Here is a 71,547-nt window from a genome sequence, read left to right as displayed (position 1 = left end):
AGGTTTTGTCATCTTGCCTCCCTCCTAGTGGACTTTGGAGGCAGTGTGTTTAAGAATCAAGCGCAGTGTGTGTGCATGCTACATGAGCATCTCAGGTTTGCCTGAAATTATTTTTATTGTTTTTTTTGGTGTGAAGTCTTTGGGTAGATAGAAAAAAATCCTAAAACTCTCATTCCCCAAACCAAACTCTTTTCATTTCCCAGGACTTCTGGAAGGATCAATTTCTCGAGGCCCAAAATTGGACTTCGTACCTTTTGAAGCTGAAATACTGTATCTCAGTGTGGCGATAACTGCTGACCCGTAAGCTCTATGTGACAGTTTGGACACAAACAGGATGCCTGTTATAAAACTCTGATGAGGGCACATGGAGATATGTGACACCACCCCCACAAAACACAGAAGTTGTGACTAACTTGAGCACCACATGAAGTGGCACAGGACTGGACTTGCTAATGGAGTCGTATCATGGATAAACTAGCTTGTGATGTTGAAGAAATGCCTCAAATATACGAGGTTTATTAGAAAACTAACTGGCAGTTTTATAAAAAGAAAAACTATATGGATTTGAATCACGTGCGATTACACCAGACATGCTTGAACCCTCGTGCGCATGCGTGAGTTTTTTCACGCGTGTCGGTGACGTCATTCGCCTGTGGGCAGGCTTTGAGTGAGCACTGGTCGAGCCCTCTCGGCTGAAATCCTTTGTCTGAGACGCTGCTGGAGACGGCGCGCGTTGGTTTATCAAAATTTTTTCAGGACCAGTGAAGGATATCCGAGTGGACACTATTCGAGAAATTCAGCTGGTTCTCGGTGAAAAGTTTAACGGCTGATGAGAGATTGTGGAGTTTCTTTCGCTTTAAGGACAGCTCACAAAGCGGATCGGCGCAGTGCGGTCGGAGGTGGCGTCCGTCTGGCTGTTTCGAGCTGAAAACATCCTAATTTAAGGCTCTGTTCACCCAGGTCGTCGTCAGAGAACAGAGAAGTTTCAGAAGAAGTCGACATGAGGAGTTTATGCGGACATTCCACTGTTAAAGGAGATTTTGTAATGAAAGAACGTGCGGGCAAATTCGCCGAGTCAGTTCCGTGACGACGCTGCGAATCTGTGTGCGCCGCGACAGGAAAAACACCTCCGTGTTGAAAACCATTTGTAAAATTCAGGCGGCTTTTGATGGCTTTCAACAAGTGAGTAACTGAGAAATTGTTTAACAGCTTGGGCATGTTCCAACTTGTCTGTTAAGGTTTCCAACGGAGGTGTTTTTCCTGTCGCGACCCCCCGCGGTCGGGTCCAGCCCGACATGCGACTCTGCCCGCACGTTCTTTCATTACAAAATATCCGTTAACAATGGAATGTCTGGATAAACTCCTCATGCCGACTTCTTCTGAAAGTTCTCTGTTCTCTGACGACTTAGTGGGTCAACAGAGCCTGAAATGTGGAAGTTTTCAACTTGAAACGGTGAGACGCTGCCGCCTCGAAGCGCAGATCACCGTCAGGCGCCGAGGGCCGTCCTTAAAGCGACACTACCAGACCAAAATCTCTCATCAGCCATTAAAATTTTCAACGAAAACCAGCTGAATTTATCGAATGGTGTCCACTCAGTTGTGCCTTACAGTTTTGAAAAAAATTTTATCAAACAAAGCAGCAGTCTCTGAGCCATTCCTAAACAATGAAAAAAATCGACGAGAGGGTGGGCGACTATCACTCAAAGACTGCCCACAGGAGAATGACGTAACCGACAGGCGTGAAAAAACTCTCACATGCCCACGAGAGTTCAAGTATGTCTGATGTAATCACACGTGATTCAAATCCATATGGTTTTTGAAAAAAATAATAAGGTCGGATACTTTTCTAATAGACCTTGTAAGTGTGACATCAGAAAAAAAGTGGTATTTTACAGTTTTTTGGGACTCCTCCCATCACAGATTGGCACCAGTCAAAATAAGGTGGGGTGGGCAGTCATCAGCGCAGCTTCAAAAGCTACTTTTTTAAGAAGTCTGATTTTGGCCCTTGATAAATTGACCCTTCAAGAGGCCCTAAAAAAGAACAAAAGACGTTTAGTTTAGGTATCAAGAATTTTAGGTTTTTTTTTTTCTGTCTGCACACGGATTTTCTACCAAAAAGTAAAAATAAAAAACTGAGGGACACTTGAGGGGTCGTATGTCCTATGTCACCTTTAATAGTAATCTGAGTGAATCTTAACAAATAATGAAAATAGGCAGTTAAAATGAAATTCTCTCCATTTTGTCCAAGTCACTGGACAAAATAAATATGAAGATTATTTTTAATTCAAAACCACACTTTATGACCAGTCAGGGGATGAACACATTAACCTTTTCTTGGACTTCATTTCCATCATTCATTCAGAAATACACACATTCGGGTCTTGTAGAGTAAATCTATCTGGAGGAGGCAGCTCTCAAAAACTGAGTGATGAGTGAGGGAAGCCACCCAGAGCTCCAGGTCTCTGAATCTGTGTGTCATGCAGCTGTTGAATCACCAGTTTCACAGTGGAACAGAGAAGAATTTTCTTTAAACTATGAAATTAACAAGAAGGTTTGTGAGAAGGCACTTGAGAGTCTTGAGCCTAGATTTGATCTGTGTTCTTATATGACGTATACAGTCCCAGACTGTTAAATGTTGTGTGTTTCAGGTCTCTGGGTCCTCAAACATTTGAGATCCAGAGACTCCTGAGAAGGTCTTATGGAGTCATGTGGTCAAAGGTCAGATGTGTTTAGTGATGCTGATATCTAAGTCCAAGTGTTCAGACAGACTTAGACTCTAACCAGTGACTGACGCTGAGGACTGGATGTCTTTGATGCCAGGTCTCTGTGCGGTTGGTGCAAACTTTCATGCATGAGGAAAACCACCTGAGCAATCAGAAGAAATAACCATCAGAGGCTGAAAAGCACCACGAGGAAGCCGAACTAAAGGTGATCGAAGGACTTCAGTGAGATCAAACCGGTTTCAGAAGACTCAAAGCAATTTCCGTTCTTTCTCAGGAAGCAGCACAGATGCGGCTGCAGCTTTTGCAGGCTGACCTGGTTTTTGCAGAACGTTGTGGCTGCAGGTTCAGTTGCTGTGCAGCCTGCTTGCAGAAAGTACAGCACACTCTGATTTGCTGTCAGCTGGATGCTGACATCTTGAGCAGAGGTGATCATGAAGATCCACCGCAGGGCAGCTTCTCATGACATCACCGCAACGTGATGGTCGATCAGCTCTGGATCACATCTCAAATCCTGCTGGTTACTGGACTTTGACCAATCTGCTCCAAGAATCATTCAAACAAGTCTGGTGAAAATCTGCTCGCACGTTTCATCCGCAGTCAGATGCACACGAGTGATTACAGGATCCTGCTGCTCCGCGGGCACGCAAGATTGTAACGTTTGATGCAGAATGACATCAGAAAAATGTTGTCTGCCATCAGACTAGTTCAAGAAAGATAGCTGAGGATTTTATTGCAACCACAGACTCCGCCCACTGACTTTACGCTTAGAAAAGTGAAGGACGTTATCAGTGACATCAACTGGCAATGTGACGAGTGGACACGAAGTCTGCTGACCTTTTTTGGAAACAGTTTGAGGGTCACTAGTCCACAGTCTAGTCTCTGTGCTGCGTCCGTGGTGGGGCAGGGTATTACACCACAGGTGTGAATAAACTGTCACTTTGCAATCAGACACAAACAATCAGAGGGCTTTCAAAGGACTACACACACACACACACACACATACATATGTCATGACTTGGTGTGACATGGTACAGAAAGTGGTAGGACACACAATGCAGACTCACAGGCTGAAGCGTGGAGGTAAGAATAGGCTTTATCAAAAAACAGGCAATGGTTCGGTATACAAAAAGGCAGTCAGCGGGGCGACAGTACAGACAAGCAAGAGGCAGATTCGTAGTTCAGTACACAAGCAGGGGTCAGGTTCACGGCGTGGCAGAGATCGAGTTAAACAAGCTAGGTCAAAAAACGAAGCAAACAGACTGACAAAGAAGGGGAGGATGTGACACACGATCGACAAACTAGCAAGGAAGTGAAGGACTGTGAGAGCTTAAATACAAGGAGAGTAATCAGGGCATGATGTAAAACAGGTGCAGAGAACAAGGCGTGGCTAGATGAGACAGTGGAGTGACAGGTGGGTGTGACAGACAAAACAACTAAGGGCCAGTGACACACCCACAACCAACAGAGATAAAAAGAACAGAATACCACAAACTGAGTGCCCATGTGTCAGGACCCAAAAATAAGAGGGAGAAACTTAAAGACAGAACTCACCATGTGGCCAAAATAGAACAACAAATAGTACAACATGTGATCAAAATAAATAGCTAAGCGTTACTAAGAATTAAGTGGTAAACGGAAGCGATAACTACAGAATAAAAAGGTGATACAATAAACAATAAAGTGGCAAACAGACTAACTGGGAAATAGATGAACATAGAATGTAATACACAACCAAAGGAATGTAATCAGAAGAAAACACTGAAGATAAACAATAACCAAAACCAGAGATTAAAGCATAATACACTAAATGTGATCAAACTAAACAAACCATGAGAAAAGAATACAAATGCATAACAATGAGCAATAAAGAAAAACAAACTACAAATTGGACAGGAACAAAGACAAAACTAAATACATGGCAACCAGGTGAAAGAAAGAAAATAAATGAAACAAAACTAATCATAAACAGAGGATAACAAAATGATAAAAGACAAGACAGAGATAAACAGAAACCACAGGCAGAATAATCAAAACCAGAAGTGAGGCCAAATGACGAAACCATGACCAGGGCTCTGAATGGGCCGAATCCTGACATCACATGTCAGCATGTTGCATGATGCTCAGCTGTACAGCACGTCGAGGGACCTTGCTCAAGAGCACTTTTGTGAGATTCCTGTCTGATCGGGACTCAAACTGAGGATCCCCTGGTCACATGCTGCCCCTGACCTCCAGCTCTTCCTGATTTTTGAAAGGAACACCGTACACGTGTTGCAGCAGTAAGGTCAAACGTTAGGGGTCAGAGTTCTCACAAAGCACTACAGATCTCAGGCTTCATGAGCCAATAGTTTAGTTTTCTTAGAAACTATGAAACAGTGTTTGTTTTTCACAGTAACCTTAAAAAGACCTTTGAGGAGTTAAATATGAAGACAGAAACACGAGGAGCTTAACTTTGCGATTCCTCCAACATTCAGCCTCAGGACGTTTTCTGACGTCTACGTGGTTGTTTTTATTTTTAATCACAGCAGTTTGACGAACCTTCAGTCTCCTGTCGTCTGTCTCCTCTCCGTCCTCCTCCTCCTCATCTCCCACCCTGAGCTGCTCTCCCTCTTGGTGGTCTCCTCCTCCTTCCTCCTCCATCATGAAGGCTCTCTGTCTCTCTGTCTCTGTCTCTGTCTCTCTCTCTCTCTCTCTCTTTTCTTCCTGGCCTCTCACTGTCTAACTCTAACACTGTCAGGTTGATGGTGTAAAGCAGATGTTGGTGTCTCTGCAGCTGTTTCCTCTTTATGGAGGTTACATGTCGTCAGCACCGCCGCCTCCTGACTTTTGTGTGCTTTAAAATCACGCCTCCTAAAACCCAAATGCCTCCGTTCAGCGAGTACCTACGTGATCTCAAACATAAGTGTAAGTTTAGAGCTCAGGTGGCGTAGCTCAAACTGAGAAGTCTTCCATCGTGCACGGCCATATGTCATTCTGGATTACTACTAGATCCCTTTACTGTTGTAGACGCCAGAGGTGGGACGAAGCCACCATCAAGTCACTCTCAAGTCATGAATCTGCAAGTCCCAAGTCAAGTCTCAAGTCATAATGACCATCAATTGTTTTCAAGCTGACTTGAAGCTTTGAAACATAGACTAATCAAAAATTAAATCACTGGCAAAGAGAAAAAATAAAAATGATCTCTTTTCTCTTGTTTCAGATGTAAGTAGGGTGAGGTCAAAAAATAAAAATAAAAACTACATGTTTACTGTCATACAGTGTTTGGTTATGTTCTGTGCACGTTTGACTTAGTTGCCTGAACCTACTGAGTCACTGTACTGGTCCTTCAAGAAGCATCAGAATGCCTCATTGTGACCTCAAACTCCACAGCCCCCCCATTATCTCGTGTCACCCCCTTAATGAACTTTTCTAGAAAAAAAACCCTGCTGACTTTGTGGTGAGAAATCGTTTTGAACACTCAGACACCAGAAGGCTGTTCCACAAAGGGAACATCTAACATCTGAGCAGCACAAGATTCTATGAAAAGTCACGCTGGATTGTTTCACTTCTACAGAGGAAGAATGTCGTTTGACTCAAGCAGCATGTGGAGATACGGATCTACTGTAAAAAAAACAAAAACAAAAAAAAAACAAGGACACTATTCTCGTGACAGCCCCCTGAAGCCCGGCAACCCTCAAAACTGAAGCTGATGAGCATCTTTGTTGCCCCCTAGAGGGCACACCAGTTCATCACAGGTTACTTACCCAGCCAAGACCAGAACCCATCTACAGTTTGGGGACTGAGATGACGCAGATGCAAGTTCTTGTCCAAGGACACAGACAGGTAGTGTGACCGGCAATCAAACCCAGAGCTACGTGTTGGTAGTCCAGTTCCTGACCCACTAAACTACCTGCTTCATCATAAAACATTTCTTAAATTTATGCTCCATAAAAAAACAAACAAACAAACAAACAAAAACAAAAAAACAGCACAGATGGGAAACTCACTAAGGGCATTTGGGCAATGTCCCTGATCCCCTTCCTGGGGTGAAGTGACCCACGCTGGCATCAGAGTTGGTGAGTGTGAAGCATCACTGTAAAGCACTTCAGCTGTCTGCATCAGATGGAAAAGTGCTACAGGAATACAGTCCATTTACACTTTAAATCTCCCATGTGCCTTCTGTCAAGCCGGAGCCTAGATTTCCTGTTTTCCACTCGGTGAAGTTTGACAGATATTATGTGGTACCAGACATGTGACAACATGGACGGATGACTGACAGGTCAAATTAAAGACAACATTAATCATCTGCTAACAACAGCTATTGGTCCAGGTTAATGGTTTCTGTGGTTAACATACGTGTCTAGACTACATGGTCACACTTATGTTGCTGAACACTGTTTACTTGGTTCTGGAAATCTGCGAATTCTGAGAAAGCGTTGAGCGGGAGGACACGCTGGATCTCACACTTCCCATTTCTTTCTAAATTATTGATCTGAACCACAGGAGATGTGCAGAACTTGAAATTGGCTCTCATCCTTCAGTGTGCTGATGTCTCCGTGAGAGAACGCTGGCGTTGCACACGCCTGCACAGGAAACGGTGTGATCCCAAGTGAGCCACCGTCAGGTGAAAGCTGTCAGTCGATGCCATCAGCTCATCTTCTGAGCTGTTCGGTCTGACATGGTGGAGTCGCATTTTGTTAACATGTGGAGGTCACGGAGACGACCAGCGCAACACGTGAGCGGTGCTCTGATCCATCGTGTTCCAGAGACCAGATCAGGCTGGAGACAAACCACAGCTGGAGTCCTTTCCGCTGTCACCACCATCACGGTGCCACTTTCTGTTTGGATTTTTGTCTGTTCCACTACAAAGTCCCCTTCCAGGACACTTTTAAAGCCAGATCCTCATGAAGACCAACAGAAGGTGTTTATTTAAATGTGCAGAAGCAGAACAAATGAAGGTTATTACATCACAGAAGTGAAAGGCGTCATTTCAGACAGAACCAAGGATCCTCCAAAAAGAACCGGTACCAAAGACATCAAAGTCTGACAACTGTACAGTCAGACAGGAAGCACCAGGACCCTAAAGACTTAGACCTTCAATCTCCTGCAAAGATATAGGCATCACAAAACACCTCTGACCTTTGACCTCATGACTTCCTAAGATCTTCACAGACGTCTCTGGATCTCAAAGGTCAGAAATCTCAAACCCAGACACACTGATTCCTCACTCAGCTTCTCAGGTGATCACTGTTCATCACTGTTGATTCCACAAAGATCACAGCATCATATAGAAAGTCACGTTCAGGAAACATCTCCAAGCCTTTGAGAGAGGAAAATCAAATCAAATCAAATCAATTTTATTTATATAGCGCCAAATCACAACAAACAGTTGCCCCAAGGTGCTTTATATTGTAAGGCAAGGCCATACAATAATTACGGAAAAACCCCAACGGTCAAAACGACCCCCTGTGAGCAAGCACTTGGCGACAGTGGGAAGGAAAAACTCCCTTTTAACAGGAAGAAACCTCCAGCAGAACCAGGCTCAGGGAGGGGCAGTCTTCTGCTGGGACTGGTTGGGGCTGAGGGAGAGAACCAGGAAAAGACATGCTGTGGAGGGGAGCAGAGATCGATCACTAATGATTAAATGCAGAGTGGTGCATACAGAGCAAAAAGAGAAAGAAACAGTGCATCATGGGAACCCCCCAGCAGTCTACGTCTATAGCAGCATAACTAAGGGATGGTTCAGGGTCACCTGATCCAGCCCTAACTATAAGTTTTAGCAAAAAGGAAAGTTTTAAACCTAATCTTAAAAGTAGAGAGGTCTCCTCACCAACAAAGACGCCTATGCTCCTGCTTTCCACAGTGTCACCCAACACCCGGCCCATGTGACCGCTGAACAGCGTAGGAGCCAGAACACATCCCTGAGGAATTGCAGAATTCACAGGGAAAAGTCACAGAGACTCCGCCTCAGCTCCAGACAGCGCTCCGCCCCTGTGTGTAGGCTGGATGTGATGAGCAGGAACCAATTCTCAGGATGTCCAGCGAGCAACCCGAAACCACCAAGACAAACATTTTACAAAGGTGGACCCACGGGGCCCCGTCTCATGCAACTTAAAACCAGAGCCCTTAAACTGGGTCTGCAATGGCTGCAGGTGCCACCTGCTGGTTCCACAGATTAGTACGAGTGAAATAAGCCATTGATGCGGTTGGTCAGAATAAAGTACGGAACTCCATCCTGTCTGGAAAAGAAGCTGACTGTGGAACCTTAAACATTCCTTTAGATCATTTTTCTCACAGATGAACTGGAACCAAAGAAAACAACTCCCACGATTGTACACTTGGACAAAAGTGAAACAAATCTTCATGACTGAAGATGATTGTTTCCCAGCTGACATGATGTAAGAAGAATCTGATTGGTTCCGCTGCAGGTCAGCTGAGTCAAGGAGCATAAACCACATGTGACAAAACCATCACATAATCATGTATCACCTCCCTCTAATTATGTTTCTTAGAGAACTGCTGGGATCTGGTCCTGGCAGCAGACAGGCTGAGACAGGCTTCAGATCTGGTGACCATGAGGTTTGAAGAGGTCCTGAACGAAGTCGGTGGCTTCAACGCGTTCCAGTTCCTGGTGCTGCTCATCCTGTGCTTCCCCCGTGCCATCCTTCCTCTTCACTTCCTCCTGCACAACTTTGTCTCGGCTACCCCGCCTCACCGCTGTGCCCTCAGCATCTCCGAGGCTGGTGACAGGAATTTCGAGGCATCGGACCTGGAAGTGTTGGCCCTCAAAATCCCCCGCCGGGACAACGGCTCCTTCAGTTCCTGTGAAGTCTACCATCCCCCGGTGTCCTTTGACTTAGGCCATGAAAACAGGACGGCTCCCTGTCCGGACGGTTGGGTCTATGACCAATCACAGTTCATCTCAACAACTGCCAGTGAGGTAAGAGTGGATCAATGAACTGTCACAAACTCCACAGCTTCAGAGGTTTTCTTTCAGCCCATCGTTTGACACGCCGCTGACTCGTGGCATCTGTAGTTTTTGAATGTTTAGAAACCCAGATGTCTGTCTGTCCGTCTGGAGCTAGATGTCAGAAACCAGGATGATTTATTTATTTGTTTCTCTTCATATTTGGTGTGATGTAGTGCACACACATAATCACAACACAGTTGGGATCAATCACAGTTTGCTACTTTTACAAACACAAAACTGAACTCGTCAGCTCTTTGGGAAAAGCTGTTAGAAACCATTTGGTGGAATCGTTTCGTGTGTGTGTGTGGGGGGGGGGGGGGGCATTGCCATGTTTACTATTGGCCAGGCAACACACCAGTCCAAAGCACACATACACACATATAAACCTACATACATCTGATTTTTACCTCTGCCAAAGAAGTTGGACAGAGGTTCTGTTTTCGCCCATTTATTTATTTGTTTGTTTGTTTGTTTGTGAACAGCCTGGAACCTACAATTTTCCATATATTGTTATGAAATGTTTACAACGGATTCGTATCCTGATTGGCAAGAACTGATTCAATTTTCGAGGTCAAAGAAGATCAAATTTCTCTCCTATTTGAGAGTGTTATATAGGATGGTATCATTTATCACCTGACAGAGTTTGATCTGGATTGTGGATTTTGTGGACATTTGAATTTAATATTGAAAAGCTCATTTGTTGTACATTTTGCATTATATCTCAATCAAATGTGCCTCAGTCACTCTTGTTTTTCTGTTCTGGATTTACCTTCACCACCAACACTGGGTGGAGGTTCCAGTTTTATGCCTGTTTGTCTTCCAGTTATCAGTTAGAAACCAAGTGACAAAAAGCAACGACACATTGTTCACAGCAGAGAAAAACAAAGTTCAGTGAAAATGACCTCAAACTGAAGGCGGAGTGTCACACTGATCCACGTGTGCACAATTCAGGTTGTGTTATCTATAAAGTGAGCATTGCTTGCAGGTGTGTGTGCAGTGTTTTATAATTCTGCTTTGTTTTTTTTATATTGTAATTATTATTATTGTTTGCATGTGTTCTTACAGTGTGAGTCCTACACGCTGCTTCATGAATCGGACTCTGTTCCCAGCTGTTCTTACGTACACTAACATTCTGTGTTTTGTCTCTGCAGTGGGATCTAGTTTGTGACAATAAACAGCTGAACAAAGTCCTCCCCACCTACTTCTTCCTTGGGGTGACGGGTGGCGCTCTTCTGTTCGGACAGCTCTCTGACAGGTACGAGCTCCCGTCTGACCTATAATGAACATCACAGGAAGCCCCCAAAGCCCTCACCGCGGCCATCAGACTCTACAGCCCCTCCCTCTGGGTGGGTGGGTGGGTGGGGGGGGGCAGTAACCAGTACCTGTTCGTCAGGTCTGTGGTACATAATATCTGCCCATTTATATTACATGTCACCTTTTTGCCACATTGTGTTTCAGTCACCTTGTTTGGTGGTGTGTGTGTCAGTACAACCCCACCTGTGTGACCCCACAGTTGATGTGTCAGTGTGACGTAGTGTAATAGCAACAAAAGACGTGTAATAACAATAAAAAGACGTTGCTTGGATGGCAGCATGTGTTGCTCCAAAACCTGAATGTACCTTTCAGCATTGATGGTGCCATCACAGATGTGTAAGCTGCCCATGCCATGGGCACTAACACACCCCAGATGCTGGCTTTTGAACTTTGCGCTGGTAACAATCTGGATGGGCTTTTTCCTCTTTTGTCCAATTTGAAATGTAGACTCATCAGACCACAGCACACTTTTCCACTTTGTGTCTGTCCATTTCAAATGAGCTCGGGCCCAGAGAAGGCGGCGGTGTTTCTGGATGTTGTTGATGTTTGACTTTCACTTTGCATGGTAGAGTTTTAACTTGCACTTGTAGATGTAGTGACGAACTGTGTTAACTGACAGTGGTTTTCTGAAGTGTTCCTGAGCCCACGCGGTAAGATCCTTTACACAATGATGTCAGTTTTTAATGCAGTGCCACCTGAGGTGTCGAAGGTCACGGGCATTCAATGTTGGTTTTCGGCCTTGCTGCTTATGTGTGGAAAGTTCTCCAGATTCTCTGAATCTTCTGATTATATTATGGACTGTAGATGATGGAATCCCTAAATTCCTTGCAACTGAACATTGAGAAACATTGTTGTTAAACTGTTGGACTATTTTTTCACGCAGTTGTTCACAAAGTGGTGATCCTTGCGCCATCTTTGCTTGTGAACGGCTGAGCCTTTTGGGGATGCTTATACCAATTCAATTTCAATTTAATTAGCTTATAATGCGCCAAATCACAGCAAAAGCCGTCTCAAGGTGCCTTACATGAACCAATTCAACATAAAATTTAAATAAATAATTAAAAATGAATTTAAAAAAATTCAAATACATAATTAAAAACAGAAGTAAAAGAATAAAACAGATAAAAAATAAAAACTATTCATAAGAAAGAGAATAAAAATAGGTTTTGGGTCTTGACTTTAAAATGTCCACGGACTCAGACTGCCTCACGGTCACACGAAGACTGTTCCACAGGGTGGGTGCACGATACAAAAAGGCTCTTTGACCTACTGACTTCTTCTTCACCCTGGGAACACAGAGAAGTCCCGCATCCTGCGACCACAAAGCCCGGGCCGGCACGTAGAGTTCCACGAGATCTGTTGGGAAAGTGAAGTACACGGACCCACGCCAGGGGGCGTAAATGAACGGCCAATAGGAAGTCCGAATAAATAACAATTTATTCTGCAAATGTGCACAAACAACCAGATATGAATTTAGTCTGTCAATCACAAAACTCAGTGACGTGTGGGCAGGCCCGAGGGTAGGAGACGCCTAACCAGAGAAGAGCCAGGACCCACGAGGTTCCACCGCCAATGGAGACCTGCAACACACCGGAGCCGCCAAGTCCTGAGTCCCCAGGTGGCCACTGCTTCCAGCTGTCAGATCCGGTACTGTTGGCAGGAACAGACACAGGTTAAAGATGGGTGTGTGTACACCCAGCAAACAGTCAGCAAAAATACAGTTCCTTCCTGGGGGAAAAACCTCCACCTCCAAACACAGGAACACAGAGTACGTACAATGCCTTATGTATCACTTAATCAAGTCTGATGGGAGGATTGGAGACGCCAACTCCTCCAACCTCCACAAACCCGGCTACAAGCTGCAAGTGTACAAAAGGTTAAACGACTGCAAAAAGCTCAGATGCAAAAACGTGTGCGTACGGCACAAAACGGCTGAGTTGGTTACCTGAAGGGTAAGCAGATAACTCGGCAGAGGTATGGTGTCTCTCCCAGGCCTTTATAGATGATGCTGATGAATTGATGGGTGACAGCTGTCAGAACTGGTGCTCCTGTGAGGCGACTACGCCCTCTGGTGCCTGAAACCCGACGACAGGCATGGCGCCCTCTGGTGGTGAGCCAGCAGTACCTCCTCTTCGGGCGGCCCACACAACAAGATCAGCCAGATAAGATGGCACCAGTCCATGAACAGCCTTATCAGTCAATAACAAAACCTTAAAATCTGCTCTCACAGAGACAGGGAGCCAGTGCAAAGATGCAAGAAGGGGTGTGATACGTTCAGACCTTCTGCTACGTGTCAGAAGTCTGGCGGCAGCGTTCTGAACCAGCTGAAGACCCCTGATGGTGGACTGCAGTAACCCTGAAAATAGAACATTGCAATAATCTAGTGTAGAAGAAACAAAAGCATGAATCAGGGTCTCAGCATCAGCCATGGACAGGATGGGGCGGATCCTTGCTGTATTTTGCAGATGGAAAAAAGCAGTCCAAGTAACATCCCTGATGTGGAGGTCAAAAGACAACGTGGGATCAAAAATTACCCCAAGGTTCCTCATTTTGTCCGTATGATGTATGACACATGAACCCAGGTTGAGCGCCAGCTGGTGAAACTGATTTCTCGCTGGACCAAGAACCATCATTTCAGTCTTATCAAAGTTTAAAAGTAGGAGGTTACTAGACATCCAACTTCTCACTGATAGAAGACAGTCCTCCAGGTATTTTATCCAAGTGAGATTTCCCGCAGTTATCGGCATGTATAACTGAGTATCATCAGCGTAACAATGAAAGGCAATCCCAAAACTCCGCAGTATACGCCCAAGGGGTGCCACATACATACCCAGTCATGACACTCACCTGTTTCCAAACAGGTGTTCTTTGAGCATTCATCAACTTTCCCAGTCTTTTGTTGCCACTGTCCCAACTTTTTTGAAACGTGTTGCAGGCATCCATTTCAAAACAATAAAGTTTATCAGTTTGAACATTAAATATATTGTCTTTGTGGTGTATTCAATTGAATATAGGTTGAAGAGGATTTGAAAATCATTGTATTCTGTTTTTATTTACATTTTACACAACGTCCCAACTTCACTGGAACTGTGGTTGTACCTGTAAAAGAAAAATAATGGTATCAGAGACTTCTCCCGTTAGGGTGGCGTTGTCTCGCCAGCAGAGGGAGAGGAACATGTCTCACTCTGGAGGACCTCAAAAATCTTATCTGACTGAGTTCAAATTTGGTCTGCACGTATAAAACAAAAAGTGGAACAAAAACAACATGTGGCACGAAGTCTCTCACAACTTTTATTTTTTCACTATATAACATGAACAGCCCTCAACAACATTAACAGTAATAACAACGACGACAGTAACATCAAGAACGAGAACAACAGCAACATCAACACTAGCAACAACATCAACAGTAGCAAATCACAACATCAACAACAGTAACAACAACAACAATCGTAACAACATCAACAACAAAAACAGTAACAACAACAATAATGGTAACAACATCAACAACAACATCAACAACAACAACAATCGTAACAACATCAACAACAACATCAACAACAGTAACAACAACAACAATCGTAACAACATCAACAACAACATCAACAACAACAACAGTAACAACAACAACAATCGTAACAACATCAACAACAACAGTAACAACAACAGTAACAGCAACATCAGGGACAACATCAGCAGCAACAACAATAGTGACAACATCAACAACAGTAACAACAACAGGAACCAAAAACAGTAACATCAGCAACAACAGTGGCAACAACATCATCAACAACAATAACAGCAGCAGTATCTCAGTTCCAGAATATATTCCAGATCACCTCCAAAGCTGAATCGCATATTTCCCAGGATGTTTTCTGTCTGCTTATCTAACGTCTTCTTGAAATGTCTTCATTACATCTGGAGTTATCGTGCTAAGAGACGAACACTGGTGAATCGTGACCTACAATGACAATGGCAATGCATTCAATCAGTCAATCAATCAAATTTTATTTGTTAAGCGCTTTACAACAACCTAACTTGACCAAAGCGCTGTACATATAAAAACATCAACCAGCACTGAACAGTTCACTGATGTTCAGCTGAACACATGAGATCCAGTTGGACATTCAAATTACTTTTGATTTTCTTAGAAACTTTGCTGCCAAAATACAAACTTAATGAGCGTTTGGGAACAAAGTCCAGCTTTGGTCTTTGCACTGACACCAGAACGCGTTGCCAAAAGCATGATTATTGGTGTGTTTATTGCAGGTTTGGTCGTAAGTCGATGCTGCTAGTGGCGTTGTTTTCTGCCACCGTCCTAGGAGTGACCACGGCCTTCTCCACATCCTACGTCATGTTTGCCATCTCCAGCGCGCTTCGCGGCGTGGCCCTCAGCGGCATGTCCATTATCACCGTGGTCCTCGGTAAGAACCGAGCCTGTGATTACAAAAACACCCCGTCAATGTCAAATGCAGCGATAATTAACACCTGAATCCACATCAGGTATCTGTGTCATGGCGACACTACGGCAAAGCAGCTAGCTCAAGATTTGTTTGATGACATGAGCTAGTTCAAACATTTAACATTGTTAAAATGCAGATTTTTTTCATACATTTTTTGCAAAACATCATGAAATTTTAACTTCCTTATTAAATTTTTATCCACTAATTTAATAAAGACAGACTGGCGTCCTGTCCAGGGTGAACCCCGCCTCGCACTCTATGACTGCTGGGATAGGCTCCAGCCCCCCGCGCGACCCTTAATTGGAGTAAGCAGTTGATGATGTGTGTGTGTGTGTGTGTGTGTGTAATTTAATAAATAGACTAATGTGCAAATGTGAGCATGGCTAATGTAGCTAGCATTTGTATTTGAGTGCTTTAGTGTTGAACCAAACACTGAAATTAGCCACGTGTGCTAACATGTTAAAACCTATATATTCCCAGGAAATATGTTTCATTAATGAAACTGCAGCAGCTACAGCCACTGATGACGTCACATGGTTACACGGTACCGCGGTGATGCAGATCCAGTAAATGACCATTTGCATCTGTTCCAAAACAGTTCCGGTACCTGGTCATGAGTGATCCGTTAGCAGTCCCGTTTCGCCGTAAAGCCGGACCACTAAACTGATTGTGTGTTGTTCATCCAGCTAGCATGTTCATGGTACTGTGCAGACTTTAGCTTTAGCATGCTAATATGTCAGCAGAAAACAGATAAACATGCTAATCATGCTAACATTAGCACCCTTTGTGACTTTTCCTGTTTTTGTGTTGTTTTTCTTTTGTTCCTGTGCAGCGATCGAGTGGACGGACATTCAGCACCGGACCTTCACTGGTACAATCATGAGTTTGTCGTGGAGCATCGGTAACATGCTCCTGGCCCTGCTAGCATACTTAATCCGTGACTGGAGGAAGCTGATGCTGGTGGTGACGGCACCATGCGGCGCTGCCATCGTGTCCTGGTGGTAAGCTGGATGTTAAACTGGTTTAAGTCTTTCTTTCCAGTTTGTTTCCTGTTTCTCTTGTTTCCTGTCAGGTGGCTTCCTGAGTCGGCACGCTGGCTGCTGGTGAACGGTAGAACCGAAGAAGCTAAACGTTTCCTGGTTCAGTGCGCCAGGATGAACGGGAAGAATGAGCACACATGCAAACTGGAGCCTGAGGTACCACTGAGCATTTTCTGGATTCCTCTCGCCTCACGGGGGAAGAAACAGACTTTAGTCTCAGTGACCAGTTGGTGGATTTACTTTAAATCGTGAATTAATCTGGACTGCGCGCGTCTTTGGGTCCTCTCTCACTGTGGTTGTTGTTTCAGGTGCTAGAAGCGGTGATGGTGGCCGAGGTGGCCGACAAGAACCATTCCTACCTGGATTTGTTTCGAACACGCCAGCTGAGGAAGATCAGCCTCTGCGCTGGATTGTTCTGGTATCTGTTCCGACTCTGAGCTTGTGACCAAAAGACGGCTTTAGGTTTGAATCTCAGAGGGACTCAGATCCCATTAAACTGGAGGAGCGAGGCCGAGCGTTTATAGAAAAATAATAATAATCAGTTGTTCGTTCGTTCAGGATTCAACACCAGCAGACCCGTTCTCCTGAAATGATACTTTGTTTGTATTTATGTATTTAATTCTCCTCATGAATCAGTGACTGGGCCTCAATCAAGAACCCCTCATAAGGACGGGTTCCTTCATAAGTGGATCTTACAAGTGCTTTCAGAGAACTTCAGTGACTGTACGAGTGGCCCAGACCCGCCACAGGAGTTGGGTACCAACATCCTGCTGTCACTGTGTGTTTCATTGCTTTGAAGCCGTTACAGTATGAAACTCCTCCATGAATCAGTGGTTCATGAGGCTCAGTGAGGTCCAGACACTTAGAACCTTAACATCTGCTAACGATGAGTGGCCAGTACCAGAGCCATCTGTCTGAAATCCTGGTAAACCCTGTTAACTTCTGCTTTACTCGCGGTCGATTTGTGGACCCCAAAGTGCGCAAATTAACAGGGTTCATCTGTATCACCAAACGAGAGACACCAGTACAGCCTTCATCAGCAATTCCAAAAGTGTGGCTGCTGCCCCCTGGTGGGCCATGAAGGTACTGCCAGTGGATTTATATATACGTACTAGCTGGGGTACCCGGCGCTGCCCGGGTTAACTGTTTTAGACATAAGCCAAATACCAATCATTTTAATCAAAACAATTGCCCAACATTTGTTTTTGTAATGCTGATGTCTTATAAATATAATAGTTAATGGGCTAAAGTTTGTCCAGCAGAACTATAAGAGGTCGACTCCCTAAACTAAGTGGAAATACTTGTTTAAAAGACATACACATTTGAAGTCCTTCATGCAGACTTTGTTTTGCAATCAAATTTATAACAGTTACACACAAAAGGTAGGTAACAGTAAATGTAAATATCAATGAATCAAAATTGAGGTAGTGGTGTATTTCACTGTTTTTACATTGCAATTTTACAAACGTAAAATTAATGTATTCAGACAGGAAGGTAAACTGGGTTGTTGTACAGGACAGTCAGGTGCTTAACAGTTGAGAACATAAAGTAGCTGAAGAAAGGGATTAAATAAACAGAGATGGCCAACACATATACAGGGCTGGAAATTTGAATCTGCCTGGTCATACCCACAGCCGGCTATTTTGGGGGTAATTTTCAGTTCAACTTTTTAAAAAATGGTACCAGTTTGTTCCCCGTGTCATGAGGATTCAGAATATACGTATATAGTTCTTGGGGCTTTATATATATTACTAAGGGCCCTTAATCCCTCAGTTTTAGTTCAGCGCCTCGCATGGCAGCACTCTGACACTACTGTGTGTGCGTGTGTGGGTGGGTGTGAATGTGAAGCATCATTGTAAAGTTTCTGTGTAGGCTCTCAGTTGTCCAGGTGGTTTCCATAGTAGAGAAGCTTGAATCTTCGACTGGACTGGGTTGCTTGACGCGAGGATGTTTCGCTTCAAATCGCAGAAGCTTCCTCAGCTAAAATTCTTGCTCTGGTAGTCTGACTTCTGTAGAGAAGTCTAAAAGAGAAGAATAAACAGAAGCCACAAAAGCTGGAGTTTTAAACCTAACCAGACCCCTCCTACCGAGAAGCAGACTGCTATAGGCTAGTGACTAAACAATAGCTCTAATTAGCACCTATTGTGCTGTAGTTAGCACTCTCCTAATGACAGGGCAGCTGTCCCTCCTAATGATGGGATGGACGCCTCTCCTGATGGCTCCCTTGACGACTCTCCTGATGATGTGAATGACTCATTACCATGAACAAAAGACTGAAACTCCTTTGACCTGAGTACCCCATTGTAAACAGGGGACAAAGTGTGTCTCAGTCCCCCTCCCCGATTAAGGCTGGGTTTCAACTGTTTCACAAAGAATGCCTCTTTGACACCTCTCTCAAACCATTTCTTCTCTCTGGCTAAGATTTTAACTTCCTTGTCCTCAAACGTGTGGTTAGTGTCTTTAAGGTGGAGATGAACTGCAGACTGAGGTCCACTGGCGCCCTCTCTGCGGTGCTGGTATAGCCTTTTGTGTAAAGGTTGCTTAGTCTCACCTATGTGGTGTTCGTTACAATTTTCTTGACATCTGATAGAGTACACAACATTGCTCTGTTTGTAACTAGGGATCCTGTCCTTAGGGTGAACTAATTTCTGTCTCAAGGTGTTAACCGGTTTCAAGTAAACTGGGATTTTGTGCTGTCTGAAGATCCTCTGTAGTTTTTCCCCTACTCCTGCTAAATAAGGGAGAGACACTCCTCTTCTTCTTGTCTCCGTCTCCTGTCTATCTGGTCTCTTTGTTCTCTGGGACTTCTGCACTTTGTCCAGGGACCATCATGGGTACCCACATACTGTGAGGGCTTTCCGGACACGTTGTTGTTCTTTAACCCTTCTCTCTGCAGTTGTGGGCACCTGTAGGGCTCTGTGTTGAAGAGTCCTGATCTGGTTTGAGCCGAAGAGCAGATATTGGTCAGTGTGAGTTGGTTTTCTGTAAACCCCTGTCTGGAGCTGCCTGTTCTCTCCAATCGTAACATCACAGTCCAAGAAGGCTAAATGGTTGTTTCTGGCATCCTCACGTGTGAACTTGATATTGGCGTCCACCGAGTTGATGTGTTCTGTAAAGTCCTCAACCTCCTGTTGCTTGATTTTAACCCATGTGTCATCGACATATCTGAACCAGTGACTGGGAGAGATGCCCGTTAAAGACGTCAAGGCTGTCTTCTCCACTCGCTCCATGTACAGATTGGCCACAATGGGGGATACCGGAGACCCCATCGCACAACCATGAATCTGTCTGTAGTAATTCCCCCTAAACAGGAAATACGTAGTGTTGAGACAGATCTCCAAGAGTTGGCAGATGTGGTCTGGTGTGAGTTTGGTCCTTTCAAGTAGAGACACATCCTCCAGCAGTCTTTGCCTCACAGCTGAGACGGCCTCAGCAGTGGGGATGCAGGTGAACAACGATGTCACATCAAATGACACCATAGTTTCATCTGCCTCCAGCTGCAGGTCCTTGATCTTGTTCACAAAGTTTAGTCACTAGCCTATAGCAGTCTGCCTCTCGGTAGGAGGGGTCTGGTTAGGTTTAAAACTCCAGCTTTTGTGGCTTCTGTTTATTCTTCTCTACAAGAGTCAAGACAGAAGTCAGAGCTGTCACTACCAGAGCAAGAATTTTAGCTGAGGAAGCTTCTGCGATTTGAAGCGAAACGCCCTCGCGTCAAGCAACTCAGTCCAGTCAAAGATTCAAGCTTCTCTACTATCATTGTAAAGCACATTGAGCTTCTGGTTCAGATGGAAAAGCATGTTATAAATAAAGCGTGTGTTTGTGTTAAAAATTTGACTAAAGGTTCGAGTGGACCATGTTTGAGTTTAGGATGGTTTAAAAATGACCCAGCCCATGAGCAGGCACCCTGGTGGCAGTAGTGTCTGATGACAGGAAGAAGCCTGCAGCAGACCGGACTCAGCAGGGGGACATTTGCTTCAGCCAAACTTACAAATAAAACAGAAGTCGAGACGAACAAAACCACACATTTGTAACGGTGTTAAAACTGAATATCTGACGAGGTCCAGAGGAACAGGCTGTGCTCGTCATTAGTCAGAGTCAGTGTCCGCTGGGATGTCAGACGAGTCCTGAAGGTAAGAGAGTTCCCAGTGTCTGGTCCAAAACAGCAAGAACCATTCTGTCACTCAGTAAGAGAGTTCCTGCAGTCTGACGTTGTTATGAAGACCTTATGAACCCTGGTGTGTTTGGTGTCCTCACTCAGATATGAGACATCCAGTAGCTCACCGCTGGAGTGGACATCTTCTGCTGTGCACGTGTGGCCCCTAACGTGCACTGTGCCCCTGTTCTGCCAGGTTTGCGGTGGCTCTGCTCTACTACGGGATCAGCTTCAGGATCTCTGGTTTTGGCGTCAACATCTATCTCACTCAGTTCATCTACAGCGCCGTGGAAGTACCCGCGAAAATCCTGACCTTCTACATTCTGGACTGGATGGGCCGGCGGAATGGCCAGGCTTCGTTTCTGATCCTGACGGGAGCTCTAATCGGAATAAACACAGGAATCCCTCTTGGTGAGCATCTTCACCGCCATCACTGACGCCAAAGCCTTGGTGGGTTTTTAACGGAGGCAAGTTATCAGACATTGTGTTCTGGTCTCTTGTGTCAGAGTACGTCCTGCTCCGCACGTGTCTCGCTGTGGTGGCGAAGGGTTTGTCTGAGGCAGCGTTCACCACCGCCTTCCTCTACTCAGCTGAACTTTATCCAACCGTCCTCAGGTAAAAACTACAAACACACCGTTTAGCTGAAACGTTAAATGATTTCATAATGAGGTCAAAACGTCTTTTTCAAGGACTTTGCTTCACTAGCGTTCATATGTTAGCATTAGAAAAACATGAGCAAATGGACTGCATTTAAATTTAAGCCAATTTAAGCTAAACGTCACCGAGTTTGTATGAAGACGGTCTGCGAGTCGATCGAACGTCTTTAGCTGGTCGTTATTCAAACAAACCTCCAGGATCCATCTGACACCTTGTCTTCACAAAGTACCCGTAATATATGCAGTACGCCCCCTGGTGTCCAACACAAAGAAATGCATTTCATCACAGAGATGACAGAGGCTGTTTTTGTCTGTTATTCAGCACATGGAACATTTTTTATAAAACAACAGTTCCTTTGATAACTGATGTTCATGATGTGTTAAAGTCACTAAGCTGTTTTCTTTCTTCTCAAACGTCATTTTGAACAACATTTGATTGATTATATCTCACGCTGCATTCTAGAGAGAATCTGGATTTCTTTTTTCTTCTTCTTCTTTTTTGACTGACTTGAGACAACCAGGTCCATTTCTATTTGGACAGTGAATTTATTTATTTTATTTATTACGTCATTGTTTTTATATGTAGAAGTGTTTATTTCTTGCTAACTTTTACAAAATAAATGAGAAACATATCACATTTATACAGGAATGAGGTGTTTTGGAACATTTTTCTGCCATCTTGTTATGTCCCCCAAGAATGTAATAAAATCATTGGTGTTTATTGATTTGTCTGTCTGCCTGTTAGCAGCATTACGTCAAAACTACTGAACGGATTTTGATGACAGTTTCTCCACAGATAGATATTAGGCCGAGGAAGAACCGATTAAATTTTGGAGGTGATCTGGATCAGGATTGGTGGACATCAGAAATCTCTGATTGCTCTTGTTTATTCTTAAATATGTTTTTGAACACTTCCACAGTAGATATTCAGTGGACGGGGTTTAACTTGCATTGAACATTAGTAATTATGGTCTGGACAGTTGATGGACCAGAGGTTTAATGGTCCAGCATCTGAGACGAAATCTCTTCCCCCAAAGCGATCAAAAGGATTAATGTGATTATTAACCATCAGATGATGAAGGTAAAACCTCTTAAATCATTCTAAAGTCAGTTTTAAACAGAAACAGCGTGATACTCTGTGATGACCGACATGCATTGAACGCAGCAGCTAGCAGCTCGTGTAGCCGCGCTGCTCTGATCACTTCCTCTGTCTTTTATGATGAAATAATGCTGAATTTATGAGGAAATGATTGTTGTAGAAAAGCTTCAGATATCTGTGTGACAGATGATGACTGGAGGCAGTTTGAAGCAGAAACAAGTTGATAATCAGTGAACCGCGGCTGATGACATGCACAGTGAAGGCAGGGCGGACCAATTTATAGGGGGACCGTTCGGTCGGCGACACCGGTGTGGACTCCTCCCTTGTTATGGCAAATGAACAGCTGTTCACTGAAACACTCATTATTATTATTATTATTATTATTAACAAACAAATGTGTCGGGCAGCAGAGACGTTATTAGCAGTTGACAAATCTACTGAGTTCCATTCGTATAAAGAAGGGAAGGATGAGTAGAATTCGTACCTTCACAACACCAATCCAAGTCCAGAACCATCCACAATCAAGAGACGGAACTATGAAGGTAAATACAGAGAGGTTAGGACAAGGTCCAAGAAGACCAGATTAGATCAAAAACCATCTAAAAAAAAAAAAAAAACTAACACAAGTCTGCATCGTTTTGGAACAAGATCCTTTGGATGGATAAAACCAGGATGAACTTGAGACAAAGCAAAGGAACGGCTCATGGTGTGAAGGTGACTCCAGCAGGAAACTGGACATTTGGTGAAGCCCTGAAGTTCCAGATGTCAGGTGGTCAGTGAGGAAAAGGACATTAGTTTGTCCAGTTACTTCTGGTCTCTGAGACATGGACAGAAGTGTCTGTGCCCCCAAATCGTTCTTGTATTCGTTTCTCTTCAACCTTGTGAATTAAAGCAGAAAGTCTTCACTACAGTCACATCGATCGTGATGGTCTGAAGAGGTAAAATTAAAAAATGGCCTCACTGTCAAAGTACCTTTGGACCAGTTTGAGGGTCAAAGAGGTTTTGCCAAAACTCAAGAGCTTGACGTGACTTTATCTCAGTGCTTCTCTTTCCATGAGGTTCATCTCTTCTCCTGCATTTTCTTCAGAAAAAGTACAATTCAAGTTTTGTCTGATATCTGACGAGGATCTAAAGTCCAGTGTGGATGTATTCCTGAGGACAGGAAGTCTGAGCAAACCATCAGCTTCATCCTGGAGGAATGTGATCAGTGTTCTGGATAGTACTAACCAAGTTATCCTGATCTGGACCAAATCTCAGGTAGAGGGACCAGTACTGTGGTCCTGTGGAACATGTTGCAGGTCGAACTCTGAAGCTGCTGTTCTTTGGACAGGCAGTGCGGTCTGGGCTACACCTCGTGTCTGGGCCGGTTCGGGAGTTGTCTGGCTCCGGTCATCATGCTTCTGGAAGACATCTGGGATCTTCTGCCTCCACTGATCTTTGCTGGAACAGGGATCATCAGCGGCAGCTTGGTCTTCCTGCTTCCCGAAACCCTCAATGTCCCTCTGCCCGAAAACATCATTGATGTCGAGGAGGGAAGGTACAAGATTTTGTTGTTTGTTGTTGTTGTTGTTTTAAATTATGGATTTCTGTCTTTGTTCTGAGATACAACATGAAAAAATAAAAAGATCTGAGAATTCTGGAATAAATTTCTCTGATTGAGTAACTGTATTAACTCAGAAAGGCTGCATAAAAGTCTCTTTTATACATCAAAAAGGCTGCATAAAAGTATTTTACGAGGTCTATTAGAAAAGTATCCGACCTTATTATTTTTTTCAAAAACCATATGGATTTGAATCACGTGTGATTGTGTCAGACAAGCTTGAACCCTCGAGCGCATGCGTGAGTTTTTCCACGCCTGTCGGTTGTGTCATTCACCTGTGAGCAGGCTTTGAGTGAGGAGTGGTCCAGCCCCCTCGGCGGATTTTCATTGTCATGAAATGGCGGAATGATTGGGGCTTTTTTTCCATCAGAATTTTTTCAGAAACTGTTAGAGACTGGCAGCTGGAAACCATTCGAAAAATTTATCTGGCTTTCGGTGAAAATTTTACGGGCTTGGTAGAGAATAAGGAGTGTTACTGTCGCTTTAAGGACGGCCCCCAGCGGCTGATGGCGCACCGCACTCCGAAGCCGCCATCGACAGGCTGAATGACCATTTCATTTCTAAACGGATGGCTGTCTGGATCCGTGACCATCGTGTGCCATTTCTTTGGTTATCACAAGAGCTGGACATCAACCATTTTCCAGCAGATTTCACTTTTAACAAGAGATTTTGTCATGGAAAGCTGAGCGGAGGCTTCGCGCGTCACGATGGATTCGCTACTGGATCAAGAAAAAAACACCTCTGTTTTGGTCTCACAGGACGGCTTTGAGATGGCGTTCAGACAGCTGTCGGTGGTTTTTCCATCAAGTGATTATCCGAGAAATTGTGGATGTGCCTGGACATGCCAGAACATGTCCTGTGAGGCTTCATCACGGCATTGCTTTGCGCCATGCGGCACCGCCGTGACGCGCGAAGCCTCCGCTCCTCTTTCCATGACAAAAACTCCTGTAACAGTGGAATGTGCAGTTCATTTCCAAACTGGACGCTGTGTTTTATCCGGGACGTCGTCTGACTAGCACAGGAATTGTGAAAAGACGTGGACATCAGCACTTTTTCGGCACATTGAGACAGACGTGCGGAGGAATAACGCGCGTCGCGGATAATCACTCAATGGAAAAACCACCGACAGCTGTCTGAACGCCATCTCAAAGCCGTCCTGTGAGAACAAAACGGAGGTGGTTTTGTCTCGTTCCAGTAGCGAATCCATCGTGACGCGTGAAGCCTCCACTCAGCTTTCCATGACAAAATCTCTTGTTAAAAGTGAAATCTGCCGGAAAATCGTTGATGTCCAGCTCTTGTGATAACCAGAGAATTGGCACACGATGGTCACAGATCCAGACAGCCATCCGTTTAGAAATTAAATGGTCGCTCAGCCTGTTGATGGCGGCTTCGGAGCGTGGCGTGCCCCACAGCTGCTGGGGGCCGTCCTTAAAGTGACAGTAACACTCCTTATTCTCTGTGAAGCCCGTAACATTTTCAACGAAAGCCAGATAAATTTTTCGAATGGTTTCCAGCTGCCAGTCTCTAACAGTTTCTGAAAAAATTCTGATGGAAAAAAAGCCCAAATCATTCCGCCATTTCCTGACAATGAAAATCCGCCGAGGGGGCTGGACCACTCCTCACTCAAAGCCTGCTCACAGGCGAATGACGCAACCGACAGGCGTGGAAAAACTCACGCATGCACACGAGGGTTCAAGCTTGTCTGACGCAATCACACATGATTCAAATCTATATGGTTTTTGAAAAAAATAATAAGGTCGGATACTTTTCTAATAGACCTCGTATACATCACAAAGGCTTCATAAATGCAGCTAAAATAATGTCCAAAAGAAGCATCAAACCCATGACTAACTGAGCTTGTTTTGTGATTAGACACAGACAAAAGGAAGCCGCCGGATCACCAGTGACTGACGTGAGCAGCGAGTGCAAAGACACGGCAGTGGCGCTCAGCTGAGACGCATCCTTCAGGGGTCTTCAGTGTTCAGTGACGTCTGGAAGACCTCAGAGCATTTGTGTGTCACAGATGCTTTTCAGTTCTCTCTCCTCACAGAAGGTTGTAGGTTTGATTTTCATCTTCCTGAAGAAATATTACATTTTAATTTTGAATAAAATTTAAAGGTTATGAGCAGCAACATTCAGTGTTGGGGTTCTGAGGTGGAACTGCTGTTTATGTTCAAAGGGGTCAAACCTCGTCACAGTCAGGAAAAGTCCAGCCGTGGATTGTTGCCATCTGCTGCTGTCAGGGAACAAAAACCTGGTTTGAATTGTAGTTTTATTGGTAATATTATTATTATTATTATTATTATTTTACTTTTAAAATTACTTCCTGGTTTATTTTAATGAGTGAACCCCAGCTTCAGTGCACTGGTTGTGGTTTGAGCTGATCCTGACAAAAAGAGAACCTGTACATGTGGTGAAGTGTGTTTCCATGTTGAAGGACGTGCACTGATGTCACTGAGCCGCAGGCTGGTTCTGGACATGTGGCCTCTGTTCCACCTCCAGAGTTAAAACCTGCTGCACCATTTGTTCTGACAAAAGCTTTGATATGTGATTATTTAATGGCAGCGGATAAGTTACTTCAACTTTTGACATTGATGTGGTGTTAGCACAGCGTGTTAGTGTGGTGTTAGCACAGCGTGTTAGTGTGGTGTTAGCACAGCGTGTTAGTGTGGTGTTAGTACAGCGTGTTAGTGTGGCGTTAGTACAGCGTGTTAGTGTGGCGTTAGCACAGCGTGTTAGTGTGGCGTTAGCACAGCGTGTTAGTGTGGTGTTAGTACAGCGTGTTAGTGTGGTGTTAGTACAGCGTGTTAGTGTGGCGTTAGTACAGCGTGTTAGTGTGGCGTTAGCACAGCGTGTTAGTGTGGCGTTAGCACAGCGTGTTAGTGTGGTGTTAGTACAGCGTGTTAGTGTGGTGTTAGCACAGCGTGTTAGTGTGGTGTTAGTACAGCGTGTTAGTGTGGTGTTAGTACAGCGTGTTAGTGTGGTGTTAGCACAGCGTGTTAGTGTGGTGTTAGCACAGCGTGTTAGTGTGGTGTTAGTACAGCGTGTTAGTGTGGTGTTAGCACAGCGTGTTAGTGTGGCGTTAGCACAGCGTGTTAGTGTGGTGTTAGCACAGCGTGTTAGTGTGGTGTTAGTACAGCGTGTTAGTGTGGTGTTAGCACAGCGTGTTAGTGTGGTGTTAGTACAGCGTGTTAGTGTGGTGTTAGCACAGCGTGTTAGTGTGGTGTTAGTACAGCGTGTTAGTGTGGTGTTAGCACAGCGTGTTAGTGTGGTGTTAGTACAGCGTGTTAGTGTGGTGTTAGCACAGCGTGTTAGTGTGGTGTTAGTACAGCGTGTTAGTGTGGTGTTAGCACAGCGTGTTAGTGTGGTGTTAGTACAGCGTGTTAGTGTGGTGTTAGTACAGCGTGTTAGTGTGGTGTTAGCACAGCGTGTTAGTGTGGTGTTAGTACAGCGTTAGTGTGGTGTTAGCACAGCGTGTTAGTGTGGTGTTAGCACAGCGTGTTAGTGTGGTGTTAGTACAGCGTGTTAGTGTGGTGTTAGCACAGCGTGTTAGTGTGGTGTTAGTACAGCGTGTTAGTGTGGTGTTAGCACAGCGTGTTAGTGTGGTGTTAGCACAGCGTGTTAGTGCGGTGTTAGTACAGCGTGTTAGTGTGGTGTTAGCACAGTGTGTTAGTGTGGTGTTAGTACAGCGTGTTAGTGTGGTGTTAGTACAGCGTGTTAGTGTGGTGTTAGCACAGCGTGTTAGTGTGGTGTTAGCACAGTGTGTTAGTGTGGTGTTAGCACAGTGTGTTAGTGTGGTGTTAGTACAGCGTGTTAGTGTGGTGTTAGCACAGTGTGTTAGTGTGGTGTTAGTACAGTGTGTTAGTGTGGTGTTAGTACAGCGTGTTAGTGTGGTGTTAGCACAGTGTGTTAGCGTGGTGTGAGCACAGCGTGTTAGTTTGGTGTTAGCACAGCGTGTTAGCATGGTGTTGGCACAGCGTGTTAGCGTGGTGTGAGCACAGTGTTAGCGTGGCATGAGCACTAGAGGTGGATGATACCGGGAATTTTGGTATTGATCCGATACCAAGTAAATACAGGCCCAGTATCGCTGATATCAATACCGATACTTTTTCATATTTAAGCTTCATAGATCCAAAGGATCCAAAAGACCTAGGACAGAATTTCACCAAACATTGTACGTGACAACAAAATATTTTATTATCACAATCAACATTTTTGTTTAAAAAAATATCACTCAGCACAACTTAAAACAAAATCTCCTGATGTAGAGGGCTGACAAACCACAACATAATGGTGCGCTGCTCCGTGTTGTGTGACACAGCGTAGCGCTGCTCTTACAGAGAGTAGACTTCGATGAATCTGCGTGAGCAGCAGTCAGTGCATGCGGGAGAGAAAAAAAGCTTGAGTATCGATCTTTTTACATGAGGATCGTTCAATATCAATACCAACGTTGGTATCTATATTATTGATATTAGGATCGATCCGCCCACCTCTAATGAGCACAGTGTGAGCAGTGAGCACAGTGTAGGCGTGAGTGTGGTGTTAGCGCGGCGCGAGCACAGTGTTAGCGCGGCGTGAGCACAGTGTTATCGCAGTGTGAGCGTGGTTTTAGTGCAACGTGAGCACAGTGTTAGCGCAGTGTGAGCAGTAAGTACAGTGTTAGCGCGGCCTGAGCACAATGTTAGCGCAGCTTGAGCACAGTGTTAGCGCGGTCTGAGCACAGTGTTAGCACGGCCTGAGCACAGTGTTAGCGCGGCCTGAGCACAATTTTAGCGCAGCGTGAGCACAGTGTTAGCGCGGCCTGAGCACACTGTTCGCGCAGCGTGAGCAGTGTTAGCGTGGCATGAGCACAGTGTTAGCGCAGCGTGAGCACAGTGTTAGCGTGGCGTGAGCACAGTGTTAGCGCAGCGTGAGTAGTGTTAGCGCAGTATGAGCGTGGTTTTAGTGCAATGTGAGCACAGTGTTAGCGCAGTGTGAGCAGTGAGCACAATGTTAACGCAGTGTGAGCAGTAAGTACAGTGTTAGCGCGGCATGAGCACAGTGTTAGCGCAGCCTGAGCACAGTGTTAGCGCGGCCTGAGCACAGTGTTAGCGCGGCCTGACCACAATTTTAGCGCGGCATGAGCACAGTGTTAGCGCGGCATGAGCACAGTGTTAGCATGGCCTGAGCACAATGTGAGCGCGGCATGAGCACAGTGTTAGCGCGGCCTGAGCACAATGTTAGCGCGGCATGAGCACAGTGTTAGCGCGGCCTGAGCACAATGTTAGCGCGGCATGAGCACAGTGTTAGCGCGGCCTGAGCACAATGTTAGCGCGGCATGAGCACAGTGTTAGCGCAGCCTGAGCACAGTGTTAGCGCGGCCTGAGCACAGTGTTAGCGCGGCCTGAGCACAATTTTAGCGCGGCGTGAGCACAATTTTAGCGCGGGATGAGCACAGTGTTAGCGCGGCGTGAGCACAGTGTTAGCATGCAGCGCCACCATTTTATTGGAGATGGGTTTCTTCCACAAACATTTTTTCTTCTTCTGTATGTTTCTTTGCAATTTGTGGAACTGAAGCAGCTCAAAAGTAATTTACTGTGATCAAAGCAAAATACTCTTTAATTAGTTCAGTGTTTCCAGGGTTTACCCACAGGGGGCAACAGTGGACAATTAAATAAACTATCATACACACACAGTGGAATAAAGCCTTATTTAAACTTATCTTTAGGAATCTTACAAACTCTGTGAAATCGACAGGGATTTAAAGAATATAAACAACTGAACAGAACCTTCACATCTGTCTGTCGCTGTCCAAAAAATTCCTCATTGACAAAAAAATGAAGTTTCTCTTTTTACTCCTGATGACGAGAAGCTTTTGTTTTGGAGGATTAAGTAGATTTTTGTTTCTTACTTATTGTCTCGTGTTTTAATTTCTTCAGACTTTTTTCGTCAGTCTCTGGTTGATCTTCAGCCCAGACGTCTTGCTCATGGGCATCTGTTTGCAAACAGTTTTTATGCTCAAACCAAATTTCCTTTAATAAATGATTAATATCAGTTGAAGTTATAAGCTCACAAATAAAAATACACTTCAATCAGCAGCATCAAAGCATGCGGACGACCTTTGGTGACCTTTGTAAAGGATAAAAGCCACTTTTTTTACAGCCTGACTCATTAAGATATTAAGGTTGGACACAAAGACCCGAAGAACAGAAATACGGTCAGCTCACTGTTTCTGCACCGGATGGATCCAGTTCAGCTGCAGAGAAAATAATGTAATAAAATCATTGTTTGTAAAATGATGACGTGATGAAAATTAAGTTTTAAATTCAATGATCAAGGACTACGTTTCCACAAATCACTGATGATGGAAACAGTCGGTTTAATTCCGCTGCATCCACCACACTGCTTGGGTCCTGGATGGCAACCACCCAGAAAAACAACCAGCCCAACGTAACCATCTCTCTGGCGCAGCCAGATGGACTGTGGGCGTGTCTTTGACCAGATGATACCCGATAAGTACTTTATAGCGCCCCCTAAAGGTTGTTCAGGGTCCAGTGGCAGTGCTGTGTTCAGATTAAACTGAATAAAAACAGGTTCCTTCTGAGTTTTTATTTTCAGGAGATAGAATAATATAAACATTTAATTGTTATTCTTTCTGCAAAAGTTTACATTGACCTTATGTTGCCACCAGGGGCCGCCAATGAGAAGAAGGTCCTTTAGTGTCACTGTACGTACAGTAAAATTTGTTCTCTGCCTTTAACCATCAATAATTGCATTTAGACCCAATCTATCCACTAGGGGCAGTGTGCAGCCACAGTCCAGGGACCAACTCCAGATGTAGAGCTGCTGCCTTGCTCAGGGGCAGAGGAAAGAGCAGACCCTAAATAAGCGTTAGAGCAGAGCCACCATTGTCAGAGATTCTGCAGATTGATCAGTGACTGTATCGATTAGAGTTGATGGATCAGCACAGACGTGTGTTTGTGAGGTCTGACTCATCTGCAGAGGTTAACGAGTCCATCTGGTTCACTGAACACACTGTGATGTCATGGTTCTGGTTTGTTTCGCTGATGTTCACGATGCTTTCAGCTTTATTTCTGCAGTCAAACTGCAGGGTTTTGATTCCATAACATACTGGATGCCTTTGGATGCAGCGGGACTCCGAGTCGCTTAGAAAAGCAGCTGCATCCTTTAACTGCACAAAGATTTATAAAACTTCATAACTTTGACTAAATCGTCAAAAAGGCAAAATGATGTCTTTTAACTGTTTAGAAATAATTTTCAGTGTGACACGTGACAGATTTCAGAAGGTCATGTGAAGAACTGTGGGAACTCAGAGCGCTGATTTCAACACCACACAACCCTCACACACATCTTCAACCGCTTAGTCCAATTAAGGACTGTGGAGTTTGCATGTTCACCCTGTGGGAGAATGACAGATTGTCACAGGGTCACAAACAAACAACAGTCACACCCACTCGCACACCTACAGACAATTTAAAGATTCCAGTCCACCTAACCCACGTCTTTGGATGTGGGAGGAAACTGGAGCACCTGGAGGAAACCCATGCAAACTCCACACAGAAAGGCCACAGGCAGGAATTGAACCCATGACCTTCTCGCTGTGAGGCAACAGTGCTAACCACTAATCCACCGTGCTGCCCGCCCGCCACACAACACTGTCATTTCACAATAGAAGGCGTGAAGGTTTTACCTCAGCAGGTGATTTCACATGAGTTGAGAGCAGGAGCTCATCAGTGAAGCCGTGTGCCGAGGTGACCGCCGGTTACCAGGATAACGCTGCACCAGCTGTTTCATCTGGACTCAATGTGGTGTCAGTGATCCTCCTCATCTGAGTCTCACTAAGTAACCGTTCATTGGACACAAAGTCATTCTATCAGGACCCAAAGATCCTTCAGAGACCTGGGACCAAAGACATCCAGTCCTCACCTCAGGTCACTGGTTAGAGTCCAAGTCTGACAATGAGACAGGAAACACCAGGATCCTGAAGCCTTGGACCTTCATTCTCCTGCAGACATCAGCATCACCAAACACCTGTGACCTTTGACTTCATGAGCCCCATCATATCTCCCCAGGCATCTCTGGATCTTAAAGGTTGAGGACCCAGAGACATAGTCACAATTAAAGTCAAATACTGATGGACTGAGTGGGTCGAGGTCCAACATTAACCAGTGAACAGACATCAAGGGTGTTCTTGATCTAACTGGTTAGCCTCATAACAGCTGGGCTTAACTAGCCAACTAGATCAGTTGTTACTGAAATATAAATAAACACTTAAAAATATTTTTGGTCATTTTTCAGCCTTTATTATAGACGTCAGTGATAAAAAAACATGCAGCACAGGTCAGGCCAGCCATGATTCAAACCCGAGGACAGCACAAACCGTATCCTGCGGCACACCTTAACCGCAGATCCACAAGCACCGTGTGAGAGACCGTCTGCAGAGTCCAAAAACCACGACAGAATCCACAACATGCACAAAATATCAGCAAATCTGGAATCAATTTGGCCAAAAGACAAAGTTTACCAATGACTAAACTCGAGAGGACGACAGCAGCAACAGGAAACACAACTACCACCTGGTTTTTCAGAATAAAAGAACAGAAAGTAGTCATTATGTATGAAGGGAAGTCCTACATTTAAGACTTGAGAAAATCAAAATGTTCCAACAAATGATGACAACACAAAATAAAAGTGAATTAATAAAGTCATAACATTAAGTTGTGTTTAACAAAAAAGTCAAGTTTTTAATATCACACATTCAATCCCAAAAAACCTTTCCTCTAACTTTTTTTTAATCAAATTTATAATTTTTTAAAACTAGTATCACATCAGCTGAGTGAGCACATTTTTAAATTATTGTCAAACCAACAGCTCCTGTATCATTACATTGAAAAAGAAAAAAATGTGTTGCTTCAAATTTACCTTTTGTCCTTTTGGGGGCGCTGTTAATGGTGAAAGTCACAAACAGTCAACAACCACTGTTGAAGATGTCAAACTGCCAATCAAAATGTGCAGAAATGTTTTAGAAACAAGTTTACTTTTGCTCAAATCAGCAGCAAAATGTAAATGAATATGAAAACTAAGAGGAGGTCAAAGTGACGGACGACGTTTAGTTGAACAGAATTAAACAGTTTTATTTTTACACTGACCGGAGACATTTGATGGGCAGCTGGTTTCCATTTTAATATAGTACATGAAACTGTGAAGGGACCGAGGATCAAACCCTGTGGGACACCACAGGCCTGTTGTGAAACTGTATACTTCCTGTAATGTTACAGCACTTTAACAAAAAAAAACAAAACAAGCATGCCGTTTTGCTGCATTTACGCCCGTTAGGACAGAAGGCTGTTAACTCCTAAAATATGTTTTCATGCCTCTTATCGGCGTGAAATGAGAAGATTTTGTCATTTTGGTTTACAGTTCAAACTCAATCATTTTTCCCCCTCATGCGAGCTTTAATCAAATCATTTTCCACGGTACTTGAACGCAGCTTTGCATACAGATTATAGGCCAGAGAACCAGTCAGCATCAGTATGACCGGTGTTAATGAAGAGAGGATGATGAGGCCGTTTCTGATTGGTGGACCGCGAGGCCAGGCGTTTGCTGAGCAGAGCTTGGACCTGGCGCCCCGGGAGTCCCGCTCAGCGTCATGGCGGTGGGAGGGCGAGGGTTGAGGCGAGGAGGCAGAGGGTTTGAGGGGCGGATGAGAGGCGGGGGCTGCTGCAGAGTGGGGCGGGGCTGCAGGAAGCGAGCCTGCTGCTGCAGGGGCGGGGGCTGGCGGTGCAAGGAGGGCGTGGCTGGAAGGGAAGGCCGGAGGAGAGGTGGGGGCTGATGGAGGGAAGACGAGGTGCTGGATGTCACTGGAGTCTGAGCTGAAGAGGAGGCAGCACCAGGAGACGCACCAGAGGAGGTTACCTGACCCTGCAGGAGAGAGGAGAGGGCGGGGCTAAAGTTAATTCTGTATTCAATTATTTAAGGTGGACCTGTAAGTCGTCGGGAAGGAAAGCAGAGGTCATTCCATCCAGCAGATGGCAGTAATGCAACACTGGGAGACTTCAGCCAAACATGCAGCGAAGACGCCGCCGCTTCACTTTAGTTACCGCCCACAATTAAAACAAACGAAGAAGAAACACAGCGACAGTCATCCAGTTATAATGTTTAGACTTTAATCCACCAACACAGTCAATCGTCTTTTACAAAACTCATTTGCTATGTCAATGTTTGAGTGCAGCCTGCTGGCAGGAGGCTGTTACTGCAGGTGAAACGATAAGTGAAGTGCGCAACGCATCTGCGCATGTGTGGGTCAAACAGCGGCAAAAATTCCAGCTACCAAACTCACACCGCTCTCAGTGAATTTCGTATACAGTAGCGTTAGCAGACTGTGAAAGTTAAGACTTACAGATTGTTTCAAAGGCTTTAAGTGACACATAAAATAATGACGGGGCGCATTGTGCTGTTTTCAAATGGAATTTATAGGTTTGAAAGTTGGCTGAAAACACATGACTGCAAAGCTCCGCCGAGTCCACACAAAGATGGAAAGAAGAAGAAATGTGGTTGTAAACCTCCGTTCATTCTACACAATTTCCCCACAGAAAAGAAAGATCCAAACGGACGTAAAAGACAAACTAAAATTGTAAGTTTCTTGCACACATTTATTTTGTCAATATCCTGAAACTGTGCCGAATTATAATGTGGCTGATGATGGCGTTTTCGTGAATCATCTTATGACTGTAATGTTGCTCCATGAATGACGTGGTGTGTAATATTGTAAAATTGACATGTTCTATAAACAAACTGCATGCACATATCACTGTATATCTGTCAACTTATCAAAACCAACGTGACACCAAAGAGGTTACATATGAGACTCACCGTCATTGTCATCATTATGAAGCCAGCGGAGTCGCGATTTCTCATCCCTGCTTAGCAAATATTCTGCAATATCCAGTTTCAGACCCTGGACTTTGTCTAACCATCCGTCAGTTGCCTTCAAGGGATCAGAAATTTGTTTGTCTCCAACTATCAACAACGACTGGTCGTCATTTTTGACAGCGGCTCTCTCTTCCTACTTCGTCGGCACCAACAGTAGTTTCTGTAATGATGCAGCACACGCAAGCACAACCAGCTCTTCTTTCTGTTTCTGTCCACTGCTGTACGTAGTCCTGATTGTAACAGGTAATCCGCGGAGCTTACAAAAACGCTTTAAATTGTCAACTTTCCAGCGGATGAAATGATCCAAATCACAGCACTCCTCACTTTCCGCCGCCATAGCATGTGGATTGGTAGTCGAAAAACTTAGCATACCCATAACGCACCACGCGGCCCGAGATGTGCACTTCGCGTTATTTTAAACATCTTCAGAAGCAGCAACTCATCAACCAAATTTAACTTTTAGATGGTTTGTTCTTTCGTCTTCTTGCCTTATGTGGTGGTCGTGTCTAAAACAGTTTCTTTAGCTCTTTGTCTCGCTCAGAACTTTAAACTCAGCAGGTCAGAAATCCCACACAATTAAGACAAAAAAGTGAAATGAGCCAAAACAAGAACACCCAGCAGCGTCACCGGCGCACCTCCTCGTCCTCCTCATCTGTGCTCTTCCCCGATGGGGTGGTAGAGCTGTTCTTCCCCTCCTCTCCTGAGGTGGCGCTGTCACCATTGGGAGCCTGCGTTCCCTGCTCTGCCTCCCACTCCTGCAGCACCTCCTCCAGGTTGAAACGCCGTCGGTAGTTGACAAAGAAGTTCTTCACCTGACCCACCGTCTTGTTGCCGATGACATCCGCAATAGCCTGGAAGTCTTTCCCGTACTTCCTGATCCCTGAAATCACAGGAGTCACAAAAGAGAAAGAAAAAAGAATGCTTTAGCCATGACATTTTAAACATTTTAAATCACAAAAAACCCACTCAACGTTAGTTAAAATCATTCATTAAAAACAAAAGTATAAAATTCACACGGTTTCTCTTTCAGATAAAATAAACCAGAGAGCTGCTGGTTCTGTCAATCATCCAGCGAGGATTCGTCCTCACATCCACAAAGAACAGACAGGAGATGCATTTTCAATGTTTTTAGTTGGTTTGGTCATTTCTTCATTCGTGATTAAAAATGTTCCGGACATCCTTTCAAAGAACAATGAACTTTTAATTCTCAAGAATATTCAAATGAAATATATATATATATATATATATATATATAAAAATCTAAATAATTTCTGAAGTGTGGTCTGGGCTCATGGCCCCACTGTGCCTGAAGTAATGGGCCATTTGCTTCATGGGATGGCCCTTCTCAGACCTCAACAAACAGTGGAATAAAATTAAACATATAATTCAAGATTCATCATGCTGAGCCAATTCAAGTTAAATAAGATGAAAATTTCACATTTCATTATTTTGTACTACATTTCATGTTATAAATGTGTCATAAATAATGTTTAAAAGGTTAAAATCACATAAATATTGTGTGGATGCAAAATTTGCTCACGTGCTCAAAACTTGCGTACAGTAGCTTTAATGTAGCGAGATGGAGACCGAGAGACACTTTAAATGCCACGAGACAAAGTGTAAATGTCAACTCTTTTTATTGTTTTTTTTTTTAGTTAGATTACAGGTCTCATCATTTATATTGGATGAATTTACTTGCCAGTGTCTTTTTTTTTTTACGTCATGTGACCTGTTGAGCGCCTTCAATATTTGGTCAATTTTACGTTTGTTTGATTTTGATAGACTCCTATAAACCTTCACTCTGTATAGATTTAAGACCATCGTGAGCAGCGTTTGCTGGACAACTCATATAAAATGAACATTTTCTAACTAGTTGGTCACTTTGAACTCGTGAGCAACAGTTTGACCTCATCCAGGGACCGCGGTTCAACAGGAATATGGATCAGAACCAGAAAAAAGAAAAACCACAGAAAAAAGAAAAACCTCAGTTTTTGGCAAGTGCTGAAGGCCTGACTCCCCTGGCGGTGGGTCTGGGGTTAGGAATCTGAGATCTCAGACACATTCTGGTGCATTTTCAGATCCAATAACCCACCAAAGGGGGACAAATTACACTTTTTGTTGACTCAGGTCAATTTTTCCAACACGTTGTGTGAAAAGACTATTTTCTCATGTTGTCCAGATGACAGAACTGTAGCACACAGACTGTCCACTGGATCAGAACACGGTGAGATCACTGTTCCACTAATCCACATATTCCCGTTGCACTGTTCCTGTTCTCTCTTCATCCAAACATTTGACTTCACAAGTTTGTGTTTTTGTACCAACTGATAGTGTCTTAAAATAAACTCAAAGTTTAAAGCTGCACCTGCTGTTCATTAAGTCACTAACAGAACTTTTAGTTCTCAGGACACTGATTTGGGTTTAAATTTGATTCTGATTTTTCCGTCCAGCGCCGACGTCAGCGTTTCTGGGAAACTCACAACTTCAGTGTCGCACAAAACGACACACAGATGTTTTCTGCATTAAAATCTGACGTCTGTGAGCGTGTTAATTATTTATCAGATTTTTATTAACATGAATATTTCACATCTGTGTAACAGAAGAAACCACAAAACGCAGATTTAGCAGGTTAACACATCATGTTTCCATGGAGACGGTTTGAAGTCAATTCATCCCAAAGACAGTTTGATTTGTGTGAAATAACTCTAACGTCAACGGACAAAGAATTCTGTCAAAACCACAATATAAGATGAGCTGCTCGTTGAGGTCCCGAGGTCCAAGCGGACGCTCAGAGGGGATCGATCATTTCCTGTGGCAGCTCCTAAAGTTTGGATTGATCGACCTGTACATTAGGCCTCTTCATGGTCTGTTTTTAAAACCAATCTTCAAACCCACTTTTATTCACGGGCTTTTAACACAATATGAGACTCGCTCCGTTTGATTGTTCTTTTTGTGACCTCATGTGCAGCACTTTGTTTCAGTTTTGGCTGTTCAAAAGTGCTCCATGAATAAAGCTGAGTTAATAAGATCAAAGACTTAGCGGGAGAGTTAACATTTCTGTATCAATGAAGATTTTTAGGAGTCAGTCAGCGTTTTTGGTCCTTTTGCTGGAACCAGCCCCGAACCCTGCAGCAGAACGTTTCATCACGACACAAAGGTCACGCTAAAATCTGTAACGCCGTCTCTGATTGGCTGCTGTGTGGAGGGGCGGCAGCGTGTTACATTATCCTCCAGTCTGAGGTCAGGATGTGAAAACGTGAGACTTAATGTCCACTGTGACATCTCATCAGAGACACTTCCAAACGATTTTACAAACAAACTAAACCAGACACGCGACAGGAAAACAAAAATAACCCTCCTTCTTCTTCTTCTGAGTTTATTGGCAGTTCGCAAGCTAACACGGTGCGTTACTGCCACCTACTGTTTGGGTGTGGCGCATTAATGGATTCTGATGTATGCCATCAAAACTAAACCAGGGGACAGGTCACGTGACCCGGAGCAAGATGGCTGCTTAGGATTTTACTCCACTCCAGGCTCAAAGTAAATTCTTAAATTTCTCTATTTAACATTCGTCCTGCCAGGTCTCCTACGCTGTAGTGACACCTAACAAGCAACGCAACAAAGTTCTTCCTGAGTTTTTTGTCTTCTGGTGCACCCACTGAAAGAAGACAGCTAACGAGGATTCACACACATCTCGCCCCTTCGGGTTAGCTATCAACTATGGATCAGATTTTATCCAAAGTAAAACTGGTAGCCTCATGTGTGAATAATATGGATGATTCAGTCGGCTCTCGCCTTGACTTAATCGACGGGGCGCTAGGTGAAGTTGAAATCTCTGTCCCATCAGTCGAGGGCTCCCTGTCTACTCTCTCCAACCAGGTGATCGAGTTAGAGAAGCATGTGGGGGAGGCCGAGTGCAGGATCTCAGCTAGAGGACGGATACGGAAAATTAAGGACCGATTTAGCCGCCATGGAAAAGGCAGTGGAGCTGCTACGACTGAAAGATGATGCCCTAGAGAACCACTGCAGATGTAAAAACATGAAGACTGTTAACTTCCCAGAGAAAGCTGAGGCTGGTGTTCCCATCGTGGTCTATCTCCAGATGTAATTACTGAAACTACTTGGAATTCCCGTTGACTCCCCTCCGCTGGAGACTGAACACACCGACCTCCAACCCAGCACAGAATAAACCGCCGAGGAGCATCCTGGTGTGGTTCTTACGACATTCACAAAGAGAGGCTGTACTCAGAGCCGCCCTAAAGAAACCAGACATCCTTCATGAGGGCTCACAGCTGAGGTTCTATTCTGATTTTCAGGTTTTGAGTATATTTCTTATTGTTACATGGGAAACAAGGTACCAGTAGATTCAATAGATTCTCACAAATCCAAGACCAAGCATTCATGATATGCACACTCTTGAGGCTATGAAATTGGGCTATTAGTAAAAAAAAAAAAAGTAGAAAAGGGGGTGTTCACTATAATAGTAGTGTGGCATTCAGTCAGTGAGTTTGTCAATTTTGTTGAACAAACAGGTGTGAATCAGGTGTCCCCTATTTAAGGATGAAGCCAGCACCTGTTGAACATGCTTTTCTCTTTGAAAGCCTGAGGAAAATGGGACGTTCAAGACATTGTTCAGAAGAACAGCGTAGTTTGATTAAAAAGTTGATTGGAGAGGGGAAAACTTATACGCAGGTGCAAAAAAATTATAGGCTGTTCATCTACAATGATCTCCAATGCTTTAAAATGGACAAAAAAAACAAAACAAAACAGAGACGCATGGAAGAAAACAGAAAACAACCATCGAAATGGATACAAGAATAACCAGAATGGCAAAGGCTCACCCACTGATCAGCTCCAGGATGATCAAAGACAGTCTGGAGTTACCTCTAAGTGCTGTGACAGTTAGAAGACGCCTGTGTGAAGCTAATTTATTTGCAAGAATCCCCTGCAAAGTCCCTCTGTTAAATAAAAGACGTGCAGAAGAGGTTACAATTTGCCAAAGAACACATCAACTGGCCTAAAGAGAAATGGAGGAATATTTTGTGGACAGATGAGAGTAAAATTGTTCTTTTTGGGTCCAAGGGCCGCAGACAGTTTGTGAAACGACCCCCAAACTCTGAATTCAAGCCACAGTTCACAGTGAAGACAGTGAAGCATGGTGGTGCAAGCATCATGATATGGGCATGTTTCTCCTACTATGGTGTTGGGCCTATATATCCCATACCAGGTATCATGGATCAGTTTGGATATGTCAAAATACTTGAAGAGGTCATGTTGCCTTATGCTGAAGAGGTCATGCCCTTGAAATGGGTGTTTCAACAAGACAATGACCCCAAGCACACTAGTAAACCAACAAAATCTTGGTTCCAAACCAACAAAATTAATGCCTCGCAGATGTGAAGAAATCATGAAAAACTGTGGTTATACAACTAAATACTAGTTTAGTGATTCACAGGATTGATAAAAAAGCAGTTTAAACATAATAGTTTTGAGTTTGTAGCGTCAACAGCAGATGCTACTATTACTGTGAACACCCCCTTTTCTACTTTTTTTTACTAATAGCCCAATTTCATAGCCTTAAGAGTGTGCATATCATGAATGCTTGGTCTTGTTGGATTTGTGAGAATCTACTGAATCTACTGGTACCTTGTTTCCCATGTAACAATAAGAAATATACTCAAAACCTGGATTAATCTTTTTAGTCACATAGCACTACTATTATTCTGAACACTACTGTATGTCTGGACTTAAACTTGTTACTTGGAATGTCCAAGCGATTGGCCACATGATAACACAAGGAAAAAGACACTGACATTTGAAAAACCAGAAGCTGGACACAGCACTGCTTCAAGGAACTAGATTATCTGATGTGGAACACCTTAAACTTAAGAGAGACTGGGTCGGCCAAGTTTATTTCTCTTCCAATTTACAAAACAAAAGAGGCACAGCAATTTTTCTATGCAAGAACCCCCCATTTATCTTAGAACATGAGGAAAAGGATGCAGAGGCTCGATTTATCTTGATTACAGGTTTTGTACTTAACAGCACATTACTATTCTCAGTGTTTATGCCTCAAACCATGACACGCCTAAATAAATCTCTCATATTATTCTAACCTTTAATCATTATTGTAAAGGCCTCGTTTTTCTAGCTGGAGATTTTAATTGTATCATGAACGGCTCCTTGGATCGATCCTTCTCTGTCAGTATCTCAAACCCACGATCTTCCAAACTCCTGAATAGTTTGTGTGCAGACACCGGGTTAATAAATGTGCGGTGGGAAATTAACCCTAAAGCGAGACAATACATTTTATTCAGACCCTCATGGCTCATATTCCAGACTTGACTATTTGTTCATCCCTAAACGATTCCTGCACTCAGTCCAGACCTGCCACATAGACTATCGTACTGTCCGATCACACCTCTGTGGATTTACAGATTAACTCAACATTTAGCATCCCTAGAACTCCAATATGGAGACTCAATGTGTCATTTTTGAATAATGACTTTTTTTGTTCTTTTGTCCATAATGGCTTGTCACAATTCTGGTTTGATAATAAAAATTCTCCAGTTTCTCCTGCTATGATATGGGATGCTGCTAAAACTACCACACGCGGTCAGCTTATTTTGTATATTTCCCATCAAAAGAAAATATTGGAGAATAACAGGAGAACCCTCAAAAAGGAAATGTCAAATTTAGAACAACTCCATAAACAATCACCCAATATTTCAAATCACAGGTGACCACAAAGACTAAACTCAATATTGATCACATGCATCATATTCAGAGGTTAATGCTCCTGTCTAAACAAAAGTATTATGAATTTGATAACAAATCCAGCTGGGAACTGAGGACACTAATTGTTGAAGCTTTGTAGGTGGAATTCTTTCCCATTCTTGCTTGATGTATGACTTCAGTTGTTCAACAGTCCGGGGTCTCCGTTGTTGTATTTTGCGCTTCATAATGCGCCACACATTTTCAATGGGCGACAGGTCTGGACTGCAGGCAGGCCAGTCTAGTACCCGCACTCTTTTACTACGAAGCCACGCTGTTGTAACACGTGCAGAATGTGTCTTGGCATTGTCTTGCTGAAATAAGCAGGGACGTCCCTGAAAAAGACGTTGCTTGGATGGCAGCATGTGTTGCTCCAAAACCTGGATGTACCTTCCAGCATTGATGGTGCCATCACAAATGTGTAAGTTGTCCATGCCATGGGCACTAACACACCCCCATACCATCACAGATGCTGGCTTTTGAACTTTGCACTGGTAACAATCTGGATGGTCTTTTTCCTCTTTTGTCCAGAGGACACAACGTCCATGATTTCCAAAAACAATTTGAAATGTGGACTCAGACCACAGCACACTTTTCCACTTTGTGTCTGTCCATTTTAAATGAGCTCGGGTCCAGAGAAGGCGGTGGTGTTTCTGAATGTTGTTGATGTTTGGCTTTCACTTTGCATGTTAGAGTTTTAACTTGCACTTGTAGATGTAGCGACGAACTGTGTTAACTGACAATGGTTTTCTGAAGTGTTCCTGAGCCCACGAGGTAAGATCCTTTACACAATGACATTGGTTTTTACTGCAGTGCCACCTGAGGGATCAAAGGTCACAGGCATTCAATGTTGGTTTTTGGCCTTGCTGCTTACGTGTAGAAAGTTCTCCAGATTCTCTGAATCTTCTGATTATACTATGGACTGTAGATGATGGAATCCCCAAATTCCTTCCAATTGAACATTGAGAAACATTGTTCTTAAGCTGTTGGCCTATTTTTTCATACAGTTGTTCACAAAATGGTGATCCTCACCCCATCTTTGCTTGTGAACAACTGAACATTTGGGGATGCTCCTTTTATACCCAATAATGACACTCACCTGTTACCAAACAGGCATTCATCAACTTTCCCAGTCTTTTGTTGCCACTGTCCCAGCTTTTTTCAAACGTGTTGCAGGCATCCATTTCAAAATGAGCAAATATTCGCACAAAAACAATAAAGTTTATCAGTTTGAACATTAAATATCTTGTCTTCGTGGTGTATTCAATTGAATATAGGTTGAAGAGGATTTGAAAATCATTGCATTCTGTTTTTATTTACATTTTACACAACATCCCAACTTCATTGGAACTGGGGTTGTATTTGAAATAATAAATGTGCAAAGGTTAAGTTTATAAAACTCACTAAACCGAGGGAACCAGGGTGGTTGTGTCTGCCTAATTTCTAACGGTTATTGGTCTGCTCAACTTACAATGATGACTGACTGGTTCATGAAAACAGGACTCACTATGGATTGATTATGAATCCTAAGCATGTCACCCTCTTAAACTGGATTCTCTTCCTTCATCTACAATATAGACAGATTAAAATTTAATTTTGTTGTCTACATTATTGGTTTGGAAAGATGTGAGAAAATATTTTAACATTCCCTGGGTTATTTCTGTTCGATCCCCTCTAATTTTCCTCCCCCAGTTAGGAATATTGGTTTGTTAAATGGATGCCTAAAGGTATCTCAGAGTCCACCAGCCTGTGACTCAAATTGCTCATAACCATCCCAAGGACGTATCGTTATCTTTGGCTGCTTTCAGTGATGCCGGTATTTGGTTAGACTCTTTCTCTCCGATTGTTCTGTCTGAGTTATTCTCATTAGTTACTTCATCCAAACCATCAACATGTTTATTAGACCCCATTCCTACCAGGCTGCTCAAGGAAGCCCTACCATTATTTAATGCTTCGATCTTAAATATGATCAATCTATCTTTGTTAGTTGGCTATGTACCACAGGCTTTTAAGGTGGCAGTAATTAAACCATTACTTAAAAAGCCATCACTTGACCCAGCTATCTTAGCTAATTATAGGCCAATCTCCAACCTTCCTTTTCTCTCAAAAATTCTTGAAAGGGTAGTTGTAAAACAGCTAACTGATCATCTGCAGAGGAATGGTCTATTTGAAGAGTTTCAGTCAGGTTTTAGAATTCATCATAGTACAGAAACAGCATTAGTGAAGGTTACAAATGATCTTCTTATGGCCTCGGACAGTGGACTCATCTCTGTGCTTGTTCTGTTAGATCTCAGTGCTGCTTTTGATACTGTTGACCATAAAATTTTATTACAGAGATTAGAGCATGCCATAGGTATTAAAGGCACTGCGCTGCGGTGGTTTGAATCATATTTGTCTAATAGATTACAATTTGTTCATGTAAATGGGGAATCTTCTTCACAGACTAAAGTTAATTATGGAGTTCCACAAGGTTCTGTGCTAGGACCAATTTTATTCACTTTATACATGCTTCCCTTAGGCAGTATTATTAGACGGTATTGCTTAAATTTTCATTGTTACGCAGATGATACCCAGCTTTATCTATCCATGAAGCCAGAGGACACACACCAATTAGCTAAACTGCAGGATTGTCTTACAGACATAAAGACATGGATGACCTCTAATTTCCTGCTTTTAAACTCAGATAAAACTGAAGTTATTGTACTTGGCCCCACAAATCTTAGAAACATGGTGTCTAACCAGATCCTTACTCTGGATGGCATTACCCTGACCTCTAGTAATACTGTGAGAAATCTTGGAGTCATTTTTGATCAGGATATGTCATTCAAAGTGCATATTAAACAAATATGTAGGACTGCTTTTTTGCATTTACGCAATATCTCTAAAATCAGAAAGGTCTTGTCTCAGAGTGATGCTGAAAAACTAATTCATGCATTTATTTCCTCTAGGCTGGACTATTGTAATTCATTATTATCAGGTTGTCCTAAAAGTTCCCTAAAAAGCCTTCAGTTAATTCAAAATGCTGCAGCTAGAGTACTGACGGGGACTAGAAGGAGAGAGCATATCTCACCCATATTGGCCTCTCTTCATTGGCTTCCTGTTAATTCTAGAATAGAATTTAAAATTCTTCTTCTTACTTATAAGGTTTTGAATAATCAGGTCCCATCTTATCTTAGGGACCTCGTAGTACCATATTACCCCAATAGAGCGCTTCGCTCTCAGACTGCAGGCTTACTTGTAGTTCCTAGGGTTTGTAAGAGTAGAATGGGAGGCAGAGCCTTCAGCTTTCAGGCTCCTCTCCTGTGGAACCAGCTCCCAATTCAGATCAGGGAGACAGACACCCTCTCTACTTTTAAGATTAGGCTTAAAACTTTCCTTTTTGCTAAAGCTTATAGTTAGGGCTGGATCAGGTGACCCTGAACCATCCCTTAGTTATGCTGCTATAGACGTAGACTGCTGGGGGGTTCCCATGATGCACTGTTTCTTTTTCTTTTTGCTCTGTATGCACCACTCTGCATTTAATCATTAGTGATCGATCTCTGCTCCCCTCCACAGCATGTCTTTTTCCTGGTTCTCTCCCTCAGCCCCAACCAGTCCCAGCAGAAGACTGCCCCTCCCTGAGCCTGGTTCTGCTGGAGGTTTCTTCCTGTTAAAAGGGAGTTTTTCCTTCCCACTGTAGCCAAGTGCTTGCTCACAGGGGGTCATTTTGACCGTTGGGGTTTTACATAATTATTGTATGGCCTTGCCTTGCAATATGGAGCGCCTTGGGGCAACTGTTTGTTGTGATTTGGCGCTATATAAAAAAAATTGATTGATTGATTGATTGATTGACTCTTTAAAGTCATTTGAACAAATGAGGACAGAGTTTGCCATTCCTTCTGAAGACTTCTATAAATGCCTCCAAATTTGCCATTTTCTCGATTCCTTCTGCGGGGGAACAATTTTCGTTTGAATCTTTCAGATGTAGAATAGAGTTCCTGTAAATTGCTGAAGGGGAAACTTTCAGAGTATTCTGATGTACCTGTGCATGCTGATGCTTCTGCCTATGATTCTTTGAAGCCGCTGTGGGAGTGTGATCTGGGGGTAACATTTAGCTCTACTGACTGGACCAAGACTTGTGATGGACTATTTCCAAAATGCACTTCAGTTTCAATACACAAACAAAATTTCTAATTTGTTCATAGGACTTACTTCACCCCTGTTCGCCTCAAGAGAAAGTTCCCCAGCGGCTCCAACCTTTGTTACAAGTGTAAAGCTCATAAGGGGACACAGTCATTTGTTTTGGTCATGTGATCACATCCAGTCATTTTGGAAAGCTGTCCACTCCGTTATTCAGGAGGTGACTGGTAAACGGGTTATGATGTCACCCTCTTTCTATCTCTTAAACCATGTACCCAGTAATCTTTTTGATATAGATACAAGGTCTCTATTAATAATTCTGTTATTCTTTATTAAGTAATGTACATCAGTGCGGAGGTCTGCCCCTCATCTGCCTACGGTCAATATGCGGACATCATAGCTATCGGCTCTTCTCCCTCTGGAAAAACTGACTCATGACATAAATCACAAATCAAAAAACTTTTGAGACTTTGGGCTCCCCTGCACACTTTTCTACAGAAACGTTGATTCTACAACCCCTGGCAAAAATGATGGAATCACCGGCCTCGGAGGATGTTCATTCAGTTGTTTAATTTTGTAGAAAAAAAGCAGATCACAGACATGACACAAAACTAAAGTCATTTCAAATGGCAACTTTCTGGCTTTAAGAAACACTATAAGAAATCAAGAAAAAAAATTGTGGCAGTCAGTAACAGTTACTTTTTTAGACCAAGCAGAGGAAAAAAATATGGACTCACTCAATTCTGAGGAATAAATTATGGAATCACCCTGTAAATTTTCATCCCCAAAACTAACACCTGCATCAAATCAGATCTGCTCCTTAGTCTGCATCTAAAAAGGAGTGATCACACCTTGGAGAGCTGTTGCACCAAGTGGACTGACATGAATCATGGCTCCAACACGAGAGATGTCAATTGAAACAAAGGAGAGGATTATCAAACTCTTAAAAGAGGGTAAATCATCACGCAATGTTGCAAAAGATGTTGGTTGTTCACAGTCAGCTGTGTCTAAACTCTGGACCAAATACAAACAACATGGGAAGGTTGTTAAAGGCAAACATACTGGTAGACCAAGGAAGACATCAAAGTGTCAAGACAGAAAACTTAAAGCAATATGTCTCAAAAATCGAAAATGCACAACAAAACAAATGAAGAACGAATGGGAGGAAACTGGACTCAACGTCTGTGACCGAACTGTAAGAAACTGCCTAAAGGAAATGGGACTTACATACAGAAAAGCTAAACGAAAGCCATCATTAACACCTAAACAGAAAAAAACAAGGTTACAATGGGCTAAGGAAAAGCAATCGTGGACTGTGGATGACTGGATGAAAGTCATATTCAGTGATGAATCTCGAATCTGCATTGGGCAAGGTGATGATGCTGGAACTTGTTTGGTACCGTTCCAATGGGATTCATAAAGATGACTGCCTGAAGAGAACATGTAAATTTCCAGTCATTGATGATATGGGGCTGCATGTCAGGTAAAGGCACTGGGGAGATGGCTGTCATTACATCATCAATAAATGCACAAGTTTACATTGATATTTTGGACACTTTTCTTATCCCATCAATTGAAAGGATGTTTGGGGATGATGAAATCATTTTTCAAGATGATAATGCATCTTGCCATAGAGCAAAACCTGTGAAAACATTCCTTGCAAAAAGACACATGGGGTCAATGTCATGGCCTGCAAATAGTCCGGATCTTAATCCAATTGAAAATCTTTGGTGGAAGTTGAAGAAAATGGTCCATGACAAGGCTCCAACCTGCAAAGCTGATCTGGCAACAGCAATCAGAGAAAGTTGGAGCCAGATTGATGAAGAGTACTGTTTGTCACTCATTAAGTCCATGCCTCAGAGACTGCAAGCTGTTAGAAAAGCCAGAGGTGGTGCAACAAAATACTAGTGATGTGTTGGAGCGTTCTTTTGTTTTTCATGATTCCATCATTTATTCCTCAGAATTGAGTGAGTCCATATTTTTTTCCCTCTGCTTGGTCTAAAAAAGTAACCGTTACTGACTGCCACAATTAGTTTCCCTGATTTCTTATAGTGTTTCTTAAAGCCAGAAAGTTGCCATTTGAAATGACTTTAGTTTTGTGTCATGTCTGTGATCTGCTTTTTTTCTACAAAATTAAACAACTGAATGAACATCCTCTGAGGCCGGTGATTCCAGCATTTTTGCCAGGGGTTGTAGTTCCACACGGTAATAATCCGGGCGTCATGCAAGTTTGTTGTCTATTTTTTCTTCTTATTAACAGTCCTCTATAAATACATGTGGTTGTACTTATTTTTATAAAACAGCGTATTGTACAGTTTTGGAGCTTTGGGGTGGGAATGTGTTTCTGGTTTGTTTTTTATGGGGGGGTTTAGTGTGTACTTTTGTTTCTGCCTCCTTGTTTAGCTGTTTGGCAGTTTTTTTTTCTGTTTTTTTTTTTTTTTTTGAAAAATTCAATAAAAAATCAAAATAAAGTAAAAAAAATAATAAACCGGAGACCTTCAGTAATGGAAGTAAAAACACATTTCTGGGAATTTACAGAAAACTTTCATCACTGATTCTTTCAGTTTATGGGTGAAATAATGTTGATAATGCTGCAGGCCTGACCCCGCCTCCAGCAGATGGTAGCAGTGTGACTTGCTGACATGTCGTCTTACGGAGACAAAGTGCGACAGAACAGAAACATGATGTTCATCTTTACATATCGAACGACAAGTCGATACAGTAATTATTAATTAATTAGTGTAACAGACATAATTTGAATAGTTTGCTTATAAATCATTAAAACGTGAATAATCTGTGAGGAGGTTCTGTACACGTCCTGAGTTCTATGAGACAAAGAACAAAGACCCATCAAGAGCTTCTTTTTGCTTTCTTCTTGTAAATGTGGACGACAGACGAGCAAATATTTAACTTAAAGTTGTTGAGTCCCGTTAGGTCGAGGTGACGATGCAAACAAACAAGACCTGAAGCAGAAAGATCAAAGTGCACCAGCGGTTCAATTACAACAGGTGGCTCAGGAGACCTGGGTTCGATTCCCAGTCAGGCCACCTGTCCATCTGACAAACACAGACTCGGTCCGTCATTCTTCAGAGTACCATGAGACCGCACTCACCCTGAACGGCCAGAAGCTGCTCGTCCGTGGTCCAGCGGGCGTTCACCTTCTGGTTACACTGGAAAGCAAAAGGTCAAAGGTCACACAGCTGACTGGATCACACACACTTTCAGACGTCCTACATTCTGACAACAATATGGCTGCTCAGGCTGAACGAAACATTTAAACACTCACTCACTCAAACTAAGGGTTGTGGGGGGCGGAGCCTATCCCAGCAGTCAGAGCGTAAGGCGGGTTGACCTTGGACAGGACACCAGTCTGTCACAGGGTCACATACACACAAACAAACACGTTCACACCTACGGACAGTTTAAAGTTTCCACTCCATCACCTGGAGGAAACCCACACAGACACGGGGAGAACACGCAAACTCCACACAGAAAGGCCACAGGAGGGAATCGAACCCATGACCCTCTCACTGTGAGGCAACAGTGCTAACCACTAATCCACCGTGCGACCCTCAATAAAAACTTTACTGTTAAATTCCCGACACTCGCTGTCTGATCAGGAGGCCCCGCCCCCTTCCTCATTATGGTGCAGGACAACAGGAAGTCAGAAGCAGCGAGTTTAACGTGACGCGTCGTCTCGTGTCTGATATAAAGTTACAAGTCCGGTTCTGATCTACAGGTTTTAATGCACCTGTGACCTTTGACCTTTATAGCCTGCACTGGCTTTATTAAATTAAATCAAGGATTAATAATTACTTTGATATTTTGGACAGCAGCTGTTCATCTTTTAATCAGATTAAACTTTATACAGACTGTAGTTTATGTTCTGATTCCTTAAGAACGAAATTTAAACTAATGAACTTAAAATACAACAAATTTATACTCAGATCATATTCAGACTTATATCATTAAGTACCAAAGTTCTGATTTTTAAATGTGCTGCTGAGAGAATCATCACGACGGCGACTGGTTCTGATCCAAAAGTTTTTGGGTTTCGGAGACATTGCGGTTAAATCGTTTAGTTTATTCACAGCTGCAGTACACAATTTGGACACTAGGCTGTGCACTAGCGATGAGCAGTTACCTGCTGGTTCATGTGTCTCATCAGGCCTCGGGGCCACACATTTGACAAAGAATATCAAAGCAGAACGTTTCAAATTGTTTTGTTTTTTTTGTTAATCACTGAACATTAACACTAATTTTATTCTTTTTTCTTTATATTTTCTGACATGAAGCTGAAATGTGGTCAGTTTTTCCATCAACATCTCAAAAAATGTCAAAATAATTTCATGCATTTTATTTGAGATCAGGTTTAAAATTTTTCAGATCGATCAGTCACGAGGACGTGAACTTTGTCCTTCACTCAATCATTTATAAATGTTTCAATCAACCGTAGGTTCAAATGTTTTTATGAACACGTCAAATTGTGGAAACATGTTTTTCCAGCCAAAAATCTCTCCATCTTTTCTTGATTTGTGATGGTAAGCTTTCCACTGGATTTCCTGGCATTCCGTTTGGCTCAGTCACTGACCTCCGGCAGCCTTAAGTCCTCGATCCCGGACTCCAGCACGTGCTTCAGCCCGCTGTTCATCTGCTTTGCGTTCTGGACCTGCAGATCAGAACCGAAGAGGCTGATTTGTTACAACACCTGTACATTTGATGCAAACGCGAGAAACACAGACATGACAAACGGGACAAACGCCTCATTGCTTAAGATTCTAACTTTTAGATGTTAACCCTCTGGGGTCTGAGGGCATTTTTTTGGACAGTTCACTCGCCTGGCATAAATGTTTTATTATTGCTGTTAACAGCTCTCCCTGCATCCCACAATCACGTTTTATGTCTCTTTTATTTCAGGGCAACTTGTGCTTTCAGAATATATATGTTTTTGTTGTGTTTTATAAGTGTAATAAAGGTTTACAATGAAAAAGGAAAAAATGAAGCGAAAAAGAATTTTCCACACACATTTATTCAAAACACACAACAAACTATAATAAACAACTGTTTTGACACTTTATAAAGGTAATTTGAGGTCTTGCGTGAAAGACTGTACAAGAAAAAGGTTCAAACAATAAACACAAATGCACATTTTGAACAATATATACAAAATGGTCTATGCGTTTTGTTGTCCATTGATATGGTAAACAGTGCTTTACGCAGAGAAAGCAACAGAGTTATCCAGTAACATTCACATGCAAACTAGTGGAGCAATCCTGATAGTTACACACTCTTTGTTTGAGCACGTGAGATTGTCATCAGAGGCTCTCCATCTGCTCCTGCTTTCACTGATCACTGTGCGTAATGGCGCAGGGCACACTGAGTATGTACTAATAATATGTACCCATTGGAGCACTCAGGGGGCTATTCAAACGGGCCAACTAGTAACACATCACTCCTGAAAACGATCTTTGGCTTTTCACGTGAGGTGAATCTGCCCTACGATTGGATTTTGGAAAACCATGTGACGGTGAACCAATTCAGATTGGACACTCACATTGCGCACGTCATCACACAGCTTCTATGAGGAGTACAAAGATGGTGGACGGTGGCTCGAAAGTCTGCGGAGTTAACTTTTCAGCAAAAAAAAAAAAAAAGTAAGTTTCTATCTCATATCATTAAAAAGTTATTTAGAATTTAGTAAAGCTTGGTCTTAGCAGTCGTATATGACGGTGTGGGCCCCAGAGGGTTAAGAGTGAAATCAGTTTTTAGTAAGTAGATAAAAATCAGCTCCGTTTCTTCAAGTACGAGGTCTCTTAGATAATAAACCGACCCTTTTTTTTTTTTTTAACTATATGGATTTGAATGACATGCGATTACACCAATCATGCTTGAACCCTCGTGCGCATGCGTGAGTTTTTTCACGCGTGTCGGTGACGTCATTTCCCTGTGGGCAGGCCTTGAGTGAGATGTGGTCCCGCCCTCTCGGCTGAATTCCTTTGTTTCACACGCTGCTCGAGACGGCGCGCGTTGCTTTATCAAAATTTTTTCTGGACCTGTGAGGAATATCCGAGTGGACACTATTCGAGAAATTAAGCTGGTTTTCTGTGAAAAGTTTAACGGCTGATGAGAGATTATGGGGTGTTTCTGTCGGTGTAAGGACTTCCCACGGAGCGGGACGTCCTGCAGCGCTTCCAGGCGCTGTCGTCGGCCTGTTTCGAGCTTAAAACATCCTAATTTAAGGCTTAATTCACCCAGGACATCGTGAGAGAACAGAGAAGATTCAGAAGAGGCCGGCATGAGGAATTTATGCGGACATTCCACTGTTTAAGGACATTTTTTTAATGAAAGACGTACGCGCAAATTCGCCGAGTCGTTTCCGTGACGACTCGGCAAATCTGTGTGCGCCACGACAGGAAAAACACCTCCGTGTTGAAAACCATTTGTAGAATTCAGGCGGCTTTTAATGGCTTTCAACAAGTGAGTAACTGAGAAATTGTTTAACAGCTTGGGCATGTTCCAACTTGCCCGTTAAGATTTCCAACGGAGGTGTTTTTCCTGCCGCGACCCCCCACGGTCGGGTCCAGCCCGACATGCGACTCTGCCCGCACGTTCTTTCATTACAAAATGACCGTTAACAATGGAATGTCCGAATAAACTCCTCATGCCGACTTCTTCTGAAAGTTCTCTGTTCTCTGACGACTTACTGCGTCAACAGAGCCTGAAATGTGGAAGTTTTCAACTTGAAACGGCGAGACGCTGCCGCCTCGAAGCGCAGATCGCTGTCAGGCGCCGTGGACCGTCCTTAAAGCGACACTACCAGACAAAAATCTCTCATCAGCTGTTAAAATTTTTACCGAAAACCAGCTGAATTTATTGAATGGTGTCCACTCAGTTGTGCCTTACAGTTTTGAAAAACTTTTTATCAAACAAAGCAACAGTCTCTGAGCCATTCCTAAACAATGAAAAAAATCGACGAGCGGGTGGACGACTCCTCACTCAAAGACTGCCCACAGGCGAATGACGTAACCGACAGGCGTGAAAAAACTCTCGCATGCCCACGAGGGTTCAAGCATGTCTGATGTAATCACACGTGATTCAAATCCATCTGGTTTTTGAAAAAAATAATAAGGTCGGATACTTTTCTAATAGACCTCGTACATGTGATCAGAACACATTTTTCCTTTTTGCTCTTCTGAGACTTCGACAGTCACTAAACTAGTGTGCATCAGCGCCACTAGCTGGACAACAGTGTAGATCAGAAGAACGTCTTCTAGTTACTGTGTTAAAATCTAAAGTGAACCAGCGTATGATGAAGTAACACTTTTATGAAACAGAACAGTAAGAATACATTTTCTAGGACATTCCAATCCCGTTTTAAGCTCCTCTCCCCCGACCAGAGTCCTGTAATACAGCCCAAATCAGAAGACAGGGTCAAGACGTCCAATGGACAAAGACTCAGACATGAACCTACTTCATGTGTTAATATAAATCCAAAAACAAAGTTAGTGTGTTAAATCATTTGTTAGTTTGTCAGGTTTCATTCCTTCTCACGTTTACATCAAGTGATGAAGCGTCTCAGGTGTTATTTTGTCTCATTCTTTAAGGTCTGCAACAGTACAGTGTCTTTGTGGAAGAGGGGACAGTCCAGTACTCGTCCCCTCTTCTTCTGCAGCCATGTTTTTGTAATGTGGACACGATGTGGTTTGTCCCATTGATAAACACATGGACGTCCCTGGAAAAGACGTTGTCCTGAAAGCAGCATGTGTTGCTCTAAAATCTCAGTGTAGCTTTCTGTATTAATGCTGCATCACAGAGTGTGAATGACCTTTGACATGGACTCCTCAAAGACTCCAAACTTCATGGATTCTGCTTTTGTATCAAACTGATTAAAATCGCTCAGTTGAAATAGTTAAAAAACAAAACAAAAAAAAAAACCTCATTACTAGCAATAAACTGTTCCGTCCAAACGTCTGGTTTGACGCGTTTCAGGTCTTAAATGCCGTAATGAAACTGCACTGAAACAGAAGGCAAAGGAAACGTAAGAATTACTGCCATGTTTTTGTTTGGTTTTTTGGGGGGAATTTTTCATATCGTTCCAACATTTTCTGATGAGTTTTTATTTCTACTTCATATGATGGTGGAACATAAATGAACAGAGTTGAGCCGAGATGTTTGCGAAGCTTCACTCCATGTTCAGATGCTACTTTCAAAGGGAAAAAATAAATCAATAAATTGGCCGTTAGCTCAGCGACGTGACGCAACCTCAGTAAGTCCCCGCTCCTCAGCAGCTTCAGCGCAGCGCAGAAACGTGACCAGAGGAAGTGACGCATTCTAATTATTTTCCTAAGCCTTTCTTAACATACCGGGTCGGCACGTCTGTGCTAGCGCCCCCTACCTGTCTCTTGAGGGAGACCAGCTCCATGTCCAGCTGGCGGAGCAGCGTGTTGGCGGCGGAGGCGCTGCAGGACACGGCGACCACGTCCTCCTGGGTCAGGTACATGCCTTTAGGGGGCCGGCAGCGGGAGCGCTGGTGGTGTCGGTGCTGCAGGGTCTGATGTTCCCGTCGACCCAAACCCACCTTCAAGCCCAGAACCACCGGCTCCACCTGATTCTGACCAAAACAAAGTCCAGCACGCAAACACCTGATGAGACCGCTAACGGAAATTAATTTGTTAAAGATTAAATTAAAATCTAATCTTCAGATTCTGTTCATTTTTGGGTTCAGAAAACAAAACGTCTGCCATTGTCACGGTGACACGTCTGAAACATGAGTTTTTATTGTAAAACAACAAAAAGACAAATTTAAAAAGAAATCAAGGTTTTTTATTTGATTAAAAATTAACGCAGCTGTTTTTAATGAATTAATTAAAAGTTAAGTTTGTTTTTACAATAATTAAAAGAATCATTGTCAAATTTTAAGTTTTATTTGAGAGATTTAGTTTTTAAAGTCTTCAGAAAGAATGTCGACTTTAATGTGATGATGTCAGTGCACGACAGCGATCAGTCCAGACCGAGCGCCAACGACGGATCAGGGTTCAGAGTCTGGACAGCGTCTGCACTCGACGGGGATCGGGACTGTGGATTTGATGCCCTGAAGACATCTTCAGACTGAATAATTCCTCCACTGAACTCCGCCAATCTCTCCAACAACCTTCAAACATCAGGACGACCAAAACCTGAGACCGAGCTACGCGGCATAAGAATCAGGAGGAGTTCTAACCCCGCCTTCACCAGAGGGAGCATTTTCTTCAAGATGTCCACAGTGGAGCTACAGAGTGGAGATTCTGAGGCTGAGCTGTAGGATTTAGAAGAAACCACGGTCAGTTAGAGTGACCAGCTGTCTGCAGCTGCTCCACAGCGTTGGGAGACCCAAATCAGCGCCACGGCGCCGGGAGACCTGGCTCAGCTCCACGGCACTCCGTCACTGTAGATGTTACTGACGTGTCTGTGGTCCCAGAGAGACCTGGACCACAGACCGGATCAGCAGACGACTGCAGGAACCCTCCTGGAAGGTCATATGACCCGCCGACCTGATGTTCACGCGTGATGCGCTCACCAAACATGTAGAACGGGTTCAGCCAGTCTGACTGTGTGATCCTCGCCTCGTCTCAGGACTTACTCAGCCAGAATCCACTCCCAACCTTGTAGTGAGGGTGCGGCTCCTCCTCTCGGGCCCTCAGGAGATCCAGGTCCGGATCAGCAGGTTTTTAGTGGTTTCGGGTTCATTTGTTGATGTGGCACAAGTTCTAAACTGGATGTTCTTCAGGACAAACTCCAGACGTGGACAGAGAACCGGACCCGGTCAGAACAAAAACAAGCTTCACCGGATCCAAGAGAGACGCAAAGAGCTTATTTAAAAACAAACGTTCTTTATTGTGTCCAGAGTTCCACTTTGGTGAACCAATCACAATTCTCCTGGTGGTCCAATCAGACGCTGCTGCTGCACTTTAACATAATCCGTGTTCAGAATGGCAGCAACTCGCCTTATTGCATCATCTCACTTCATAAAGTCTTTTTCTACGAGATTATAAACTGTTCCACAAACGCATCAACACTCACAGTTAGCTTAGCCCAGTGGCTACAACGGCTCACCAAGCTAGCTTAATTTACATGAACGTTATATATTTTGATTTTGTGAATGATAATTAAATTGAGGTATGAATTTTCCCGCCCTTTTAATAAATATGTACGACCGTGTAAAGAAATGGTAAAATGCGCTCAGCTGAACGTTACTCTTCAGTCTCACTGGTTAATTGTGCTGTTGTCATGGCGACAGGCATGTGCACGCACCTCTTTCTTGGCCTCCTTGTTGGGGTCGTAGTCGCTGTCGTTGGCTTCAATGGGGTTGGCTTCCTCCATCTCCTCGTCACTATGGCAACAACAGTCGGTCAGCGCACATCAACAACACAACACCTCAAAGTGCGCCAGAAGGGAACGCCATCATTCTGGTTGTAACCTGCTTTTACTTCATGCAATGTCCCGTCACCATGGAGACCGCTTCAGTCTGCGTGGACGGGCGATGTCAGCGTGTTTACTGACCGTTTGTTTTGGCGTGTTCCAGGTCAGTAAACACACGACACACCAGTGTTAACACGACACCGCGCCATGACAAACGCAATATCGCTGATACAGCAGATACCGCAGGCCGACAGAAGCTAAAGGTCAACTTTCCGAAAGCGGCACATTTACTGAACCGGCTTCCTGCGTCTCAGTCAGCCGCTGAACAAAATACCCCTCCAGCCCAGGTTTTTAGACGGTAAATGGACTGCATTTATATAGCGCTTTTCCATTTGCATCAGACACTCAAAGCGCTTTAAAATAATGCCTCACATTCATCCTGATGTGAGGCTGCTGCCATACAAGACGTCCACTACACACTGGGAGCAACTAGGGGATTAAGGACTTTGCCAAAGGGCCCTTAGTGATTTTCCAGTCAGGCTGGGATTTGAACAGAGGATCCTCTGGTCTCAAATCCAACGCCTTAACCACTAGACCATCACCTCCCCTTTTTAAGAACCTCTCATGAGAACTTCCTGCTGGTTTTATGAAGTATTTTAAAAAACTTTGCATTAAATCAGACCTGAGGGTTTGGGAGTCGCCGCGTGATGCCGAGCGGTTCTACCTGTCATCCTGGTTGCTCTTGTTGGCCAGTTTTCGGGCCTGTCTGTCCATCAGACTGGTTCTGGAGCGAGTCTTCTTCCAGGAGTAGTAGTACTTGACCAGGCTGGAGATGGATTTATCTGGCAACTGAAACCAAAAGGATAATAATAATAAAATCCACAAACAGTCCTGATGTTCAGACACTTTGAACCAATCAGAGCTTTGAAATTAACCCCCCAAAAATGAGCATGCACGGGGTCACGGGGGCCCGGCTGAGACTTTACCATCTGCTGGATGCGGTGGAAGCTCTTCCCGTGGAAGCTGAACGCCTGCTCAAACAGGACTTTGTCCTCCACCGTCCACTCATCTGGAAACGGCGTGAAGTTCGGCAGGTCGGCCAGAGACTTCTCGATGTTGTGTTTGTGCCAGAACAGCATGCCGAGTGCCTGAAACATGGAAAGCCACATCACAACGTGTTCCAAATTCTTGAAGCAGTGTCTCTGCAAACAAAATGATTATTTTTAAACCAAACACAGAATACAACATTCAGTTTGTTTTTTGTTTGCTGAATGCATTTCTTTTTTGTTTGCTGAATGCATTTCTTTTTGTTTGCTGAATGCATTTCATGGAGCTCTTTTCTTTCCCTCGTCTTAATTTTAATGTTTGGTGACTGAGTCTGATCCCTGTTTATTGGAACAACCAGCGAGACTGTAAACCCTCAATTTATATATATAAAAAAAAAAATTACTTTCTAATGTTGGTTTAAAAAAAAAAAAAAAAAAGAAAAAAAAAAAAAAAGACATTTTTCTTAAAAATCATTCAGCCCAAAAATCACTGAACTCTGATCTTCAAATCAATTAAACATAACATACATCTGGATGTTTCATGGCTAAAATTTAAGAGTTTAATTTCTGCTCTAAATGATAACTGTGAGCTCTGCACGTGAATGCCAACACAAACCTGCTCCACGTTGTAGCCGTGTTTCTCCTTTGCTATGGCGATGTACTCGTCCACTGTGGAGGAAACAAACCGTTAGCACTGTTCTGATACGGGACTCCACACACTCCAACAAAATTTTATATATATATATATATATATATATATATATATATATATATATATATATATAGATATATATATATAAAGAAAAACCATGATCGTCCTGCACCAACGTGCACGCACAGCTCACACAAACTGTGGCAAACACCGGGCGTGCACGTCTGGAATGACAATGGTGCACAAGTTCATCAAATTCTAATCAGACAAAGTGAATTTTTTCAGCAGATTTCCAGCTGATTTGGATCTCAGTCTGGATCTGGACCAGCCAGCGCCAAACAGCACTCCATGTAGAGTTAATAACATTCACATTTTATTGACTGAAAAATAAATAAACCAAAAGATCCAAACTCATAAGTCGACAAATCTGAAACAATTCCAAAATACCTGAAACATTTTACTTGAACACTTCTTTCAATTAAAAAAAAACATTTGAAATGATGACTGCCTTTCTTGGGAGTGCACGAGGCGTCAGCACGCTGTCTTACAGCAGTGAACACCATTTCTAAATCTGAGCGCATGTTTGGTTCTTATTTTTGTGTTTTTTTTCTTGGGGGGGGGGGCATTAACGATAAAGTCAACTTACATTTGGAGTCAGCGATGGAATGATACGGAGACCAAACCAACATCCCGCCGCTGTCTTTGTCTGTGTATTTGGTGGAACCTTTAAAACAAACATAAAATAAACACTTTGTCAACTATATCGTTCTTTTACAGCAATTTTTTTTTTAAGTGTTTTGTTTGCTGCCAAAAGACACAAAATCAAAGCTGGCGTCGGAAGTGTCAGCTTGACTGACAGGTGTCTGAATCTGAGTGGAGTCTTTAATGATCAACATTACTGAAGGAAGATATGACATCTTATTATCACCTGACAAAATGTTTGAGGTAGTAATACGTTTCTTAGACTACCAGAGACCACGACAGAGTCCGTGGCTGTCGCTGACCAAACGGTTCCCTCTAAAACTTTGTCCGCGCTGCCTTCACTGTGCATGCATCTGAAACTGACTGAGTCTGACTCTCTGAGTCTGACTCTCTCCACCAAAGGCGATCAAAGAGAATAATGTGATTATTAATCATCAGATGACAAAGTAAATTAAATCATTCTGTCATTCATGTCTGTTTTAAGTAGAAACGAGGAGATAATTGCCTCATTTCACAACTGACGCTCTGAAATGACGTAGGTGCTCTGATCATTTCCGTCTGTTCTTATGAAATGAATGAAATAATGCTGAATTGTTGTAGAAAAGCTTTAGATATCTGTCACTGAGATACAGGATGACTGGAAGCAGTTTGAAACAGAAACGACGTGAAAATCAGAGAATCACTGTTTTTAAGGGAAACCGTTCGATCAGAGACACTGGCACTCACCGTCAGCGTGTCAACAAAATCAGGACCAGTTAAAGACAGAACACAAATATTAATATTAAATAAGAAAAAAAAAATACAAAACCGCAAAATTTAAACTACTTTTTAACTTAAAATTAATGTAATATGTTTATTTTATTCTATGTACAACTATTTTAAAATTTTATTAAAAACATCATTCTTTCAATGTGTCATTTCAACTTGTACTTTTTTTTTAGCTTCATATTGAATAATTTATTTTAAATTTAACAATAACACAAACATGTTTTGTCCTAAAAATGTATTATCTACCACTGACCCTGACACTCAAAGTTTTAAATTCTACGCCTAAAATATTTACATCGTTATCTTTAGTCTGACATTTACAATAGTTAGTATTATATGAAAAGTCACAGTTTGATGACCTTCGTTAAACAGTGGGGGTAGCCTCGGCTCGGTGACGTCACCGAGACACACACACACACACACACACACACACACACACACACACACACACACACACCGAGGCTACCACCGTCGGTCCTCACCGGGTTCAAACTCTGGAATGTTTGCCTGATAATCGGCTCCAACCCGCATTCCAACATCTGAAAGACAAAAAGCGAAGCCATCGGCTCACGTGAGAAGATACCGAGCGTAGAAACGTGAACGTTAACGGCGGCCTGTTCGAGGCTATCACCCACCGTGCTCGTCGTCGCTGCCGCTCTCGTCAGAAAAATGTCCGTTGGACGCGTTGGACGGACTTTTGGTTCCGTTGGAGCGACCTTTACCTAAATATTCGGAGCCTTTATCCATCATTCCCGGCATGTTGCGTAAATTTCACCGTTTTCTTCTCTGCCAGAAAAAAACCGTGAGGGCGAGCTGCAGCGCTGCTAGCTGCACTGCTCCTACTGACCGCGACTCGGGCGGTGGCGCTGTAGCTCCGCGCTCACAAAGTCTCGCTGCGATTTCAAGACTCACTTCAGACTGAAACCGCACAAACTTCACGGACAGAGACCGCAGAGTATCTCGGTTTGTTTAACGCTTAAACCGCTCGGTCTGACGAACATTTTAGGAACTTTAAAGCCGTGACTCAGCGTGGTCTAACTGAAGAGGCGGAAGAATTTTTTAAATTTTAGGCCACCACAGTGCGGCAGTACAAGAGCGATCCCTCCGCCAATCAAACTCAAACTGAAGCGAAACGTAAACAAACGTTTAATTAAACCGAATTAAAATATAAACCATTCTATTTTTTTATAATCACAAACATTACAAAATCTTCACTCTCCGTGTTGCATGGCTTATGTTTAAATGTCAATACAGATAATTGAGAAATATCCAAAAGTGATGAAATAGAGGAACTTAAGTCATTCAAAGGCTTTAAATGTATGTAAATGTGTACATGCTATCATCATGCAATAGTCGACGAGCCCGGGGTCACGGGGGGCGGAGCCTATCTTATACCAGCAGTCCCAGGGTGTGAGGCGGGTTTGACCTTGGACATGTCACAGGGTCACACACACAAAGAAACACATTCACACCCACAGACAGTTTCAAGTTTCCAGTCTTTGGATGTGGGAGGAAGCTGGAGCCCCGGAGGGAACCCACGCAAACACGGGGAGAACACGCAAACTGGACACAGAAAGGACACAGGCGGGAATCGATCCCATGACCTTCTTGCTGTGAGGCAGCAGTGCTAAATACTAATTCACCGTGGTGCCCAGCCGGTAACTAACAGTAAACTGCCAGTGATCAAGTAAACGGTAAATGGACTGCATCTATGTAGAGCTTTTCCATCTGCATCAGACGCTCAAAGCGCTTTACAATTATGCCTCACATTCACCCCGATGTCAGGGTGCTGCCATACAAGGAAGGCGTCACTACACACCGGGAGCAAGTGTTGGTTGTACAGTGGCTGAGTGGACGTGGACCGTCCCGCCCAGGTTTGAACGGTGCGTCTGTCTGTGTCCTCGGAGAAAGACATTTAATCTGCATTGTGTTGGACCAGCGTCCCGTCCGTGGGCAGTCATAGACGCTCATCTGCATCACGCTACGGAACCTGGCGATGAGCACCAGTGTCACCCACCAAACGCCCCCACCCCTTCTCTGGGGCTGCGTCATTTCAGAGCGTCAGCGGTTCACAGATTATCACCTGTTTTCTGCTTAAAACTAACTTTAGAAGGATTTAATTTACTTTGTCATCTGAAGGTTAATAATCACATTATTATTTATTCCCTTTGAGCACTTTGGGTGGAGAGAGTCAGAGTCAGAGAGTCAGAGTCAGAGAGAGTCAGACTTAGAGTAAGAGAGAGTCAAACTCAGAGAGTCAGAGTCAGAGAGTCAGACTCAGAGTAAGAGACAGTCAAACTCAGAGAGTCAGAGAGAGTCAGAGTAAGAGAGAGTCACACTCAGTCAGAGTCACAGAGAGTCAGAGTAAGAGAGTCAAACTCAGAGAGTCAGAGTCAGAGAGAGTCAAACTCAGAGTCAAACTCAGAGAGTCAGAGTCAGTAAGAGAGAGTCAAACTCAGAGAGTCAGACTCAGAGTAAGAGAGAGTCAAACTCAGAGAGTCAGAGTCAGAGAGAGTCAGAGAGTCAGACTCTGAGTAAGAGAGAGTCAAACTCAGTGAGTCAGAGAGAGTCAGAGTCAGAGAGTCAGAGTAAGAGAGTCAAACTCAGAGAGTCAGAGTCAGAGAGTCAGACTCAGAGAGTCAGAGAGAGTCAAACTCAGAGAGTCAGACTCAGAGTAAGAGAGAGTCAAACTCAGTCAGAGTCAGAGAGAGAGTCAGAGTAAGAGAGTCAAACTCAGAGAGTCAGAGTCAGAGAGTCAGACTCAGAGAGTCAGAGTAAGAGAGAGTCAAACTCAGAGTCAGAGAGAGTCAGAGTAAGAGAGTCAAACTCAGAGAGTCAGACTCAGAGAGTCAGAGTCAGAGAGAGTCAAACTCAGAGAGTCAAACTCAGAGAGTCAGAGTCAGTAAGAGAGAGTCAAACTCAGAGAGTCAGACTCAGAGTAAGAGAGAGTCAAACTCAGAGAGTCAGAGTCAGAGAGAGTCAGAGTCAGAGAGTCAGACTCTGAGTAAGAGAGAGTCAAACTCAGTGAGTCAGAGAGAGTCAGAGTAAGAGAGTCAAACTCAGAGAGTCAGACTCAGAGTAAGAGAGAGAGAGATGTGAAGTGGCCTGATGATTCTATGTTGTGTGGTCGACTTAAGAACTCTGAAACCTTGAGTAAGTTGCAGTCGCTGTTCAGTCACTTGAATCTGGAGCAACGTGCTGAACTGACAGAAGTGATCGACTCCTATCCAGAGTTGTTCAGAGATACACCTTCAAGAGCACACCTGATAGAGCATGACATAGATGTTGGTGAGAGCACTCCAATCAAACAGCGGTTCTATAGGTGTGCTCCTCAGAAACGTAAGGTAATGGAGGCTGAGGTCCAGTATATGCTGGATAATGGCATAGCTGTCCCCTCATCCTCCAGTTGGGCCTCTCCAAGCCTGTTGGTGGATAAGTCAGACAAATTGCCACTTTTTGTATGGACTGTCTAAAAGTAAATAAAGTGACAAAACCAGATTCGTATCCGTTACCACGAATGGAAGATTGCATTGACCAAATTGGGTCTGCTAAATTTGTGAGCAAATTTGATTTATTAAAGGGATATTGGCAAGTTGGGTTGTCTGCCCGTGCAAGAGAGATTTCCGCTTTCGTTACTCCATTTGGTTTATTTGAATATACTGTGATGAGTTTTGGCCTGTGAAGTGCACCAGCAATGTTTCAAAGGTTAATGAACATGGTGACATCTGGGCTGGAAGGTTGTGCGGTCTATCTTGACGACGTTGTAGTGTTTAGTGACACTTGGAATGACCACGTCCAGCGTATTCGTGCCTTATTTGATCGCCTTTCCTCTGCGCGTCTGACAGTCAATCTGGCGAAGTGTGAGTTTGCTCGTGCAACTGTTACTTATTTGGGCGTGTAGTGGGGCAGGGGGAAGTGCAACCAGTTGATGCAAAGGTACAAGCAATTTTGGATTATCTGCCTCCGACTACTAAGGAGTTGATGCGTTTCTTAGGGTTGGTTGGCTATTACAGAAGTTTTTGTCCAAATTTTTCAACAGTTGTTGCTCCGCTTACAAATTTGTTGAAAAGTACTGTTGGTTTTCAGTGGTCTACTGCTTGTCAGACCGCTTTCAAGAATGTCAAGTTGCTGTTATGTGTTGAGCCAGTTCTTGTTGCTCCCATAATGGATCGGCCGTTCAAAATTCAGGTAGATTCTAGTCAAGTTGGAGCTGGTGCTGTTTTGCTCCAAGAGCACGATGGAGTTGACAAACCAGTTTGTTACTTTTCTAAAAAGTTTAATTCATATCAATTAAATTATTCGACAATTGAGAAGGAAACTCTTGCAGTTATCTTGGCTCTTCAACATTTTGAGGTTTATGTGACTTATGGTGATGGTCCTCTGATCATTTATACAGACCATAATCCACTCACGTTCTTAAGTACTCTGAAAAGTCCAAATCAACGTCTAAATCGATGGGCGTTGTTTTTACAGGCGTTCAGTTTAGACATTCGTCATATTAAAGATTCTGATAACTTGTTGGCTGATGCTTTGTCACGTGTGCCAGTTTAAAAAAGGAAAAAGCAAAGTTGCCTTAATTTTTGTGCCTGTCTCTCTTCTGCCTCTCCTCAGTTTCAGGTGCCGGAACTCTGGAGGTGCAGCAGAGGACATGTGTGCTAAGTTTGTGACTTTACCAATTGGTGTCATCTTTAGCCTTGTATAGCTAAGTCTAATTTGATTCCTTGCAAATGGCAAAATTTCTCTTGTTTGGTAATGGAAAATAGAAGAAAAAAACTTAGTCCTATCAGATTTTAAAGTATGAGGTCTGTCCAAAAAGTATCAGACCTTTTTATTTTTTTCAAAAACCTTATGGATTTGAATCGTGTGCTTGCATGAGCCAATCTTGAGCCTTCGTGCACATGCGTGATTTTTTTCATGCAGGCTTTGAGTGAGCACTGGTCCCCCCCCCGTTGGATTTTCATTGCGAGGAAAATGTCTGAACAATTGGAGCAGCACTGAATCAAATTTTCCAGAAACTGTGAGAGACAGCCAGGTGGAAACCATTCAGAAGATTCAAACGGCTTTCGGTGGCTTTTCAGTTAAGTGAGTATCCGAGGAATTGTGTAAGAGCTGGACATGTCACAACATGTCCTGTGAGACTTCCAACTTTCGCATGTCTTTCATTACAAAATCTCCTGTAACAGTGGAATGTGCCGAAAAAGTGCTGATGTCCACCTCTTCTGCAATTTCTCTGGTAGTCAGACGACGTCCCGGATCAACACAGCGTTCACTTTGGAAATGATCTGGTCGTTTCAGCCTGTCGATGGTCGCTCGGAGCGCGGCGCACCCTCCGCCATTGTGCGCCGTCTTTAAACCGGTTGTAATCCTCCTTAATCTGTGTGACGCCGATAGAATCTTCACCGAAAGCCGTCTGAATCTTCCGAATGGTTTTCACCTGGCTGTCTCTTACAGTTTCCTGAAAATTTGATGCAACAAAGCTCCAAATCGTTCCACCTCGCAATGAAAATCCAACGAGAGGGGAGGACCGGTGATCACACAAAGCCTGCTCACAGGCGAATGATGCAACTGACAGGCATGAAAAAAATCACACATGTGCATGAAGGTTCAAGGTTGGCTCATACAAGCACACATGACTCAAATCCATATGGTTTTTGAAAAAAATAAAAAGGTCTGATACTTTTTGGACAGACCTCGTAGTTTGTAAAGGAAAAAAAATGTATAGCTGAATATAGGTAAGCTGTAAATGTAATTTTGGTGCAACAAAAAATATAATGTAGTACTACTAAAAACAAAAGAAAAAATTGCTGTTTGCAATTGGTTTGGAAAGTCCTTAGGTGGACTTCCCTTTTGAAGGGGGAGGGTGTGACGGCCCTGCTGTCCTGTAGCGGGGTGGGCCCATAATCAGGGGCACCTGGGCCCGGTGTCCCTGTCTCTTATTTAAGTGGGCCCAACTAATTCATTTTGTTCTCTCCCTCTCTCTTTTTAGGACGTCTCGCTGCGCCGACCGGTAACAGAGCGCCTTTTTGCACAGCTGCACATCTTTGCACCTTTTAATTTATTGACTTAAACTATTGTAAATAAATACTTCTATTTTTATAATCCTCTCGTTTGTGTCTCCTCCTCGTCACTGTCCTCTGAGCCACGGGCACGTGACAGATACGAAAAATGGTTTCATATCTCAAAACCTGATGTGACTGGCAAAAACTAACACCAGATTCAGATTCAGCACCCAGTTACCCCAAATCTGCAGAAGAATTCCATATAAGAAAAATCATGTTGAGCAATTTTATACTTGTGCTACTCAGAAAAACAATTCCTGTCCAAAACCAGACCTCTGGCGTTTTGTCCAGAAAGTCCTCACCAACCCCATGTTGGTTGGTGATCCTGACTGACTTAGGTCGTGTGTTTCCATCAGTGATAAAGGGGAAGGCATGTTTTTTTTCTCTCTGCTTCTCCTGCCCCGAGATGGAGCTGCATGAGGAAATGAGACTGCTTGCTTCGGTTTTCTGCATATACATGTGTAACGGAGGCCAGCAGGTGTCGCTGTGCAGATGTAGTTAGTAAACTTCACTCCCAACAGCTCCAAAGGATTCTCTGGTCACAAGGCCAGAGTCCTGAGTTTTAGCCTTCTGGTTAGAGAGTCCGACTCCCAAGCTGGAGATCGTGAGTTCACGTCCCGAGGGGAGCGAATGGGCAGAGTCATGACAACAACGCAGAGTGCAACCACTACACACACACACACACACACCAAATATGACCATAAAATTCACCAAAAAACATTGCAGAAACAAGAGCAATCAGAGATTTCTAACATCTGCCAGTCAGTCTCACCTTCAAAATCCAGTGCAGTCATTCATGGCCTAATATCTACGTGTGGTGCAAATTTGGTGAGAATCTGTGAAGTAATTTTGAAGAAATCCTTCAAAGCCTATATAAAGTGAAATCTTGATCCAGAATCAGGATTCAGATCCAGATCACCTCCAAAATTTAATGGAATCTTCCATGGCCTAATATGTATCCGTGGTGAAAATTTTGTCAAAATCTGTGCAGTAGTTTTGACGTAATTCTGCTAAAAGTCAAACAGACAGACAAATAAATGCCAATGATTTTAATCCGTTCTTGGCGGACGAAATTATTGATCATAATTCATGTTCTAGTAGGCCTATTTGTTGTGTGGGCCGCTGAAGAGGAGGTACTGCTGGCCCACCACCACTAGAGGGCGCCCTGCCTGGAGTGCGGGCTCCAGGCACCGGAGGGCGCTGCCGCCTTACAGGAACAGCCAGGATGACAGCTGTCACCCATCACTGGAGACAGCTGATTCCAATCAACCGGGAGGTATATCAGCAGGACGGCATCTCCACCTCATTTGCCGAGATATCGCCTAATCAAAGAGGTAACAATCTCTGCCCAAACATATAAATAACCATTGTTGTATTTCTTGTTGAGCATTTGTAGGACAGCTGACTACTGAACAACAGTTGGATAAGTACTCACCTTCCTACACTCCTGTATTGTTGTTAACGAGAGGTGGAGGTGGACTCTCCACCCTCCGTGTTGCTGGGTGCAGCCGCATCCACACCTGACTGTTTTTGTTCCTTGCCAGCAGTACCGGATCCGACGAGCGGAGGCAGTGGCCACCTGGGGATTCGGGACTTGGCGGCTCCAGTATTCCCGGGGTTCGGTGGCAGAGGAAATCGGGTTGGTTCCGGTTCGACTTGGAAAGACGTCTCCTATCGTCGAGCCTGCCCACACGACATCGTTGTTATTGGACTCAGTCTCAATATTGTAATCGGCTGTGTTGTTGTGCCTGTTTTCACAACAGTAAAAACGGTGTTATTTGACTCCTCCATTGCCCGTTCATTTGCGCCCCCTGTTGTGGGTCCGTGTTCCTACACTTTCACAACACTATTAACAGAATTTAAAAACTGGTAGAGAGCTTGAAGTGCGCAGAGCTCCTCCTGCTCCGTGGTCAACCAGCGTTATGGCGATTGGTCGGTGGAGTCCAAATCTCTACTGTAGGTCAAATTGATATCATTTATACCGTCTAGCGCGTATGCCGTGCACCCTGAGTCAGAATACGTGATGTAGCTGACAGAAGATGCCAAGATCACTGCAGCTGTTGCAGAGGTGAACTCTGTTTTTTTTTGTCTTTTCCTCATAGTTTGAAGAAGCAGAATAAGTTCATTAATGCATGAGTAGAAGTATGTCATTTCTTCATGTAATTTACTGTCCCTTTCCAAGAACCAAACCACTGAAAACTGGACCAGGATCCTCACTGAAGTAGCTTGAACAACACTTTTATACAATGTGGGTGTTAACCAAGGTTGGGTAAGGTTACTTTGAAAGAATACATGTGAATTACATGTATGTATGTACATACATTTGGATTACTTGTAATCTGATTACTTTTGAATTATATTTCAAAGTAATCCTACCCATGACGATGGGATTGAGGAGCTCCTCGAAGTACTCCTTCAATCCCATCGTCACGTCTTCCGAAGAGGAAGCAGAGACTGGGGACTCGGAGGCGGACTCATCCATTACCCAGGCCGAAGTCACTGAGGTGGTTTAAAAGCTCCTCGGTGGCAAGGCTCCTGGGGTGGATGAAATCCGTCCTGAGTACCTTAAGTCTCTGGATGTTGTGGGGCTGTCTTGGCTGACATGCCTCTGCAACATCGTGTGGCGGTCGGGGACAGTGCCTCTGGATTGGCAGACCGGGGTGGTGGACCCTCTGTTTAAGAAGGGGGACCGGAGGGTGTGTTCCAACTATAGGGGGATCACACTCCTCAGCCTCCCCGGTAAGGTCTATTCCAGAGTACTGGAGAGGAGAATTCGACCGATGGTTGAACCTCGGATTCAGGAGGAGCAGTGTGGTTTTCGTCCTGGTCGCGGCACACTGGACCAGCTCTACACGCTCCATCGGGTGCTCAAGGGTTCATGGGAGTTTGCCCAACCAGTCCACATGTGTTTTGTGGATCTGGAGAAGGCATTCGACCATGTCCCTCGGCGCACCCTGTGGGGAGTGCTCCGGGAGTACGGGGTCCGGGGTTCTTTGCTAAGGGCTATCCGGTCCCTGTACGACCGCAGCAGGAGCTTGGTTCGCATTGCCGGTAGTAAGTCAAACTTGTTTCCAGTGCACATTGGCCTCCGCCAGGGCTGCCCTTTGTCACCGGTTCTGTTCATTATTTTTATGGACAGAATTTCTAGGCGCAGCCAGGGTGTAGAGGGGGTCTGGTTTGGGAACCACAGAATCTCGTCTCTGCTGTTTGCGGACGATGTGGTTCTGTTGGCTTCGTCAAATCAGGAACTTCAGCGTGCACTGGGGCGGTTTGCAGCCAAGTGTGAAGCGTCCGGGATGAAAATCAGCACCTCCAAATCCAAGGCCATGGTTCTCGACCGGAAAAAGGTGCTTTGCCCTCTTCAGGTCGGTGGAGTGTCCTTGCCTCAAGTGGAGGAGTTTAAGTATCTCGGGGTCTTGTTCATGAGTGAGGGACAGATGGAGCGTGAGATCGATAGACGGATTGGTGCAGCATCTGCAGTGATGCGGTCGCTGTATCGGACCGTCGTGGTGAAGAGAGAGCTGAGTAGGGGGGCAAAGCTCTCGATTTACCGATCGATCTACCTTCCGATCCTCACCTATGGTCATGAGATTTGGCTCATGACCGAAAGAACGAGATCGCGAGTACAAGCGGCCGAGATGAGTTTCCTCCGCAGGGTGGCTGGGCGCTCCCTTAGAGATAGGGTGAGTCGAGCCGCTGCTCCTCCACGTCGAAAGGAGTCAGTTGAGGTGGCTCGGACATCTTTTCCGGATGCCCCCTAGACGCCTCGCTGGAGAGGTGTTCCGGGCACGTCCCACTGCGAGGAGGCCCCGGGGAAGACCCAGGACATGCTGGAGGGACTACATCTCTCGGCTGGCTTGGGAATGCCTTGGGGTTCCCCCGGAGGAGCTGGAGGAGGTGTGTGTGGATCGGGAGGTCTGGGTGACTTTGCTTGAGCTGCTGCCCCCGCGACCCGACTCCGGATAAAGCGGAAGAAAATGGATGGATGGATGTAATCCTACCCAACCTTGGTGTTAACAATGGGTGTGGTTTAGTCTCACATTTCTAATGTTACTGGCTCTCACCAACAGGGGGAGCTGTCCCTGTGTCTGAAACGTGGACCTATGATGAAGCAAATCTTAACTTATATTTCTCAGAACTTATAAACAACAGATACTTGATAGCTAACATAAAATAAAGAATTAGCACAGATATTATCTAACAAGTAACACATTCATAACATGTACTGAACCCCAACATCAAACCAAACTGTACAAACTCAACACATCCACAAAATGATTCGTGAAACTTCCTTAGAAATGAAAGGTGATGTAGGAATATTCCGCTTTACTTTGCACTGGCTTGCATTCTGGAAGATGTGGTCATTAGTGTGGTTCTGTCCGAACCCGGCCTGAACAGACATCAACAGTCCAAGATGGCAGCAGCGCTCCCACAGCGCCGCCAGTGGCTGTTGACTAAAATGCATCAGAGCTTTGCCTCGTGGTACTGCTACTCTCTTTGCCTCTGGCACCCATTAGGATCCTGCCATTAGCAACAAGACTTTACAGCACGGCCCGAAGCGTCCCGTTCACTGGTCCTCAGCTGGATCCACCAGAACCTGAACCTCCAAACTCACTGAGGGGACTTTGCTGAGCCCCTTTAACCTGCTGAGCACTGTGCTAATAACATCATACTCTGATTTTATTTTATTTTTATTTGCTGGCTTTTCTGTACGTTTATGTCAGTTTATGAACACTGCACCCTTAGAGCCAGCAGAGGGCGACACCAAACCAAGGTGTGACTTTCTTGGACTCTGTGCTCATCCTGATGCCCCCTTAGAGTTCTACAGACAAGTTCTAAGCTCTGTCTAAAATACGGCTCTACTAGCTGAGTTCCCGTTCTACACACGGGTAACAGAGATGAGTTTTATCTGTGTCACTGTATATTTCATGTCCCTTTAGTTCAGGTGTAGTAAGTTGCGTTGCATTGTGTGGATGTTGTCATCATTAATTTTCAGAGAACAATTTGTGTGAACAATTCATAAGACTCAAGTGACTGATGATAAAAGGTGACAGCGGGTCAGATCACTGCAACGCTCTGACACACAGCAGCTACATTTAACCTGAAAAAACACACACCTGAACTAACACGCAGTGCGCGTGGTCCGTTCAGATTGTAATTAAAGTGCACCCTAGACAGCTGCTACTACGTAGTAATTAAAGTTTGATTCATACTACCTGAGCTGAGTACCACGTGAACTGTGAAAATAAGGGCTCCAGTGAGCGGGTCGGGGTGTGTGTGTGTGTGTGTGTGTGTGTGGTAGTAATTTGTCATCTCGACCATGCACAGTAATATACAGTACACAGTGAAGTGAAGCGTTTCGCCAGGACCAAGGTGCCACATAAAACAATAAAAGTTCAACATGAACACACCTGCAGCAGCATTTGCCCTGTTGATGTATCCCATAATCCCTTGTGCATGAGAGTCGCTGTAGTCAAACAACATAGAGAATCCACATGATGACAATTGTAAATAAACATTATACTACTAAAATGTAACTTTTTGTGCTTTTCATCATGTTAATAAGAGACTTCATCCATGAGACCCTGAAAACTTGCTAAAGCAAATATTCCAAATAATCCGTGTGCGCTACGTTTAAAGCGTGGAATTTAATAAACGCAAACCGACTTTCAGACATTTTCTATCTATTTATTACTCTGGAACAAAGAGGACAAACAGTGCTGTAAAGGACAATAATCAGGATGTTAAAAAGCAAACTTCACTTCCCCCAGAACAACGTGAACAGGAAGCGATCGCGGCTCACAGCAACTCACAGCGACTCACAGCGACTCACAACGGCTCACAGCGACTCACAGCGACTCACAACGGCTCACAGCGGCTCACAACGGCTCACAGCGACTCACAGCGACTCACAACGGCTCACAGCGGCTCACAGCGACTCACAACGGCTCACAGCGACTCACAGCGGCTCACAGCGACTCACAACGGCTCACAACGGCTCACAGAGACTCACAGCGACTCACAGCGGCTCACAGCGGCTCACAGAGACTCACAGCGACTCACAGCGGCTCACAGAGACTCACAGCGGCTCACAGCGACTCAC

At 43.8% G+C, this 71,547-nt stretch overlaps 3 protein-coding genes and 1 long non-coding RNA gene across 4 annotated transcripts in view; 2 read left to right on the top strand and 2 right to left on the bottom strand.

Moving 5' to 3' along the window:
• Positions 1-5,316, bottom strand: part of LOC117525650 (heterogeneous nuclear ribonucleoprotein L-like) — a 33,357-nt gene extending 28,041 nt beyond the window's left edge. Inside the window, exon 1 of the mRNA XM_034187562.1 lies at positions 5,259-5,316. The gene's annotated coding sequence lies outside the window, so the exon portion shown is untranslated. The remainder of the gene's footprint in view (positions 1-5,258) is intronic.
• LOC117525653 overlaps positions 1-8,398 on the top strand; it is a 20,298-nt gene extending 11,900 nt beyond the window's left edge. The window contains exons 2-3 of the long non-coding RNA XR_004565111.1: positions 5,637-5,641; positions 8,385-8,398. This is a non-coding gene — a long non-coding RNA (uncharacterized LOC117525653). The remainder of the gene's footprint in view (positions 1-5,636; positions 5,642-8,384) is intronic.
• An 864-nt stretch (positions 8,399-9,262) lies between these two features.
• Positions 9,263-25,948, top strand: slc22a7a (solute carrier family 22 member 7a). Its single transcript, XM_034187654.1, has 10 exons — positions 9,263-9,639; positions 10,821-10,924; positions 15,253-15,407; positions 16,279-16,447; positions 16,519-16,642; positions 16,795-16,904; positions 20,836-21,050; positions 21,146-21,254; positions 23,725-23,931; positions 25,867-25,948. The coding sequence occupies exons 1-10, from the start codon at positions 9,274-9,276 to the stop codon at positions 25,946-25,948; spliced, it is 1,641 nt and encodes a 546-aa protein (XP_034043545.1). The 5' UTR covers positions 9,263-9,273.
• A 7,346-nt stretch (positions 25,949-33,294) lies between these two features.
• On the bottom strand, positions 33,295-60,243 carry rcor3 (REST corepressor 3). The gene is made up of 12 exons (XM_034188450.1): positions 60,021-60,243; positions 59,868-59,924; positions 58,562-58,639; positions 57,880-57,932; positions 57,204-57,365; positions 56,942-57,066; positions 56,110-56,188; positions 54,215-54,430; positions 50,411-50,488; positions 48,932-48,989; positions 35,562-35,806; positions 33,295-33,915 (listed from the first exon to the last, which is right to left on the bottom strand). Exons 1-12 carry the CDS (start codon positions 60,142-60,144, stop codon positions 33,538-33,540), a joined length of 1,653 nt encoding a protein of 550 aa, XP_034044341.1. The 5' UTR covers positions 60,145-60,243; the 3' UTR covers positions 33,295-33,537.
• Between the last annotated feature and the right edge of the window lie 11,304 nt (positions 60,244-71,547).

The sequence above is a fragment of the Thalassophryne amazonica genome, chromosome 15 (assembly GCF_902500255.1).
Source record: "Thalassophryne amazonica chromosome 15, fThaAma1.1, whole genome shotgun sequence".
Classification (NCBI taxonomy): domain Eukaryota; kingdom Metazoa; phylum Chordata; class Actinopteri; order Batrachoidiformes; family Batrachoididae; genus Thalassophryne; species Thalassophryne amazonica.
Note: the sequence above shows the minus strand (reverse complement) of the source record. Positions and strands in the feature narration are given on the sequence as shown.

Coding starts and splice junctions, on each gene's coding strand:
- slc22a7a (XM_034187654.1), top strand. CDS start 9,274: ATGAGGTTTGAAGAGGTCCTGAACGAAGTCGGTGGCTTCAACGCGTTC. Junction 15,408..16,278: donor CATTATCACCGTGGTCCTCG/GTAAGAACCGAG, acceptor GTTCCTGTGCAG/CGATCGAGTGGACGGACATT. Junction 16,905..20,835: donor CTCTGCGCTGGATTGTTCTG/GTATCTGTTCCG, acceptor CTGTTCTGCCAG/GTTTGCGGTGGCTCTGCTCT.
- rcor3 (XM_034188450.1), bottom strand. CDS start 60,144: ATGCCGGGAATGATGGATAAAGGCTCCGAATATTTAGGTAAAGGTCGC. Junction 58,640..59,867: donor CATTCCAGAGTTTGAACCCG/GTGAGGACCGAC, acceptor TTTGTTTTAAAG/GTTCCACCAAATACACAGAC. Junction 48,990..50,410: donor AGGACTTAAGGCTGCCGGAG/GTCAGTGACTGA, acceptor TTTGCTTTCCAG/TGTAACCAGAAGGTGAACGC.